This window comes from Rutidosis leptorrhynchoides, chromosome 1, assembly GCF_046630445.1.
Source record: "Rutidosis leptorrhynchoides isolate AG116_Rl617_1_P2 chromosome 1, CSIRO_AGI_Rlap_v1, whole genome shotgun sequence".
Classification (NCBI taxonomy): domain Eukaryota; kingdom Viridiplantae; phylum Streptophyta; class Magnoliopsida; order Asterales; family Asteraceae; genus Rutidosis; species Rutidosis leptorrhynchoides.
In genome coordinates, this window is record NC_092333.1 from 476,498,153 (window position 1) to 476,570,241 (window position 72,089).

At 35.3% G+C, this 72,089-nt stretch overlaps 4 protein-coding genes across 5 annotated transcripts; 1 reads left to right on the top strand and 3 right to left on the bottom strand.

The window, feature by feature from the left end:
- Window positions 1-16,301: 16,301 nt before the first annotated feature.
- LOC139874784 (uncharacterized) lies at window positions 16,302-19,481 on the bottom strand. Of its 2 annotated transcripts, none has more exons than XR_011767899.1 (7): window positions 19,389-19,481; window positions 18,928-18,976; window positions 18,595-18,841; window positions 17,553-17,705; window positions 17,323-17,428; window positions 17,117-17,221; window positions 16,302-16,601 (listed from the first exon to the last, which is right to left on the bottom strand). XR_011767899.1 is itself a non-coding variant. In XM_071862187.1 (7 exons), the coding sequence occupies exons 2-7, from the start codon at window positions 18,973-18,975 to the stop codon at window positions 16,563-16,565; spliced, it is 708 nt and encodes a 235-aa protein (XP_071718288.1). In that variant the 5' UTR covers window position 18,976; window positions 19,389-19,481; the 3' UTR covers window positions 16,302-16,562. The 2 variants fall into 2 exon arrangements, 1 of the variants encoding a protein (XP_071718288.1); XM_071862187.1 differs by having other exon boundaries at window positions 17,117-17,231.
- Window positions 19,482-27,404: 7,923 nt separating this feature from the next.
- On the bottom strand, window positions 27,405-30,220 carry LOC139874794 (elongation factor G-2, mitochondrial-like). Its single transcript, XM_071862194.1, has 6 exons — window positions 29,949-30,220; window positions 28,489-28,710; window positions 28,237-28,358; window positions 27,980-28,130; window positions 27,791-27,862; window positions 27,405-27,671 (listed from the first exon to the last, which is right to left on the bottom strand). Exons 1-6 carry the CDS (start codon window positions 30,165-30,167, stop codon window positions 27,510-27,512), a joined length of 948 nt encoding a protein of 315 aa, XP_071718295.1. The 5' UTR covers window positions 30,168-30,220; the 3' UTR covers window positions 27,405-27,509.
- A 1,706-nt stretch (window positions 30,221-31,926) lies between these two features.
- LOC139839783 (uncharacterized) lies at window positions 31,927-33,343 on the top strand. The gene is made up of 4 exons (XM_071829942.1): window positions 31,927-32,009; window positions 32,084-32,344; window positions 32,415-32,473; window positions 33,071-33,343. The coding sequence occupies exons 1-4, from the start codon at window positions 31,931-31,933 to the stop codon at window positions 33,341-33,343; spliced, it is 672 nt and encodes a 223-aa protein (XP_071686043.1). The 5' UTR covers window positions 31,927-31,930.
- Window positions 33,344-52,188: 18,845 nt separating this feature from the next.
- On the bottom strand, window positions 52,189-58,487 carry LOC139874803 (uncharacterized). The gene is made up of 9 exons (XM_071862200.1): window positions 57,169-58,487; window positions 55,715-55,802; window positions 55,302-55,380; window positions 54,770-54,892; window positions 54,535-54,612; window positions 53,901-54,004; window positions 53,693-53,780; window positions 53,316-53,414; window positions 52,189-52,432 (listed from the first exon to the last, which is right to left on the bottom strand). Exons 1-9 carry the CDS (start codon window positions 58,418-58,420, stop codon window positions 52,337-52,339), a joined length of 2,007 nt encoding a protein of 668 aa, XP_071718301.1. The 5' UTR covers window positions 58,421-58,487; the 3' UTR covers window positions 52,189-52,336.
- Window positions 58,488-72,089: the final 13,602 nt, after the last annotated feature.

The window sequence follows — 72,089 nt, forward strand, 5'->3', positions numbered from 1 at the left end:
TGAACCAAATCGGGTGTCAACCGTAAGAACGGTGGTTGCATAGTATGGCCGAAGACAGGACCCTATGCCAGACCGAAAAATTATAAGGGTAAGCTTTACTATTGCTCCTACAAAGGATAGTAATTGCATCCGACACGTTATAGACTATAATTAAAAGCATGTCAGGGGACATTGCCTTAACAGTTGCTTGTTCAACGCTTTCCTTTACAACCGGACGGTAGTTTACCGAAAGGTAATATACGGAACAAGGTAAACTGGACGTGTTGCTTTCCCAATACAAGGTTAGCAAGTGGGTGACACAAAACCACAAGTTTTAAGCTAAAATTTTCAAATCTGAAACCCACCAAACCCACAAAAACAATTTGCAAACACCGGTGAAGGGTTATTCCAGAAAACTTATCTAGGGTAAAAGCTAGATTGTATTTTTAAAAGATCAAAAGTTTTCATAAAGATCCAATTTCATAAAGGATCTAAATTTTCATAGTCATGTGGGACTGTAAACCACATCGTTACTACCATTGTTCATACCGCCGTATAAAAATCACTGATGTACAAAGTGTGAAGAATAAAGAAGTAATTCTAGTATTTTTATTTCAAGACTATATTGCTTGAGGACAAGCAATGCTCAAGTGTGGGAATATTTGATAATGCTAAAAACAAACATATATTTCATAGCATTATCCCTCAAGAAAGATAAGCTTTTAGTTGCAATTGTTCTATTTACAAGTAATATTCGTTTAAATAATAAAAGGTGAAGGCAAAAGACAGATTCGACGAATTGAAGACGCAAACGACCAAAAAGCTCAAAAGTACAAAGTACAATCAAAGTGGTTCCAATTATTGATGAGAAACGTCTCAAAATTACAAGAGTACAAGACGCGAAACGCAAAATACAAGATATTAAATTGTACGCAAGGACGTTTGAAAATTCGGAACCGGGACCAAAGTCAACTCTCAACGCTCGACGCAACGGACTAAAAATTACAAGTCAACTATCCACATGAATATAATATAATATATAATTAATTCTTAAAATTAATATATATATTATATTATATATTATAAACGTCGACAAACAAGAAAACAAACTCATGTGAGCTGATACCTACCTCCATACGATCGCATGGCCTGGAGGCACAAAAGCCATGCGATCGCATGACCCTAAAAAGTTGGCCACATGCCTATAAATTTCGCAGTTTTAGTTGATCATAAAAGCATATATCTATCTCTCACTCGTACACACACATATATATATATATATATATTATATTTTAATTTTAATTTTAATTATAAATTCTAATAATAAGGGTATGTTAGTGAATGTTGTAAGGGTGTAAGTCGAAATTCTGTCCGTGTAATGCTACGCAATTTTTAATCACTGTAAGTTATGGTTAATGTTATTTTTAAATTAATGTCTCGTAGCTAAGTTATTATTATGCTTATTTAATGCCGAAGTAATCGTGATGTTGGGCTAAATATTAAAATTGGGTAATTGGGCTTTGTACCATAATTAGAATTTGGATAAAAGAACGACACTTGTAGAAATTAGACTATGGGATATTAATGGGTTTTATATTAACTAGATGATACCTCGTTGATTTAATATATAGACTTGTAATTTGACGTATTTATATATAACCACATATGCTTGACTGGGTACGGTGGGCGGGATATCTATAAATACCAATAATTGTTCATTTTACCGGACACGGAACTGGATTAATAGTTAATAGACTTGTTGAAACAGGAGTGGATTACATTCAAGGGTAATTGGTGTAATTGTTAACAAAGTAGTAAAACCTTGGACTACACGCAGTCGATAACCTTGTGTATTCATTAAACAAAGTATTAAGACCTTGTTACAATTCGAATCCCCAATTAGTTGGAATATTTAACTTCGGGAATAAGAATAATTTGACGAAGACTTTCGCACTTTATGATTATGACTGATGGACTATTATAGACAAATCCGTATGGACATATCGAATAATCCAGGACAAAGGACAATTAACCCATGGTAATAAAACTAAAATCAACACGTCAAACATCATGATTACGGAAGTTTAAATAAGCATAATTTATATATTTCATATTTAATTGCACTTTTAATTATCGCACTTTTATTTATTTTCATTTTATTTAATTGCATTTTTAATTATCGTACTCTTTAATTATCACAATTTTATTTTATCGCACTTTTATTTATCGCAATTTCATTATCGTTATTTACTTTACGCTTTAAATTAAGTTATATTTATTTTTAATATTTTACATTAGGTTTTAACTGCGACTAAAGTTTTAAAATCGACAAACCGGTCATTAAACGGTAAAAACCCCCTTTTATAATAATAATACTACTTATATATATTTTTGTATTTTTACAATTATAAGTTAAAACTAATATAGCGTTAAGCTTGTTTAAAAGATCCCTGTGGAATGAACCGGACTTACTAAAAACTACACTACTGTACGATTAGGTACACTGCCTATAAGTGTTGTAGCAAGGTTTAGGTATATCCATTCTATAAATAAATAAATCACTTGTGTAAAATTGTATCGTATTTAATAGTATTTCCTTGTAAAAATTATACTATTTCATATACCCCTCGCATAACATCAGCATTCGTTTTTATAATACAAACCATAACCTTTATTATAATCAAAGGTTCAAACAGCATAATAATGATTACCGTTGAGCGATAATCTTATTTTTACAAACTTTACATTTGATAATAACAATACGATTTCTAACATATTTTACATTACAAATCTTCCGATATGCAGTTTTATTTTTGACACAAATATACATACTCCAAATCCTGCTTAAATTCAGTATAATACAGCGGAAGCTTTTAATTATCACCTGAGAATAAACATGCTTAATACGTCAACATAAAGTTGGTGAGATATAGGTTTAATGCTAGCAGCTTTATAAATATAGACCACAAGATTTAATATACATAAACGTTTTAATAAAAATATTCTAAGTGGTTGAGCACTTGATAACCATACTTAACATTTAATCAACGTCACATATTCCCTTTATTATAAAATCTTACTACACCGTACCAAGTGTAGTCACTGAAATGAAGTACTGTGCAACCGTTGAATACTGGTCGTCCAGTCCGGTTGGGGTTGTCAGGCCCGATAGATTTATCAACAGGATTCGTGTTTACAATACCGCATGTAAATAGTAGTTACCAAGTTACAGGGAAGTATTCCAGTGGTACAACTCAACGTAGAATATATATTTTAATCACTTGTGTCCATAACGTAAATTATAAAATGCATGTATTCTCTTCCCGAAATATTTAGAGTTTAAAAGTGGGACTATATACTCACTTTTACCTTGAAGATATTTAACACGACTTGGTCTCTGATAGATATCACGAACCTAACCATATACAATATATATCAACATATTTTCTTTTCAAATAATCGTTACATATGTACTTATAATACTTTTAATATCTATTAGTGCGTAGTTAGCAGTCCGATGTTAGTGGTCCATAATTAATTGCTCAATAAAATAAATAAAGACTCCATCGTATTCGTATTGATCGGAGTTAATCTTGACCCATGATACCGTGTTGTCAAATGACGTGTTGCGTACATAAAGTACTGTGTTGTCAAATGACATGTTGCGTACAATCATGAGGTCTTATAATTAATCTTCTCGTGTTGTTTACGGGTGGTCCTGAAATATGTAAAATCAAATCATGAGTAAATATATATAAAATATCATGTTAATTAGCCAATATATGATTATTTTGGTTTTAGTCAAAATATTTTCGTAGCTAAACTAGCTTCGGATACCCGATTTTGTTTTAGCCGTAGTTTCTTCAATACAACTCTGTTTTTGTTGGTTTAACTTGCCACTTCCTTGGATCGAGCCATTATTTATGAATATGAACTGTAAATACCTTAGTTTGCATTCGAAATCACAGGTTATAGGTTAAACTTGGGTGAATCTTATGAAAGTGATCATTTCCGTCATAAAAACAACATCTAGATGATCATTTTGTTAAAAATACTTACACTTTGAGTTATACAATGAGATTTTTATATATTAACATATTCATAAGAAATATCATTTTTCCAGAATATAAAATTCCAATTCAAAGTTTAAGATGGTTTTTAATTATCCAACCCAAAACAGCCCCCGGTTGCACTCCGACGACGTAGATTCAGTTTTAAGGTGTTCTTTGTAAAAACAAGTTGTATCTTGTTAAGTTAGCATATCATTATGATATGTTACAGGTCTTGAAGTGTTTTAAAAGTCAAGTTAGAAGGATCTATTTAGTTTGCGAACAAGTTTGAAATCATTCAAACTATGTTCTTGTTGTTATAATTTATAACTCAAAATAAGATAGTTATATGAATATGAATCGAATAAGATCATGAATGAGTTTACTACCTCAAGTTACTTGGATAAAGCTACTGGAAAAATAAGAAGAGAAACTTAAGGTTGAAGGTCTTCTTGATAGCTTGGAATTCTTGAAGTATAAACTTAAAATGGAAGTAGTAACTTGTAGTGTTCTTGATTGGTTTTTCTTATGATGATTAAAGCTTGTTTTTGAGGCTAGATCTTCATGGTTATTTGCTGAGATGTTTAAGGTATTTAAGGCTTATGAAAGTGTGTGTTTTTAGCTAGGAAATTGAAGTAGAAAATTGAATCAAAATGAGGTACCTACTAGCCATTAAATGGCGTGAAAATGGGGAGACACAAACAAATTTTCATGTTGTAATTTTGTGTAATTAGTCAAGCTAACTTCCAATTTGAGTTTACCTCATATCTAAGGCAGATTTTAGGTTGATTAGGATGTTGATTTGATGTGTATTTACCAATAGTAAATACGTATAGAAGCTGGGTATGATACGGTTACATATACCCTAGATATACTTGTAGAAATCTTGAGGAAACGGAACGAGGATTCAAATATAGCTATCTTTTGTAAATATACTTATATTGTTTTATGTATATAAGCCCTTTAAAAGTGATTAAATACATATTTATACGATACTTGTATAAACATTATAAGTTATAGGTATATATGTCAAAGAACGTTACGTATAGTTATCGTTTTGAAAACTTAAGTTAGTAGTCTCAAAGTATACTTATAACTCATTGTTATTAGTACACAATGATATGTTAAACCATCCTTAGATCATGTTAAATATGTATAAATATGTATATGTACACAATCGTATAATTATCGTATGTTATATAGTTCGTGATATGATCGGTCAAATTGGACGGTCAAACGTTGTGTAAAACTCTTTTCAAAAACACAAGACTCAACAATTTGGATTGCTTATCATGTTGGTAATGTTTAATTTATGTAAATATTAATCTCATATGTATAAAACGATCGGAAAAATCCGGGTCGTTACAGTTTACCGAAAGGTAATATACGGAGCAAGTATACTGGACGTGCTGCTTTCCCAATACAAGGTTAGCAAGTGGGTGACACAAAACCGCAAGTTTTGAGCTAAAATTTTCAAATCTGAAACCTACAAAACCCACAAAAATAATTTGCAAACACCGGTGAAGGGTTATTCCGGAAAACTTATCTAGGGTAAAAGCTAGATTGAATTTTCAAAAGATCAAATGTTTTCATAAAGATTCAATTTCCTAAAGGATATAAATTTTCATAGTCATGTGGGACTGTAAACCACAACGTTACTATCATTGTTCATACCGCCGTATTAAAATCACTGATGTACAAAGTGTGAAGAATAAAGAAGTGATTCAAGTATGTTTTTATTTCAAGTTCTATATTGCTTGAGGACAAGCAACGCTCAAGTGTGGGAATATTTGATAATGCTAAAAACGAATATATATTTCATAGCATTATCCCTCAAGAAACACAAGCTTTTAGTTGCAATTGTTCTATTTACAAGTGATATTCGTTTAAATAATAAAAGGTGAAGACAAAATACAGATTCGACGAATTGAAGACGCAAATGACCAAAACGCTAAAAAGTACAAAGTACAATCCAAGTAGTTCAATTTATTGATAAGAAACGTCTCAAAATTACAAGAGTACAAGCCGCAAAACGCAAAGTACAAGATACTAAATAATACGCAAGGACGTTCGAAAATCCGGAACCGGGACATGAACCAACTATCAACGCGTAACGCAACAGAGCTAAAATGATAAGTCAACGGAGTACAAGAATATAATATAATATATAATTAATTATATAAAATTATATATATTATATTATATATTAAATAAATACGCGCAGCCCACGTTTTGGAATCTTATGTGACCAGGAAAAGGAGGCCATGCGATCGCATGGCCTGGATGCATTAAATCCATGCGATCGCATGGAAGACTGTACATGGCCACATCTATAAATTGAAGCATTTTTCGGACGAATGATACACACCTTTTATCAATCTCTCTCACTCTCAATTTATATTTATATTTATATTTTAATTATAATTTTAATATTAAAGTTTAATAATAATAAGGTTATAGTGGCGAATGTTTTAAGTTTGTAAGTCGAAATTTTTTCCGTGTAACACTACGCGATTAATACTCATTGTAAGTTATGTTCAACCTTTTTAATTTAATGTCTCGTAGCTAAGTTATTATTATGCTTATTTAAGTCGAAGTAATCATGATGTTGGGCTAAATATTAAATACGGGGTAATTGGGCTTTGTACCATAATTAGGGTTTGGACAAAAGACCGACACTTGTGGAAATTGGTATGGACTATTAATGGGATTTATATTTATTTAACTGAATGATAGTTCGTTAATTTAATATATAGATTTACAATTTGACATATCTATAAATAACCATATACACTCGATCGGACACGATGGGCGGGATATTTATAAGTACTAATAATCGTTCATTTAACCGGACACGGGAATGGATTAATAGTCAATGGACTCATTAAAACAAGGGTGGATTACATACAAGGACACTTGGTGTAATTGATAATAAAGTATTAAAACCTTGGATTGCACACAGTCGATAACCTGGTGTAATTATTAACAATGTATTAAACCTTATTACAGTTTAAGTCCCCATTAGTTGGAATATTTGACTTCGGGTATAAGGATAATTTAACGAGGACACTCGCACTTTATATTTATGACTGATGGACTGTTATGGACAAAAACCGTATGGACATATCGAATAATCCAGGACAAAGGACAATTAACCCATGGAAATAAACTAAAATCAACACGTCAAACATCATGATTAAGGAAGTTTAAATAAGCATAATTTCTTTATTTTATATCTTATTGCACTTTTAATTATCGTACTTTTTAATTATCGCAATTTTATTTACTGTCGTTTTATTTATCGCATTTTTATTTATCGCAATTTTATTTATCATCATTTACTTTACGCTTTAAATTAAGTTACGTAGTATATTTATTTTTAATATTTTACATTAGGTTTTAATTGCGACTTAAGTTTTAAAAATCGACAAACCGGTCATTAAACGGTAAAAACCCCTCTTTATAATAATAATACTACTTATATATATATATATATATATATATATATATATATATATATATATATATATATATATATATATATATATATATATATTTTTACAATTATAGGTTAAAATAATTATAGCGTTAAACTTGTTTACTGTATCCCTGTGGAACGAACCGGACTTACTAAAAACTACACTACTGTACGATTAGGTACACTGCCTATAAGTGTTGTAGCAAGGTTTAGGTATATCCATTCTATAAATAAATAAATAACTTGTGTAAAATTGTATCGTATTTAATAGTATTTCGTAGTAAATATATAACTATTTCATATACACCTCGCATAACATCAGTTTCATTTGCTCCCTTTTTAAATGCTTTTGCAATATATATTTTTGGGACTGAGAATACATGCGCTGCTTTTATAAATGTTTTACGAAATAGACACAAGTAATTGAAACTACATTCTATGGTTGAATTGTTATACCGGATATCGCCCTTGTTGAACTTGGTAGCCTAAGAATTGGTGTTTATTATAATTGCCACCAATTGACGCGAATCCTAAAGATAGATCTATGGGCTTTGACACGCCCCAGTCAGAGAATTTTAACTGCTTTAGTACTTCGATATTTATATATGGGGATATTCTAGATGCATTTGTTAATGTAGTTTACCAGGTGTTCAATCCATATGAATGAATTTTAAACACTTGCGAGTGTATGATTATTGAATAAATGAAATCTTGTGGTCTATTAAATTTATGGAAATGATTGATTATGATAAACTAATGAACTCACCAACCTTTTGGTTGACACTTGAAAGCATGTTTATTCTTAGGTATGAAAGAAATCTTCCGCTGTGCATTTGTTCATTTTAAAGATATTACTTGGATTCGATCATCGCAATGGGACCAGATGTTGGTGACTTCGTCCAGATGGATTAAGACAGGGCGTGACAAATGTGATAACGGGAAACCCTTTTAAAGTTTAGATTTTTTGTGTGAAGCCTTTTCTTTTTCTCTTTTGCAGGTAGTTTCGACTTCATCTTAGTTTTTTCGTTCGATTTGATTTTAGCAATCGTGGGGCTGTTAAGGATGTCGGATGTAATAGGTATGGTTTCGGGAATATGGGTTGGGTAGCTGGTGTCGTTGGAGTTACGGGTTGAATTATCGGTTGTAACAGGTATGGTGTCGTTGATTATGATGGGGTTGCATTTGTTGACAGGTATATGTATTGGTGAAGGTTCAATTTCGATCTCAGGGGTATGCGTTGGGCATGTTGACAGATTGATGGGGGTTGAAGCGTTTAGAGCTGGATCCATATCAAGGTTAATGGGCTCAACATAAGGGGACCAAGGAATATTATTAAAGGGCTTATTATTGTTATCATTATTGGGCCCATTGGATTATAGGCTGTCCATAATTTGATTTGGGCTCAAAGGTGAGACGGGAACAGGAGTATTTTTGGGTTTAGGAGATTCATAAGCATTGGGGTGATAGTTAGAGGTTGGAGAGTTTAATGATTCATTAATATCTTTTGTTTCCGAGACGTGGGAATTAGTCGATGGAGGTTGAACTATTTTTTCGAGATTTTCGGTATTTTTGGGTGTTGAGCAGTAATCATTTTTGGAAGGGAATTTGGTAGTATCAACATGTTTTGATGACGTTGACATGTGGGAGGACCGATGAGAAGATGAAGCGTTGGTGTTACCGGGGTTATTGTCTTGGTATCCTTCGTCAATTTCGGATTTGGGATGGGACATACGGTTAGCAGAATTTTGCGAAGAATGATCCTCAACTTGATCATCGTCCATATGCGAATCTTCATCAGAAATATAGTCGTTGGATTAAGTACCGTCGTCCCAAACAGAGGATTCGTTGTCTGTGGAGTTGAAGTCGACCGGTTGGTTACCATTTTCAGTAACATATGCATGGGTAACTTTGGCATCATGATGAATATGAACATGCCCATTGATGAAGTCGAATGTATTAGTTTTGATTAGGACTTTACCGAGAGAAATATCTTGAGAGCCTTTTTCATTGATGGAGCAGTTTTCTAACTCTAAAACCTCACCCCAACAGTTACCGATTTTGCGAAATGTAGATTCAGACCAACAGGTGATAGGGCACGCCTTTGATATCCAACCAAACAAGCCTACTCGAAGAGGAATACTCTTCAGGATCCCACGGGCAAAAATCGTCGAGCCAGTTCCATAGCGGGTTATTTTTATCGCTTAACATACGCATTGCATCTCGTTTCTCATTGTATAATAGCATGACCTCTTTACCCCCAAGATACTTACATTCGAGCCCCATGAGATTTTCGGACTTACATATCTCGTTAAAGTAGTCAAGATGTTCAATGCCTTTTATCGCACCAATGATAGCGTGCCCTAATAGATCGATGAGATTATCATCGATTGGTATCTTGATGGAAAATTCTTTTGCGTGTAGGTTTGCAATATTAGTGAAGCATCTGGGTTTGATACGAACATTAGGGTTAACAATATCAGAGAACAAACGATTGTCAACTATTTTAGCAGGAGGTGAAGTAGCCTTTTCGTTAAAGTTTTGTTTTAAGGTCTGGGTGACTGATGATAGGTGGTATTAGGTTTAGGTTTGTTTAGGTTATTACGGTCATGAGCTTTATAAACTACAAGATACTGTGATGACCCGGGAATTTTTGATTAAATTTAAACTTAATCTTTATATGTTTTTAACACGATAAGCAAAATCTGTATTGTTGAGTCTCGAAAGTTTTGAAATCTATATTCATGTAATCAATTACCCGTTGACCATGCCTGACGATTCACGAACAATTGTATGTAATTAAATATGTAATATCTATATATTAAACTTACTTACAAGATTAAAATATAGTTGTTAAATTATTATTACTTCAATAAAATAAGGAGTGATATTAATATCAGTATTAATAATATAAATATAGATAGATATAAAAATTTATACCTTTAATTTATTATTATTAAATATTAGTATTAACATTATTAATATCATTATTAGTAAAACTAGTAGTAAAATTTATAATTTTAATTATTATGTTTAAGGTTAGTATTTTTTTTACCAGTATTATTAAGAATTATTATTATTATAACTAGTATTATTATGATTATTATTGATTGTTATATTATCATATTATCTTTATCAATATTATTATTAAGATCATAGAAAATAATACAATATATATTTTTATTATCAATAATATAATTATTATCATTTTTATGATTATTAGTATCGTTATTATTTTTTTTATTATTATTAATAATTATTAATATAGTTATTAATATTAATTATTAATTATTATTATTATTTATTATTTATAAATTATATAGAAACCAAATATAAGGATTTGGAAGATCAAAATCTGTTTCACGTATATATCATCTACAGTTGAATTTTGTTTTTGGTCTGTAAATGTAACTCAATCAGATTCAATCATTGGAATCAAACAAGAGTCTGTGAACAATCTACTACACCTTTCTATTTTTTTTCTTTGTTTTATTTTTTTATTATTTTACGTTCTTGATAAAATTCCTGTCAACCTCAATTCTTCACATAACCTAATCCATCTCAGTGTTAGATAATACATACGATTGCCTATCACCACTAACAACAATACATTACTTCTATCTGTCCCAATTCTATGAAATTCAATCGAAGAACCCAATGAAAAACTACCCGTACCCTATTCTTGTCAAATTTTGTCCAAGACTAAAAACCAAATGAATTTTTAAATTGTACAAATGCAGTTTCGTTGGAAAACTTCTAAACAATCTGTCGGGAAAGTTTCCAATTCCAATTTAGTGTATCGGGTGAGAATTTCTGAAGTCAAACTTTTAAATTAAAAAGTCAAACTGATTGATCTTCATAAAATTCGATTCCTAGTAGAGGATTCAAGTTCAATTGATAGTTTAGAAAGTTTATATGTATGATTTAGCAACTACTTCATGTTAGGATCTTTAGCTAAAATGCTCTTAAAATACAAAATCAATTTTTTTTATATTAAAGTCGCGACAGCAGCAACCTTTTAAAATTTTATTTATTTATTTTTTTTAGCTGTTAATTGAAACAAGTACTCATTACCGGTCGATTACAAATAAATTTCCAGTCTTGTTTCAACCCTTAAATCGTTATTAAATATTGCTTTGGGTTCCCTGATTGACTGTGTATTTTGATAAAGATGATGATAATATAATACGGTATAAATAAAATTGGATGGGAGTTTAAATCAGAAAACTGAAACGGATTAATGGTCATAGTTGTTGTGTGTAATCGAGAGGTCTTGGGTTCGAGACTCTGTTGAGGCATTTCTTTTTATTTCGAATTTTGGAGGTAGTTTCTTTCTTCTTTTTTTTAATTTGTTTATTCTTACCAATATTGTTATTATTAATATTATTATTATTATTTGTATTGTTTATATGATTATTATTCTTATTAATATTACAATTATCATTGTGTATGAGAGTCATTATTATTATTAAGTATTATGAAAAATTAATTTTTAATATTATGATTACTAATGTAGGTATGATGATATAATCTTTCATTTATTAGGATTATAAATACATGTACGAATATTATTATTGTTATTATCACTAACAGTCGTATCATTATTATTATTATTAGGATTAGGATTATTATTATTATTATTATTATTATTATTATTATTATTATTATTATTATTATTATTATTAATATGAAAATAATACGAGTTATCATCTTTTTCATTAATATTAGTATTAATATCACTTTTGTAATTATTAGTATAATTATTATTAATATAAGTATTACTATTATTATTATGATTAGGATTACAAATTGATGTTATAAAAGCTTTTGTTATTAGTTTAGAAATTTAACGTGGAGAATTTGTTTATGATTAAAATAAGTATTGTTATTAATATTATCACGAATAATGAAATTTCTATAATAATTATTATTATTAAGTATTATGTATTACTATAAAAACTTTTATTTTCATTATCATTATTAATAAACTTTTCATTTAATTAAAATTATGGTTATTATCATAAGGGATATTATTAAAACTAACATTAATAGTATGATCTATATCATTATCATTAAAATAATTACGATTATGAAAATACAAGTATTAATGACGTTCTTAAGGTTATAAGTATAAAAATATAGATTTTATATACAAAAATATATTATATAATTTAACTATATTAAAATCTATATATATATATATTAAATGGAAATATATAAGTACATAATACAACTTATAAAGTATTAACATAACAGATATATTCTAAATAATAAATGGATTTATTTGATTATGAGTATATATTTTAATAAATATACAAATGATATAGGTTCGTGAATCCGAGGCCAACCCTGCATTGTTCAGTTGTTCAATATGGTCATATGTATTTTTACTACAAAATACATTAGGTGAGTTTCATTAATCCCTTTTAAATGCTTTTGCAATATATATTTTTGGGACTGAGAATACATGCGCTGTTTTTATAACTGTTTTACGAAATAGACACGAATGATTGGATTATTAAACTGAATATGCCCCTTTTTAGTCTGGTAATCTAAAAATTAGGGAACAGACACCCTAATTGACGCGAATCCTAAAGATAGATCTATCGGGCCCAACAAGCCCCATCCAAAGTACCGGATGCTTTAGTACTTCGAAATTTATATCATGTCCGAAGGAGGATCCCGGAATGATGGGGATATTCTTATATATATATATATATATATATATATATATATATATATATATATATATATATATTGTGAATGTCGATTACCAGGTGTTCAATCCATAGGAATGATATTTTTGTCTCTATGCATGGGACGTATGTTTATGAGAAATGGAAATATGAAATCTTGTGGTCTATTAAAACTATGAAATGATTATTTATGTTAAACTAATGAACTCACCAACCTTTTGGTTGACACTTTAAAGCATGTTTATTCTCAGGTACGAAAGAAATCTTTCGATGTGCATTTGCTCATTTTAGGGATATTACTTGGAGTCATTCATGACATATTTCAAAAGACGTTGCATTCGAGTCGTTGAGTTCATCGAGATTAATATTAAGTCAATTATAATTAGATATATTATGAAATGGTATGCATGCCGTCAACTTTCGATGTAATGAAATATTGTCTTTTCAAAAACGAATGCAATGTTTGTAAAATGTATCATATAGAGGTCAAGTACCTCGCGATGAAATCAACTATTGTGAATCATTTATAATCGATACGGACTTTGTCCGGATGGATTAGGACGGGTCCTTTCAGATACATACCTTCGATTTCCACCATACTAAGTTTGCGAGCCATAGAATCGATTTGATGATCATGAATGTTCTTGTAGCGTACGAACCCAAATCGTTTCCCATTTTTTAGCCTTCTTTTTGGGATGTAAACTTCAGTTATTTCGCCTTATTTTTTGAAAAGACCCCAAAGATTCACAGAAGACCAAGAGTCGGGAAAGTTAAAGAAAAGATAGGAAGTGATGTTCTTGTTATCGGGTTTCAATGGGGTTGGGGGTGTAGTAGGGTTACCGTATTTTTTTAAGAGATTTTTAGCGTTTTCCTGCACTTTGAAACGATGATAGATGGGATTGTTTGCAGCGTTTAACCTGGTTTTCAATGGTATGGTAGGGTTTAAAGTGTTAGGGTTTGGATGGTGACGATTAAGTGGCGGAAACTCGTCGTCAACGGGGGTTTTCAAAGGTTGTGGATCTGAGTGTCTTTTCTTATTCCGATCAACCTTAATCCAAACACCAACGTTTTCCGGTTGGTATTTGATATTATTGATGGTGCTGTAGGTGTTAGAATGTAGATGGGGTTTATTTGATGCAGGTGGGCGTGGGGTGAAAGGATAAGTGGGGATGGTATACATGTTGAAGATCTAACAAAAGAACAAGAAATAAAAACGGAGAAGAAGAAGATTAGAAGAAGATTAGAAGAAGATTAGGTTACCGGAAATTGACCGGAGATTACCCTGCAATTTCTTTTATGCTTTCACACCATTCCCTATCTTTTTCAAGAATTTGTTCATGCCTTATTCTACTCTTAAGTTTAGTCACGGAAGAGAAAGATAATTACATCATAATATTAGTATTTATTATAATATTATAAATGGATAAATAAAAAAGATAATTGTTTGATAAGTGTTTAGTATATAATATTACGAAAATATTAAAGGAAGTGAATGTGTTGAATTGTTAAAAGATTATTCAACTTTGAACGATTCAACATAAATTGTTGAACGGATCGACATCATATATTATTCAGATTTCACAAACAAATGCATTTAGTGTTTCACTTAATGTAGAACCATTTCGTTAAAAGACAATCAATGCACTCTTTTTAAGCCAGTTTAAACTAGAATATTTCATTCTCTATTACGTTAATGAAAGTAATAAACTTGTTTATGAGAGACTTTATAATCTCCCAAGAACTATCATTATAAAACAATGGTGATAAAATATATTTTACTTCCGTTATGTATTGGTTAGTAATAGTAACTTATAGTAGCTTAGATAACTTAACCTTATTTTTTTATAAACTCAATCTAATACGGAATAGTATGTTTGAGCGATATAACTTTTATTGCTTATGAAAAAAAATAATAATAAATAAAATAAAGTTAAAAACTCTAGATAGCTAGTTAAACCTTAAATCTGTCTACTCTATTGATGAAACAAATGAGTTGACTTTATGCTCAATTGCCTACACAGATGACTCGGATTATTTGAATCAGAATCATAATCCGAGTCATCTTACAAAATAAGCTTAAAGCTTATGAAATGAGAAACTACATAATTACCCTTGATATAATTATTTATCGTGAATATCTTTTATTGTCTTTTTAGCCAGTATAGAAATATAAGCTCTGACTTTAAAAGTAATAAACTCTAGCTCTTAAGTTTAAAAATAAGCTTTACTTACCAGCTCGAGCTACCTTCGTCAAATACACCCTCTATATGTTTTCATTGGTGCAATTGATGTTTTTCACCCTTGGCCCGATTAAACATCACTTTACGCAGTTAATCCCTTCGACCATGGAACAACTAGTTACTTCCAAACAAAAGTTGGAGCAAATGTTTGAGAAGTAACCGACCCAGTAACAATCCCACTTATCAATCACACGAGTATTCAATCAAACGCCCCAGAAAAGTAAAATCATGTAACCCACAGTAATTCGTTCCACCCACCACTAAGTATCCATTGCGATCAGCAGAGGAACAAAAGAACGTATAGACAAAAAGTGGACGGTTCCTTCTTACTAGTTGCAGATAAATTTGTAGTTGACTTTTTTCATGCATGAACTCTATCACACACAATGTAACAATGGATCTTCATTAAGTTATAAGAATCTTAACTATTTGAAGTTTCATTTTTCAAAACACATCTTTCAGTGTTATGAAATTCAATCGAATCCATAAATGGGTCCTATATGATGTTTTCTTATAATAATTCAATTCAATACATCCACACCTGAACTTCAAACTACATAAATAATGGAGCTATAAACTTTAAAAGCGTGACATCATTTTTCAGGCATACACCACAAAACGTGCTTTAAAGAAAATGTACTGTACAACAATCTAATGCACATCTAGTTAGAGGTGTATGACTAAAATGTTGATGTAAGAATCACATCTCAATTTGAAAACATACCTGTTTAAGACTTTAAGCTAGTTGGATCATGAAGTGGATTCGGACCCAATTTGAAAACGTACCTGTTTCAAGGTAAGAAGTATTTTCTATTGGTTTGGGACCAACAACCAGAGTTTTGATAATATTTTGAAACCGCGAACCAATTCTCAAAATACTATACAATCCAAAAACCAAACGGAATACACCTGTTGGCTAATAACACTACAAAATGAGTTTATATTTTTTATACACAAAAACAGGTACAAACTCATTTTGTCTGCTTAAGTAATTCAAGATCAGAAAGACAGTTAAATTTGGTTTCCTAATGTTTTACAGCAAGACAAACATCTTTGTAGCAGCAGCCTACAATAGTCAATGATGATCGTTTGATCCTTATCTCCGCAAAATAAACTGCTAATGCTAGTCAAGGTCAATTGCAGGTGCCTCATTCATCACAATCTGCAATCAGAAAATGTTCCTTTGTAAGAACCATCACAAATGTAGTTGAAAATTAGCACGATAAATTGATAATCACAAATAAACTGTGATAATATGTGGGAAGTTAAAATAACAAATCAACATAGATTTATATATTCAAGTGAGCCACTTATGAATATACAGACACGCCCACTTAACCCCTTAAACTGTGTAGCCAGAGGCGAAACATATATATGACAAAGGGGGGTATCCGCCCCGGCTCGATTTCGGAGAAAATAAAAATTTTACACTAAAAAAAAAAAATTTACTAAAAAATAAGGTTTTTTTAATGTTTAACCCCATCCATTAGTTTCGCCCCATCTCGGGTCGGGTTCAAGTTCCGCCACTGTGTGTAGCGCATAATAGATCAGATAATCCACTAAAAAGAATTTTTACAAAAGAAGACAAACAAAAAAACAAAAGAAATAAACTGATGATATGACCACATAATGAACTGTATTAACAACGTGAAAATCTAAGTTCTGCAACCAAGTGACCTGTGATAAAGCTTCTTTGAAGCTACTGTTGGATGTTGTATTCAAACCTCTCTCTGCAAGCTCATAGTAGAGGGTCAAGCCTTCAGGACCATTTGTTTTATCTTTCTGCAAATATCTACAATAAAGCAAGTTACAAACAACAGAGTACGTTCCCATGAGCAAAAGTACAAAAATAACCTCAACCACATATGATTAAGAATTAACACCTTTGCTGAACAAGTGTTTCGATTGCCTGTTTGGTGTTCCCAAATTCAATATGTCTTTCATCATCCTGAGACAAACCCAGTCGTCCCAAATGGTGCCAAAGACTTTCTGCAATCCATAACCAAAAAATTATACATATAACAAAAAAAAAAAAAAAAAAAAATAGAACTTCTGGTTTACAAATAGTATTCTTGAAACATAAATCATGGTCTAATTTAAGCAGGTATGATACCTTCAGTAATTTTGCCTCCTGCAAGATGAACAATGCCAATAACAACAAATGTTAAGCCGGTTAAATGTGATTTTGTAGTATCTTCAATGTGTTTTCTGTAAACTCCAGGATCTAGCTGACTAATAACAATGTACGATTTTGCATCTGCAGAACCTGAAAAACAGAAACTATTGTAATTTTTTCTGACAGAACATACAATTTCCACCCACAACAAATCTTAATCCCAAAATTCCATCATATAAAAAAAGGAACTTCAATTAAGGTTCAATGGTTTACTTTACTTTGGGCATGTTTGAAACCTTTTTGGAGCTTTTGGGAGCTTTTAGCTTTTGTGAAAAAGCTCATATCTAATAAAGCTTTTGTCAAGTAAGCTTTGATTAAAAGATCTTACAGCTTTTAGATGGAGGGAAAAAGCTAAAAACTAACGGAAGTAGCATTTGAAAAAAATTCATAGCTTTTTGCCATTTTACTCTTTATTTTAACAGTTTCAGCTACTATATCAAACACCTAAATACATATAAAAAGCTAACAACTAACAACTATAAGCTATCAGTTACAAGCTATCAGCTACAAGCTACTAGCTAGGTTGCCAAACATACCCTTTCAATGCAAAAGATAATTTATAGGGTCCCTTCACATTTTACAACAATAACTACATGATAACATGCACATAAAGACTCAATAATACGAAGGTAACTTGAGCTAATGACATGGCTACATTTCACAAAGAAGAAACTATATTTATCCTACAAAATATTCAAATTTCAGATGACAAAAGCTAAATAACAACAAACATCAACCATTCACTTCATTTCTACTTCAGACTTTTAGACATAAAAAATCATTACACTAAACTCTAGACCTTTCAAACCATATTATAAAAACAACTTAACCGATACTAACAGCAATCATAATTTCAAAACATTACTAATTTTCCTATGCTCGTGCTCAAGTTAAAACCTAAAAACGAACCACTGAAATTCAAATAAATCATCAAATCACATAATCAATAAAGCACAAGTTCAACCAATAAAGTAGTTACTCTGAGAAGAGCGGGCCTGATTTGTTGAAGAAGGACGAGAACGTTGCAGCTCCTTCATATCATACCCAAAAATACTCGATATCTTTGCAATGGCTTTATTAAGAACCATACCCGGAAGGGAGCGGTTATTACTGTAGTTTTTCGTGATTAACTGAGTCAGCTCGTCCCTCTTTATCGGGCATCCAGAATTCTGGTGCGTTTTAAAGAGGACGTAGCGTATGACTTCAGCGACAAGCTTATCACCTTCCTACACTTAACAAAAAACTCAAAATAAATAAAAAATATTAAAAATGGAAGTTAATGGAAAACGTATCAGTAGAGATAATTTCAGACCTCTTCGGTGATACCGTATTGGGTGAAAGTTACATCTGCATTTTCCATTCTGAAGGAAAAAAAAAAAACAAAACAAAATATTATTACATGAACTTGTTACGATACCATATTCAACATGATTAAATGTTAATGGACAAACAACAAATTACATTTAAATGAATAAACCCTAATCATAGGTTCAAGGGCATTTGTAGTCAACTGATTTGTTCACTAAATAATCACTGTACAGAGATTGTTACAGCAACCAATAAACCCTAAAAAGATCATTCTAACAGCATTAGTATCCTCTGTGATCATTCGGATGATTATTTCGAAGGAGAACACTGAAAATAATAATTCAATGCCCTAATCACCATTTAATTTTAATATAAATAAAAATAATATAAAGTAAAAATAAAGAGAACACAGATTAAATCAGCGTATTATTATATAGAAATATAGACAGATAAATAAAGATATACCTTGAATCAATGGCAAGTTAGCTTTCCTCTTTCTGCTGTTGTTGGTGGTGTGGTGAGAAGAAGATTTCAGTAACGGGAATAAAGACTACACTCGCTTCCCTCGAGTTTATATTTATTTATCCTTCCTCTCTATATATTAAAGCATGGTGTTAATTATTTAAGATTAGAAAAAGATTCCTTTCAAGATCCAATCTCAACCATACAATAGGAATTTATCAAAGAAATCTGATGGTCCACATTTATCTCTATTAAGAATTATCTCTCTCATATTAAACTTTAATAACATTCCCATTATGCCCCTAAATTAACTTGCCATCTATGATAAAAACCGTCAACCTTGATGTTCATCTCAAAACTTCAATTATTCACGCTCAATTTTTCTCTCTGGCACCCTAAAGACCTTTATGCTCATCACCATCCATCGATTTCAACCAATTAATCTTAGTAATCGTCTTCATTGCCTCAGATATCCGTTTTTATTCAACAATAGAGTCTTCTACCTGTATCCTTTCATTGATTCGATTTTTTTTACTAACCGTTAAACCTTTATTTTTTACTCCCCAATATTCAGCCTGAAATATTATCCTTTTTACCTATTATAAGACCCTATTAAGATGGATCCAAGTTTCTTAATTTAACTCATCGATTTCGAACAGTTGAAACGTCGACTTTGATACCAACGTACATTCAATTTTACCTGCAACAGGTTCGTTAATTTTATTCACCGACTTCGTGCAATCGAAGCTAATTTGTGTTTATGTGTTATTTTTATTCATCGATTTCGTAAAGTCGAAACTAATTTGTGTTGAATGAAACATGAGTTTCTTACAGTTGATTTTTTGGTTACCGGTCAATGGGGCTTGTTTCGGTAGCCATGCTGCCTGGAAATCTGAGTTCAATGATGCTATTAAAATTACAAATGGTAAGTCGGGGACAATGTTAATGATACTATTTAACAGTATTTGTTTACATTCCTATTTCTATATTATATTATATGTTTACTCATGTTTAGGACGTGAGCATAGAGCACATGGCAAAGTCTTTAGTAGATTATAGTGAACTAAAATTGTGTGAATTAAGAACATCAAGGCGTGTTCGTTATTTTCTTGGAGATCCAATGGTTCAAGGAAATAGTCAAAATTGTCATTATGTTTTTGCAAGTGAACCACAAGTGACATATTTTTATATAAAGTTGCAATCTGATCTAATGGTATTTGTTACAAGAAATAAAATCGTAGCAACCTGAGGTTAAACACCTGTGATTTTCCTAATTATTAGAAGACGAGGTTCGACTTATTGGAACAGACCTTTCACTTTACGCATCTTGTTCAGAGGTTAGCCTAAATGTCATTGGATGTTTGGTAATATAAGTTTAAGACATCCCAAACAGCCACATGAGTATAAAAGAAGTCAAATACTGTAATCCAAGTTTCTTGTACTTGTCAGTTTACCAAATCTGTTTTATGATAACAGTAATATCTTTTAGCCTAATATGAATAAAAATATGAGATGCATAGTTTTATGAAAGTAATATATGTTGATAACAATGATAATATAAGTCGTGCAACAAGACCTTTACGTTTGATCACAAGAAAATATGTTAACTTCTGTAATATTTTGATCAACTCAACAACGGTTAGTGAAAGTTGGGTGACCTTATTTGACGAATATATATAGTTGATGGCCTTCTTTGACGACGGTTTATAGTTGAGTACCGTCTTTTAAGTCTCTTGTTAAACTTCGGTGGCCTCCTTGTATAAACTCAGTAACTGACTAACTTCTACCATAAATAAGGTACTTGCTACAGAACTCTATCAATAACGTATAAAGTGTCTCAATTCCATTCTTAACCTTTGTATGAGTGATAAACAGGTAGTAAGCCCATTGACTGTGATATCTAAAGAATTGTGAAAAGGACGTGACATTGTTGATATGACCATTTCGCTCCAGAGTACGTCATGACACTAGGGTTTGATTGGACGAAAAAATTGGATAGTAGAATTGAATTACTGATTGGTTCTAAGTCATTTTCGTAGGCGTCGTTAGAGTAGAAACGGGAACATGGAAGCAAGAAGTTCACACCTTATTTAGGGAGGGTTGGAAAACTACACTAGAAAGTAGAATGTCGAAGCAACGAATCAGGTTTGTTAATAATCTCTATCTAAGCTATGTTAAATGTGTGAAGTTTTTTCTATATCTTTTAGATTAATAAATTTATCGTGTTTTAAAAGGTTTTACAAAAGATCTAGGATTCATCATATTTTTTAAGTGCACATGTGAAAAGGAGATGTTGGGCAACTGTGCATAGGTATGGATTAATTAAATTCATGGGGATTTTGATACATTCTTAACTTTTAACTTGCTATTTTCATTCTATATAAAGATGTAAAGAAATGACGTCAATGGATTACAATATAATCTTTAACATGGTGTTCAACCGTTTGAGAAGTCATGGATCGGATCTTAGATGGTGAAATTTTCTGGTAATACAATACGGATGCTTCTCAATGGCCATTGTTCAAGCCAATTCTAACCTTGAAGATCAAAGTCAGGTTTATACGTCACCTTCCGCCACATATATTATGTGGAAATTTTGCTATGTTGATGTCAAACACTAGGTGTTGGTCAATTGTATGACGTGGTAGAATATGAATTAGTTTTACCATCGATTTCAGTGATTTTTGGATGTTTCTCTATGTTTATAATCTCAAAGGTTAGAATTAGATTATGTGATTCATGATTTATCAATTGAAGTCATTATGTGAATATATGATGATTCTATGGGAGATTATGTATTTTTGATTGTGGTTACTTTTTGTGTAGAGTATGCAACAGAGCAAGGAGGTATATCTGCTGATGTAATAAGGAAGACATTTAGTGCGACTGAGGAAAAGTTTTTTCAGTTTGTGAAGCATCAAATGCCGATTTGACCGCATCAAAAACACTAAATTGTTTTCTTAGGTAACATATTTTCTTCCTATTAGTGTTTAATATTCTTTAGCTCTAGTCATATTTGTGGTCTCTGATTCCTATCTTATGTGTATTGTGCCATGTTTCCTTTGATGTTGCGCTTTCGTTTTTTATGTCTGTGGTTTATATTATTTGCTTTCAACCAGTAGTATTAGGTGTTAACATGTCGAGTATGAATAGGAAAAGAAAAGAAAAAGTGTGATCATTAGCTTCTTAACTCAACCCTAGCCATTTTCTACCTGCTTTGTCTCAAATAGTTATTATGAAGTTGTCTCTAAATACAGTTTTATATAACAAACCCGCAAGGTTGCGGGTCTTAAACTAGTTTAAACTTATTATTAGTTAGTAATAGTGTTTAAAATCTACTTTTGTGTTGTTACTCCGTGTTAGTATTTGAAAATGATTCTAGAATTCATTAAAAATTGTATTTTGTATCATATATTAAATTAAATTAAATTCGGCTAAAACTAATCATGAAGAAATGTAAAAAAAATTGTAAATATATTTTTATTTGGAAACAAACTAATAAAATAATACAAATAATGTTAATTAACAATTACAAATTCCTGTGGCATATATAGGGATGGCATCGGACAGGTTTGGGCAGTCCCAAACTCTATTAAGAAATCCGGTCTCAAACCCGGTCTCATATCCAGCAAGTCTTCATTTATTTACTAGCTATTGGGTTTCGAGTTTTCTCACAGTCCACAAGTGACATAGCTCGGTTGTATTCGATGCACGAAGAAAAACATGAGTTTAAAGGAATGTTGGATAGTATTGACCAAGGTTGCAGAATTCGCTATTCGGGGATTAATCGGTCGGGACTTTGGAAGGATTAATCGGCGATTCGGAGATTAATCGAGGATTAATCGGATTGTACTGTATACATTTAAATATTAAATTTTAAAAATTATATGTGTAAATATAGAAAAAGCCATAAATATAAAAATAAACTTTAGATAATTGTCTTAAATTGTTCATTTTGCTCCAAAACTATAAAGTTCTGGTTTAGATTCATGTTAAAATGTTAACCATTTTTTATTTTGACCAATTTTGATTACCAAATTCGATTTTGACCCATCAATTGACATTGACCGTTTAATAAAACGGATTTTTAGAAATCGGAACAGATTGCTCATAAAAATGATTAATCGGGGATTAATCGGCGAGTAATCGGGTTTTTTACAACACTGGTATTGACTGTATGCACTGGGAATGAAAAAATTGTCCCGTAGGATGGAAAAGTCAATATACTAAATATACTAGAGGTGATCACGGTCACCCGACGAAATTGGGACAGTTAAAAAAAATGCCACGTCACAAACAGAAGTTTCAAACTCCGCTTTGCCTTGTAACTCTGCCATGTGGACAAAAAGGAGACAAACCGGATTTTTAAACTCCGGTTTGACCCAAACCGAATTTTCAAACTTCGGTTATACTAGTTTTCTAAAAAATTTCCAGATTTCTATTTTTGCAAAGTCACCATCAAAAATCACTATTTCAAAAAAAAAAAAATCATGCATTTAGTGTCATGGGAGGTCCGAATCTGTAGGCTGTAGCTCATCTTCAACTACATTGTTCACTGCATTGTTCTCAATGCTTAGTGATTTGGTCATCTTTGTTCTCTTGGTGGAACTTAGCTTGGACAACCTCTTTGTCACTTGGTCACTCTACTCTTGAGTGGGTGGCGGGAATGGGTCTCAAAGCTTTGAAGTTTTGAAGTCTAATTGGCACGGTCACCATTTGGATCTCAAGAAACAAAGCTTGTTTTGAGGATGAATCCTATGTGATCAATCGGATGATTATTGTTGGGAATCGCTAGTTCGAAATATCAAACACGGTTTTCCTATGGGCTATATCCGCAAAACTATGTCATAGTCATCAAGTTCACATTTGGCTTACGCAACGGTGGATTTTAGTTACAGATGTTTAACATGACTTTTGCTGCAATTGCCTTCAGTTATTCAGTGTTTCTGTATTCAGGTTGTAACCCATTTGGTTTTCACATGGCAAGGTTTTTTTCTAGTGCATTTTGATGTATTTTTTTTTTTACGTCTATCATCATTTTCATGATAGGTTTTAATGTATCTAATCTAAGAACTTTCGAGAAAAAAGAACTTAACGTTAGTATTCAACCTTCAATAGTGGTAGTGTTGATATTGCTCCATTTATATACATTACTAGTCGCAATATCGGTCCGAATTGTTGTGTTGTTGAATTGGTTGTGTGAACTTTCGGTACGTATTTGAATGAAGTATGAACTCAGGTGTACATGAATGGGAAAAAGCTTGGATTAGTGCTAATGTGTGGAGCTCTATTGATGATTTGGAGCCGAAGTTGATTCCCGAGCAAAAACAATAAAAAAGAGAAGAAATCTGTCAGAAATGAGCAGATCCCATTCCCGGACCCTATATTTCCCACTATGGGATCTATGCAGTTTTTGTGAATTTTGGACAGAAGTTGATCCCATTCCGGGACCAAAGAGATCCCATTCCGGGGACCATGTCTGAGTGTAAAAAAAGATTGTTGTAGTTGTGGTTCGAACCTGTACCAAAGTTAGATTTTCATGGATCCCATTCCGGGATCATACCATCCCGTTCCGGGAAGTGATGAATTCGAGGATTTTACATTTAATCCGAATTTTAGAGTAGTCAAAGGGACAACATCATCACTTTTCATCTGCACTTCGTTTTCCAGCCATTTTTGGGCGATTTTTAGGGTTCATAACTTATTTCTTTCATCTTTAATTTGCAAGTACTCAAACAATTGTTGGATTGATTCATCTTTACAATTGGTATTGATCTTTATTACTCTTTATTTATTTAATCATGGTTTATGCTTCTTTTGATTACATGCTTGATTTATCTTTTGCTATGCTAGGCTAAAATCTTTTTGTGTTCATTTGATTGTGAACCTTTGATTGTGGATTGTTAATAATATGTAATATTGTAGCGTTATTTGACTTTTGATTGTGTGTTCAACCAAAGATACATCGTTGCTAGAGTTTGATATTTTACTCCAATTACATGAGTTGTTGAGTGGTTAACGAGAGTTATTTCACAGTATATGACTTGTGCTTCAACACCACTGGTGGTCTAGACAATTATATGAATATTACCGAGAGATTGGTATATATGTGTAATTGGTGATTGGTTGATATTGAAACCTAGCAATTGTGTAATCATACACGGGAGACCGTTGTGATTTGTGGTTCTACGAGAGTGGAACTGGGTTGAGTCTCACTGTCATTAGTCAGGTATAGTTTAACTGACATGGAGAGGTTAACGAGAGTTGATTGATTTTTGTTAGTTGAAGTCACGTGATTATTTGGTCAGTAGTCATAAGACTATATACCTTTAACAAAATAATTGGTTTTATTTTCATACAATCCACGTCATAGGGAATCAATCAAGTAAACACCACTTTTATTATTATTGTTACTCGCTATTCTGTACGTACTTTTACTTTTATGAAACGAAATCTTAAAACTTCCCCCTTTTATTACAAGTTTAGCTATTAGTAATTCGATTCTTAAACACACTACTCCCCGTGGATCGATCGGACTTGCTTTTGACTAGCTACATACAACTTGGATTTGTTGCCCATTGTGTGTTGGTAAATTAATTGTTTTTGTCCCATTTTTATAAGTATAATAAACACGCATCAAGTGTATAAGTACACTTTTTATTAAGGGTCAAGTGCACTAAAAGGAAAAATTGTTTGAAAATGTATTGAACTTTCATCAAATTTCTATTGTATGCATCCAACTTTCAGAATTCTTATTGTATGCATTCAACTTTCTAAATTGTTCTATTGTATGCGCCTTACCTGTGATAGCAGGTAAAGTTTCAGTCACCTCAATTTCATATTTAAAGAAAATTACAATTTTAATCCCTCATGTTTATAAAATATTACATGTTAGTCATTTTTATTTATTTTTGATGTCATTGATCCCTCATCTTAGGAAAGTAATGCTTCCACCTTCGTTTTTTATTGTTTCACCATTATTTTAAATGATTTCCCGAAAGTACCCTTATAGATCAACCTTTAAGTTTCTTTCCAGGTACATAATGTACCTTGTTCTACTTACCAGTATATGTATCTTTTTAGCTTCTTACAAGCGAAGTACAAGATAATATACTTTTTTCTTTCAAAAACACGTAGCAATTTTAATAACTAAAGATCAGATTATTATAATTTAGAAAACATTAAATCATTCACATCAGAAACAAAGAATTTTAAAGTAAAATAAATTGAAGTATAGAACAACTTTATATAGTAAAAAATTTCAATACCTAACCCCCACCATTTCTTCACTCGTTCCAAACACAACAACCATTTTAACTGGTAAATTAATGTTAGAGATATTTGTGGAAGAACACGATCGGAGAAATTTCTTTAGACATGACATGTAAATCATATTCTCTCAAATTCACATACTTTTCCCATACAGGTTGGTTGTTTGATTTGATCGAACACAAACGCAACGACTTATTTGTTCAAGCGGTAAGTGAGCAGCCATTACCGGATATGTCTACGACGTTGTTTAACTCGACAATGAGTACTTCAATTCCAGTAGCGGCAAAACGAGCTCCAAAATTCAATTCCAATAGCGGCGAGATGAGCTTCAATCCGAGTGATAATCGAAAGAGACCAACAAGGAATTACTCCATAAAGTTTAGGACAAGCAGAAAGAAAATCAATAAAAAGAATAAATAGAAAGCAAAAAAGGTAATTTAATGTGGTAAATGGTTTATCCCAATTTGTTATGATGTTAAAATCTAGGGATCCAATAGAAAAATGATATAAATCACAAGGACTACTTTCGTAATTAAATATACATATTTACCTGAAACCTGATATACAAGTTATTTAATACATACAATAAAACAATTTATAAAGTTTAATGCATACAATAAAACATCTAAAAGTTGAATGCATATAATAGAAATTTAGTGAAAGTTCAATGCATTTTCAAACAATTTTCCCGCACTAAAATGTACTCGTAATTATTTATATTCCAAACAACTTAGTATACAACTACGATGTGTGAGAAACGTCCTAGACTAATACTTTGTCATCCCAAGTACAATTAACACAAAAACTGTGTTATTTCACCCAAACGTATAAATAAATTCTATATAAGAGAATTTATTCTCTGATAAATAAAAAAATTACTGACCACATTTCGGTCAATATATAATAAATAGCAAACACTTCACGTTGAATGGAAGCAATCAAATCGGTACAGACATATCTTAAGAGGAAAAATGTTACAAAATTGAGGCTAGCCTTGTTCTTAAATGCACTACCCTAAAGATAAACAAAACAAAAGATAAACATATGTCATGTTCACTAAAAGCTGAAAACGGGATTGTTAAAAGAATAAAAGGCGTTAATATTAATACTACACATAAAACCGTGAGACTTACCTTGTTCTTAAATGCACTACCCATAAATACCGGGATAAACTTCCGTGCTATAGTTGCTCGTCTGATAGCGGCCTGTTCAAACATAATTAACCAAACACAAGATGACAAAAACAGCATTATAAGTACATTTGTTAGTATAAAGAAAAATTTAACAAATGACCAGAAAAATAACTACTGATATCAGAAAACCTCAAGTTCAGCAGACGAAATAGGTTCATCACTGAGAAATAATTCCGCAAGTTGATCATCAACATCTGAGACTGCTTCGATTAATTCGTGTCGTTTTTCGGTAGCCATTGCTTGCATATCAGATGGAATTTCTTCAGTTACAACTTTTTCACTGATAAAGATTTTAAACTTTAGCATATCTGTTATAATTGTTCAAACATCTTGTCATATGATATAACAAATATCTATGTCAGTATATTAAAGGACGAAAAACAAACCCGCTAGAGCCATGAAAATAATACGCTTTTAGTTGCACAAGATCCACAAGACCCTGAAAGTCTTCTTCCAACCCAATTGGGATTTGCACTGCAGCACTGTGATGTCGAAGCTTCTTCCGGGCCTAAGTAAAAAAAAAAAAAAATGTAACTAATACGAAAGCATCAGATGATATACTTTATGCCAAGATATGTGTTTGTTAGATGATGGTGAGATGTGGTAAATGATGATGTCATGGTGATGAGAGACTGTACCTGATTGAGAACCTTAAATGGATCAGCTCCCATTCGATCAAGTTTATTAATAAAAGCAACCCTTGGAACCTCATATCGTTTCATTTGTCTATCAACGGTGATTGACTGACTTTGCACACCACCAACACTACAAAGAACAAGGATTGCACCATCAAGAACACGCAAAGCTCTTTCAACTTCAATGGTGAAGTCCACGTGACCAGGAGTATCAATAATGTTTACCTGCAGAAACAACATAATTCTTTTTTCTAACTATAACAAAAGGTTAATTATCCTAGGTTAATTATCCTAGCAAATTTAGCATGCCACTTCTACTTAATTGTACACTGAATCTCCTGTTGTGGCTAGTTAAGCATTAAGCATTAAAAAGTAAGTCAACGGCCTATTCCCGCATATCTTTGACCCTCTAATAATATAAAACTACAAGATACAAAACAACTTAATTCTCCAATAGTGGTAATTGCTAAAAGACAACAAAAAAAAAAAAAAAAAAAAAAAAACGAAGCAAGAACATATACTTCTTTGTTGTTTACTATGATCATATACGAACTAGAAGAACTCTATACACTAACGAATAAGATAAGGGCATTGGAATCCGTGACAATACTAACGTCAACTCACTTCAACTGTGAAGACGTTAAATAAATACATAAAAAGGTACTTATAAGAACACACATACTGTGTAACATTTCACTGACGTCAGTTTATAATATAACTAATTACTAACACTAAAATATCTGCACATCAAATCATCAACAACACAACTTTTTATTATATCACATTAAAATCAGTTTTGGCATAGTTCTGTCTTTTCTATTAAATGGATGTATGCTAATCATGAAGATGATCAATTCACCGTAGACATAATAACAAATATTAAATCAAATTTAGGTTTTTCCAAAATAAATAATCATTTAAATCAGTGTAACTGTTTACTGGTTCAGAAACATAATCAACCATTGTTCCCTAACGTACAAAAGCAGAACATACGCAATTTGATGTAATACATACTGAAAAGAAACAACATCGTTTCTCTTTTTTTGCCAATTCGAACCATACCAAAGTTTTCAAAACACTCGTGATTTAAAAATAGTATGCCTATGTGTTAACTAGGCGTCGTGTACCTCTAGGCATAGCGCGTTAGGTTAACTCTGGTGGATATGGTGCGTTTTCTGCAAATAATAACTGTACGCTTTAAACTAAGCTCTAATGGGATAATTTATTTAAACCCATTAATCAACATTCAGCGCATAATTCACTATATTGCACATGTACATCTCATAATGATTGCTCCAAAGTTCTTACTTAATAATCCTACTCCAATTTTCAAAACAGTCTCATACAATCATTCAATACTTTCAAACTAATCAAATTTAACACCATCATTGCACTTAAAATCATCAAATTACACCACAAAACTAAAATTCAAATTCATTAACAAGGATAAAAAAAAAAAATACCTGATAATCTTTCCAGTTACAATAAGTAGCAGCAGACTGAATAGTAATCCCTTTCTCTCGTTCCAATTCAATTGAATCCATCTTTGCACCAACTCCATCTTTACCTCTAACTTCATGAATTTCATGTATCCTTCCAGTATAAAACAACACTCGTTCCGTTAACGTTGTTTTTCCTGAATCAATATGCGCTGATATTCCTATATTTCTCACTTTCTCCATCGATTCCTTCCACCACGGATCCTTATCATCTTTTGTTCTGACGGCCGGTGCGGCGGCGTGAAGGAGGAGGTTGAGAAGTGCTGTGATCGGCGACGGTGATTGTGATGGATAGATTTGATCATGCATATTTTAACCGTGGGGTTTAATATGCCTGCTCAATACATAAGGAGGGGTTTAAGGATCTTAGAACGTGGCTCTCCGGTCCGGCTACCGTGAATAACCCTGGCCGACATGATGATGTCGGCGGGGTGGCCAAGTGATTAAGTCCACCTCTGATAACGGTCGTCGATCAAGAGGTCCCAAATAAGGTCGTAGGTACTAGCTTACGAAAGAATTACCTGTTAACCTTGAAGAGATGCTGAATGATGCTGTTTTGCGTAATGTATCTCGTGTGCGATAGTTACGTAATATGCCGTGTCTGGTAAATGATGATTAGGGTTGTATTTATAGGCAAACCCTAATTCTAGAACCGTCCCAGATCACGTTAATCTCATCCATAACTGACTCCCCCGAATCACGGATATAATTATGGAAAAGATATTTACTTGACAGCTAAGCAACCGCCGTACCGGGAACAAAGGAATCAGATACAATCCGCATACCGTATACCGCACACAAGCACACGCATACGCATACTATTAAGCGCCCGCATGCATATGAGGTGCGCATGCGGGTTGCGGTATCATTATGTCCCCCAGTTTGATGTTATATGGCGCGAGGCGTATGATATCAAACTATTAAGCGAAAGAAAAAACAAGAAAACGGCTAGCATTTAATATTCCGCGTGCGCCTCGATGCCATTAAATACCTGTCACAATCGCAGAAGCCCATTCGGCGGACATGACATAAAGTGACAGTGTGTCAGGCGCGTGCCAACCACGCGCGTACATGTAATCATACCCAACTGGCATCCACGCGCATAAATAAAGTGCTGGCCGTCGATTGCGTAACACGTGTACAGCCACGATCACACCACTCCATCCCATGACTCCCAATCTTCCCTATAAATACCCCATTTTGCAGCTCATTTTCACTTTCCTGCTTCAAGCTTCCTCGTTACGCTGCCAATTTGAATTCCGATCAAAAATCAAACATTCCGGCTACCATTTAAAGGTTAGTATTCATCCGATTACTCCTAGAAAATGACTAAAGCTAACGAGACGTATGTAGATAGCGTAGAGTCTGTTATAGAGCAGAAGCACATAGATTACTTAGTGAAACAGTATCCTCCCTTAGCCAAGTACAATCCGGTGCCACCCCTACCCCATCAGCGTGCTCACGAGCCACCGGAGAAGAAAGTGGCCATCTATGAACATGCGTTCAAGCATGGTAACTTTAGGGTTCCTCCCTCTGACTTCTTCTTAGGCGTATTAGATCACTTCAGAGTGGGATTAGGGCAACTACACCCGTATGCCATAGGCAAAATAGTTCTGTTTGAAATGTGGTGCGCCGCAATCGACAGGGTACCGTTGGTTAAAGTTTTCTGTCATCTATACCGCTTAGCCAATCACCACAAATCCTGGTTCACCTTCTTCGCCCGACAAAATTTCACCAAAACCCCAAAGTCGAATGCGGGTAACTGGAAAGAAACTTTCTTTTTCATTGACCAAACTGTAGTTGGTACCGCTTTTCCGCAAACGCTTATATGGTGCGAGAAGGTGGAAAAGGATGTGAACAAAACCCCGGTCCTTGATGACGAGGAAACAAAGCTGTTAGCGGAGTGCGCTAATGCACAGCTGGTGCACCGGTCATACGGGAACGTGATGTTGCGGCTAGGGAAGATATCCGCACACTGGCCATGGGAGGATGTGCGTCCAGCCATAGTCGGACCGGATGGAAAGGGTAGGAATAGTATAATCACGTACTAACAACAGTTTGCTATTTATGTGTTCTAACGCATGCGTGCATGTTTGCAGAGATGAAGATGAAGAGAGTACTGACTGCGGAGGAGATTGCGGGCATCGCCTTCCGCAAACAGAATGTGAACCAGCCGTTAGAGCAGGAGAAGACTGGCGAGAATGCACCTGCCACCTCCGGCAATAAGCGCAAGGCCGCCGAAGCCTCCCAATCCCAACAGAAGAAGAAGAAACTCACTCCCAAACAGAGGGAGGACAAGCGGAACGATAACTTCGTTCCCATCGAACCCCGTTCTGCGGATCTACCTCCCCCATCCTCTGGTAAGAGTTCAGCTTTCGCGCATACCGCACATTTAAGTTTGCATTTATATAACCACTTATTAACACGCAGGGCATGCGGAAGAAACTCATCACACCCCACCGCGGGTCAATCCGGACCTCGAAGCTACTGTCGAGTCAAAGGATAAGACGATACACCTGGACTCCGAGTCCACACCAACCCCGCCACACGGTAGCTTCCGATTGGCAAACCTGGCCCAGCTCACCCAGTCATCGGCAGAAAACACCGCAGAGCAGTCCGCCTTCCTCCAACAAATCTTCCCGGCTGAGTTCCGCAACCAACTAGCCGCACTGCCTTTTAATCAGGCTCTCAACGCCTTCGTACAAAACGGCCTTGTCTTTTTTGACATGGTTGCAGATCAAGCCCACCGTTCGACTAACTTGTATCAAGTGGCCTTGCGGAAAGAAACAGAGCTAGGGCTGCTGCAAGCGGGGGTTGATCAGGTGAAGAAAGACAGGGACGCCGCAGATGAAGCGCGCAAGGCGGTGGAGTTAACCGCGGCGGAAACCAAAACTGCACTGATTGAAGAGAGAAAGAAAAACCGCGAGCTGGTTGGTGCGGTTGACCAGTCCAAGGGGGAGGCGGAGCGTCTGCGGGTGGAGCTGGAAAGGGTGACGAGGGAAAGGGATGACGCGGTAACCAACCGCGAGCTGGCAGAGGCGGATCTGGCGAAGCTGCGCACTGCACTCCCCACCATTGCGCAAAAGGTGATGGATTCTGGGCCAGTTACCGATAAGTTCAATGCCTATGTTGACGCGGTGAAAGATCACGAAGTCAACAAGGCAGTCTTAGAGGTGATTCAAGCCTGCAGCCTTACACCACCGTACCCTGACGCTGTGCAGAAGAAATTGAAGGAGGGTACGGCTGCGGCATTGCTGGAAGCGGAGAATGCTACCACCACCATTCCTATCCCTCTAATCGATGCGTTTGCGGCGGACCCAAACATGCCGATTGATGGGTTTCTCAAGGAGGATTTTTAGTTTGTGTTTGTGATGGTTTGCGCCGTAAGTCCTATGCTTAGGCAGGCAATTGTAAATGTATTTTTGAGCCCTAAGTCCCGTGTCGGGCAGGCATTTGAAACAATTACCACTTATGTAATAACTTAATTCAATGTATATGTATCTTACTGTTATGCATGCGTAGTTTGTTTGTTTATATATCGCGAATCAAAACAAAAGGTGAACCGCATGCCCATGCGCATAGTTAACCAAAACTCATGCGTATGCGGGTATTACTGCGCAAAATAAACCAATAACAATTACCCTTTAATAATTTAGACTCGAAAGCTACTGCGTTATCACTTTGTCATGTACTAGAGGTGCACTATAGCTGTATGGTAAGCAACGCAACTAAAAACAAGCCAATGTTTTTATGCTTTGAGTTCCTCAAGCAAACCAATGCGAGAGTAATTACGCACAAGCAAACCAATGCTTGTAATTTTTTAAGTCGACTTTGCAGCCATCTAGTCTGCGTGGCGCTTGGCTAGGGGAAAACCAATTCCCTTTGCCTGCCGTTAGCGTCTAGCCTTGTAACCAAACAGGCTTCTGCCGCACGGGGGCTAGAGGACACCCCTTAAGTAGGCAGGAACCGCATACAAAAAAGATTTAAACAACAAAAGTATGCGCGAGTAAATATTTAATTGGCATTAATCACAATTACAACCGCGACACATCCAAACGGACGGAAAATACATAGAAAAAATAATGCGCTACAATAAACTGGAGTGATCAGGTCCACCTAGCTACATATAACATTTTTTCAATAACGTCGCATGCCAAGTGCGTTTCACAGGTTTTCCATCTAATGTCTCGAGATGGTACGCCCCGGTATTGTTTGCCTTCGCTACCCTGTATGGACCTTCCCAACGGGGGCCCAGTTTCCCAGTATCCTCCGCATGACTTGCGTCGTTCTGACGCCAAACCAAGTCACCGCACTTGTAAGAGCGCGAACGCACACGCTGATTATAGTACTTTGCAATTTTTTGCTTGTTATTTGCTTCGTTGACAGCCGCAGAGAGTCTGCGCTCTTCCAACAAATTAAGATTTTCCCGCAAAGCTTCAGAGTTATTTTGCTCATCAAAATTTTGTATGCGGAACGTTGGTACCCCAATTTCTGCGGGTACAACAGCTTCTGATCCATAGACCAAACTGAACGGGGTCTCACCAGTGCTTGCTTTGGGTGTTGTTCTATACGCCCATAAAACCTTCGGTAGTTCATTCACCCAACCAACGCGACCATGACCCAACCTAGCTTTGATTCCTGCTACTATATCCCGGTTGGTGACTTCGCACTGGCCATTCGCCTGCAGATGCGCAACAGATGTAAAAGTTTGCTTAATATTAAGCTCCGCGCACCAGCTGCGAAAAGGGTCACCCGTGAACTGCGTACCGTTATCGCTAACAATTTCGTTTGGTATACCAAATCGACAGACGATGTCTTCCCATACAAAATTTCGCACCCTTTTTCCTGAGATTGCTGCCAGCGGTCTCGCTTCGACCCACTTTGTGAAATAGTCGATTGCAACAATCAAGAATTTGATGTTTTCTGCGTGTGCAGAATGTGCGTAAGGTACTGATGTGAGTAACACGTTTAGAAAATAAATGATAAAATTACCTCGGCCTTTTGGGAATGGTCCGACTATGTCGATTGCCCATTTGCAGAATGGCCACGGTGAGGAGACTGGTATCATCGGATGCGCAGGTGCTCTGCTAATAGGTGCATGTATTTGGCATGATTCACATTGCTTAACTATGCGTGCAGTATCCGCGTACATGGTGGGCCAATAATATCCTAGCCGCATTATTTTTGACACAATGGACATGTGCCCCGAATGGAGTGCGCATGCACCTTCATGCACCTCGCGTACAACTTCCTCTGCCTCTTTCGGGCCAATGCACCTTAAGTGCGGTCCCAAATAATTCTTTCGATATAGGACGTCACCCTCAAGGGCATACAGCGGTGCCTTAACGCGGACTTTCTTTGCATCAGCGGAATCTGCAGGAAATGTGCCATCCCGCAGAAAAGCCACAATGGGCGTCATCCATGTTGAGCTTGATTCCTCAACTGGTGCCACTAAAGGCATCATAACAATGGATTTCGCATTGAGTTCTTCTATTAGAACTTTCTTCCCCATGTGATCAAAAGCCAAGGCAGCCAGTTTGCTTAGCGCATCCGCCTTCTTATTTTGCCCACGCATTACGTGGGAGATTTGAAAAGCTTCAAATTGGTCAGCGAGGTTGTGAACAAGTGATAGATATTGCTGCATGGCTATGTCATGCGCTTCGAAATCTCCGCTGACCTGACTGCATACTAGCTTTGAATCCACATATGCGTGAAAAATTTTAACATTTAACCTATGCGCAATGCGCATACCTGCTAACAGAGCCTCATACTCTGCTTCGTTGTTCGTAACAGCAAAATTAAACTGCAGTGCGTATGTATGCTCTTCACCATCTGGGCCTGTTAAAATTATACCCGCACCTGCACTAGATGCGCTGCACGCACCATCGGTGTACAATTCCCATGGTGACAATGTTGGTGCAGGTGGATCCTGATGTTCTGCTGACGCCTCGACATCCGCAGGTAATTCTGCTAGGTAATCAGCAAGTATTTGACCCTTAACCGCACTGCGCGAAGAGAAATTTATTTCATGTTCACCTAATTCAACTGCCCACTTAGCCATTCGGCCAGAAATCTCAGGCTTGTATAACACCTGAAAGAAAAATGATTGCGTTAGTCAATGCGGTAACCCCGGTCATTGCCGCAAAGTAGGTGTTTACCAACCTGTTTGATTGGTTGATCAGTTAGAACCACGATTGGATGTGCTTGAAAATATCGGCGCAAACGCCGCGCCGTATGGACCAGCGCATATACAAGCTTTTCTATTGGTGAGTAGTTTACTTCGCTTGATGTCAGCGTCTTGCTTACGAAGTAGACCGGCATTTGCGTCTGAGAAAAACCTCAGTCGTTAAATTTCTGCGATATAAATAAAGCATGTAAATTAATGGATTACCTTTCCGCGATCCGCGATGAGGACTGAGCTGACAGCTTCCTTCGATGCCGCGAGGTACAGCGTTAGCGTTTCTCCTGATACTGGCGCAGTAAGTGTTGGTAATTCTGCAAGCACCTTTTTCATCTCCTGAAAGGCTGATTCTGCTTCCTGAGTCCATACGAAGTCTTTTTTCTTCAAATAATTTTTCAAAGTATTGAAGAATGGTAACTGTCGTTCTGCGGCTTTCGACAGAAACCGCGTGATAGCCGCAAGCTTCCCCGTTAGACTCTGCACATCTTTCTTTGTCTTCGGAGATGGCAAATTATCAATGGCTTCAATCTTTTTGGGATTGGCCTTGATACCCCGCGCTGTCACCACATGACCTAAAAACTTGCCTTCCTCTTCCCCAAAACTACATTTAAGCGGGTTAAGCTTCATGTTGATCCTGCGCAGAGATGCAAATATTTCTAGGATGTCCGTGTGCATGTCTTCTTCGGTGTTACTTTTAATTACCAAGTCGTCGACGTACGCTTCAAGATTTCTACCGATTTGGTGCTTGAATGTTGCGTCAATTACACGCTGATAGGTCGCGCCAGCATTCTTTAAACCGAACGTGTAACAATAAATACCCTACGGCGTATGAAAAGTGTAAGACCCGAATATTTATTTTGTATACTTGTTTATAAAAGACATATGAGATCGGGCTTCGTTTAATATTTATATGGAATTAATATGCAAAGGAATCTGGTTCAGCTGTGTTGCGCGCCGCGCAGGGTTGGGGCGCGCCGCGCCGATTGCTGCTGACAGAACCCTCTTTATTTTTAATTGCTTTAATGAGGGGTAAAAGGGTAAAATCACATGGGGCCGGATTTGTGAGGCTTATGAGCTAGTTTGGATCAGTTTTGGATCCCATTCACATCCACTCATCATCTTCATCCATTCTTAGAGAGAGAGAGAGAGAGGCTTAGAGAGAGATTGAAGGTTTTGGCGAGGAAGAAGCTCGAATCGTTCAAAGTCTCGGGTTTTAAAGTTGTTCTCCTCGTTCCTAGCTACGTTGTGGTGGTATTGGTAAGCTCAAACTCCGAATTTCATTTGTTTAACTTGATATTCAATTTAGGGTTTTGAGTTAATTTGTTGAGTAACCCACTTAGGTGATGAAATGGGTTTATGGTGACTAGTTATTCTTGTCACTTGGCGGGTTTTGGGTTGGATGACGTTTTGGCCTTGATTAGGCTTTGGTTTGGAGTTTAATCACTTGGATTAGTGATTATGGAAGTATTGGAACCCATTTAGGGTAATTTGGGTGACTAATTGTGACTTTGGGTCAAATTAGGTTCGGTGGTAATTATGACCCAATTGGCGATTTAATGATGTTTATAAACTTAAAATGGATTAAGTTGAAGTATAGAACCGAGTTAAATGTGTTTAGGTGTCAAAACTTGTAAAGGATGAGATTTTGACCTTTATGGGTCAAAATTAGGGTTTAAGTGTCAAAATGGGTATGACACGTGTTTAACACTTGAGTTCGAGTTTAATTGGCGTATTAGGACCATTCTCACTTGTGTTAGTGATTATTGGTTAGTTTTGGGCACGGTTTGTGCTTGGAAGTGCATTTGGGTCGAAATTGCACTAAGTGACGAATTGGGTTGATTTGTAAACCCACTCTAAGTGTATTGTTGTAATTGTGATAATGGAATAGGTACTTTCCATTGGCGAGTTGCGGATTACTTGGAAGCACTCTTCAAGACTTCAAGGTGAGTGATATTATCCTATGTACATATGTATGTGTAGGATGGGTGCGGGTCGGGTGGAGTGATTCTCGGCTATAGAGCTCACTTCACATGTAGGTGGACTTGATGGACTTTTGTATAAGTCCAATTGGCACGGTTGTGCGTTTGGTTGACCATCTTTGGCGAAGTACACGTTCGTGTGTACATTATCACACGTGATTGTGATTTGGATGTTGTAGCCCCGATGTGGTGGATTTTATAATCCCGTGACCGTGGGTTTGAGTTGGAGATGTGAATCGCGTGTGGTTTCGGATTCACGATGACGCGTGTGGTTTCGGTCATCTTATCAAATGAATCTCGTGTAGTTCGGATTCATGGTGACTCGTGTAGTTCGGTCATCTTATTGAAGTAGTAATCTCGTGTGGTTTCGGATTACTAAGGCTCGTGTAGTTCGGCCAACCTCGATGTTGTGAAGATAGTAATCTCGTGTGGTTTCGGATTACTAAGGCTCGTGTAGTTCGGCCAATCTTCATTGTGGTATTTGGTTCTCGGTATTGGGTTAAGGCGTTAACCTTGTTCGTTTATATTGTTATATATTAATGTATTGTTGTGTTGTAGCTAACCCTCCGGGTGTAGCTATTTGGCGTTGTTCACATCGTCGTTGGTGAACTTATATTGTTGTTGTATCTTTAACTCGTTGCTTAGAGATCGTACGGTATGCTTAGTGTAGCGCCTTATATGGATGCCTCGGTATGCGGTATTTGTTATTTTGTGGCGTGTCCATTTTATACATATATATGTATGTAGTATATTATCATTCACTAAGCGTTAGCTTACCCTCTCGTTGTTGACTCTTTTTATAGATTGCATGCGGATGGTGGCTCGGGTAAGCGCGAGGATTAGAGGACTTGCATAGTTTGCGTAGAAGGCTTGTTTTTGGATTTATTAGGATTGGGTAGCGTATCCCCAATCGCCATGCTCGGCTTTGTTTTGTATTAAAAGTCTTATGGTCGAAAATTGTATTTTGGTACTTAAGGGGTAATTTGGGTCAACGTGGGCCCCTCTTCGTAAACTAAATTTTATTAATGGAACGCGCTAGTTTTCATATATTGAACATGCGGTTAAAAGCGTTTTGTCTAAATATGTCGGGAACTAGTCAAACATTTTCGCATTTAAAGACTTTCCGGACAGTCAGGTTTGGCGCGCCGCGCGGCCTATATGGCGCGCCGCGCCAGGTGGCAGTCCAGCAAATTTTTTTTTATTGTTGTAATTTTACATGGTTTAATCGCGGGTTGGTTTGGGTTGTTACAAGTGGTATCAGAGCATGGTCTAAGGGATTTAGGTGACTTGAGATAGGTGCCTAGACTTAGACTTTTGTGTGTGCTTAATTTGTTGCGGGACTTGTAGGATTACGGGTCGGAATGGGTTTGGTTAGTGCCTTGGCTATAGGTTGACTAACGTTTATATTAGTAATGCGGATATTATTAATATGTTGTTGTGTTGTGATAATAATTCTCGCGTGTGTTTGTACCGCGTAGAATTTTGGTTATGTTTGTGTATATCATCGAGCGAGACGGTCGTTGTACTAACGAGTCGATGCGGCATGTGTGCGTAATAAGAACTTGCAAACCTTATTATGGGTGCAAATCGTGTCTAACAAGTGATGTACGATGAGTGTTTAGCAAGATGGGGCTGTGTCGTGCGTACGGTTTTACACGTTCGTGGACTAATCGTTTTGCATTCTTTAGAATGGCGACGCGAAACGAGATCGAGACGAATGACGAGGAGTTTAATACTAGAGTTGCGGCCGCCGTTGCGGAGCAAATGAGTGCGTTAGAAGAAAGAATGGAAAGGAGGTATTCCGAACTTCAAAGTAGTGGTGAAATGGAGCGTTATCTTAAGAGCTTCATGAGGACTAAACCCCCGATGTATGACGGAAAGCCGGATCCTTTGGTAAGCACAACTTGGATTTCGGACGTCGAAGGGTGTTTCCGTACTATTGATTGCCCTCCCGAGAGAAAGACGAGACTCGCTACGAGTTTGTTGCGGGGTAGGGCAAGGGATTGGTTGGATGGTAAGATTGATCTTGTCGGTGGCGAGACGTTTATGGCTTTATCGTGGGACGACTTTAAGGAGGAATTCTTCGAGGAGTTCCGGACTTCGGCCGATTTGTGGGAATTGCGTAATGAGTTGCGAAATTTGCGACAAGGATCTATGGATTTGAATACTCTCAAGACGACCTTTATGGCGAAGGCTCGTTTTTGTCCGGAGTATTTGGGGAATGATCGTTTGTTGATGGGAGATTTCTATCGGACCTTGAATGATGACTTGAAAAGTAAAATTAGCCGGGGTCAAGCGAAATCGTTTTCGGAATTATTCGACTTGGCTAGAGGTTTCGAGTCGTATTCACGATCGAAAAAGGGTGAACCTTCAAGTGAGCGAAGGGTCATTTCTTATGGTGCTCCGAGTAAGAGGGCTAAGGGTCCGAGTGTGAGCACGGGTGGTACGCGAACGGGTATGTCGGATTCTAGTGCGGTTAGATGTTACAATTGTGGCGTGAGGGGTCACAAGTCTTGGGAATGTTCGGTACCAAAGGGTGATGGTATGGTGTGCTTCAATTGCCAAAAGGAAGGACATCGTAAGTCGGAATGTCCCAAGTTAGCGGGGACGGGTGCGGCCATGAGACGTTAAGGTACGTTTAATTTTGATAAATATGTCTTTTGATTATTTATTAAATGCCGTTTGAGTTTGAGTTGCGTGCCTTTGTTGTGCATGTTATGCTATGGGTGACGTTCCTAATGGAAGTACCCTATGTTGATGTTTGATTGACGGGCGAAGGGCGTAAGACTTGGCGTAACCAAGCATTCCATAGTATTTGGAAAATGTCTCTACCAAGCCATGGAAATGGGTTTTGGTGTTCGGATGTTAGAGCATGTTCGCTCTCGTGTTGAAGTTGATGAACCATGAGGTTCGACGGGTGGGATGAAACCCGAGGAATCGAGTGTTTTGGGTCTCGATGTATGTTGGTAAGGGATTCTACGTGACGCGACATTAGGTGCCTCTTTTATACCTACTAGCGTAGTGTTCGACTCCGATTGTGTTGCGGTACACTTCTCGTACAAAGTGTTTAAGGGTTGGTTAAAATCCTTCGTGTGCTCAAGGTTGGAGCAAGATGTGGTAATGGGTCGTGTGAGCCCAATTGTTGGTAAAGTCTACCTGTGGTAGCATTGTGCGGTTGTACGAGTTGTGGATATGGAACGTGGTTCTAAGTGGGGGAGTTACACTCCCGCACGAGGAAGTTTTAGTGTGAGATTTCGGATGATGCTATTGGTAGATCCGGAAAATGTTGTCGAGACCTGGTTGGGTCGATTTGTGGTAGAGTACAATCTCGGATAAATTGTACTTATGGTTTGGATTTGAATCATCACCGAGGTGGTAACGTGGTAAATCTCGTTGAGAGATAATGGACGTGTTTGGCGAGCAAGGTGAAATCCTCCGGTTAAGGGAGGTGTGTGTCGGGTTCTCTTGTGGAGAATTATTGTTTGGTACCTATGTTTGGTATAGGTGGTTCTTGCTTGATTATGGTATGGTTGTTTGATGAAGCATGATCTTTAGGGTCCGCTGACTTCATCATAGGAATACGTGATTGATGGAGCATGACCTTCGGGGTCCGCTGACTTCGTCATGAGCGTGGTGTTATATCGGTGAAGCATGATCTTCGGGTCCGCTGACTTCATCCGGTGTTGTGATCGGTGAAGCATGATCTTCGGGTCCGCTGACTTCATCCGGTGTTGTGATTGGTGGAGCATGACCTTCGGGGTCCGCTGACTTCATCAAGGGAGTAGTGTTATGTCGGTATGGTGTAACACTATCGGGAAATGCGAGTACCGGTGGGAAATGCGAGTACCATTCCTGTGTTGAGATTGTGGATCGCGTGTGTTTTCGGATTCACGATGACGCGTGTAGTTCGGTCATCTTATTGGAATGAATCTCGTGTAGTTCGGATTCATGGTGACTCGTGTAGTTCGGTCATCTTATTGAGGTAGTAATCTCGTGTGGTTTCGGATTACTAAGGCTCGTGTAGTTCGGCCAACCTCGATGTTGTGGAAGTGAATCTCGTGTAGTTCGGATTCACAAATGACTCGTGTGGTTTCGGTCATTGTATTGAGGAGTGAGTCTCGTGTAGTTCGGATTCACAAATGACTCGTGTAGTTCGGTCATTCCTCCGGGATAGTGACTCTCGTGTAGTTCGGATTCACTATGGCACGTGTAGTTCGGCCATTCCCGATTGTTGTTGTGGTGAAGGTAGTGAGTCGCGTGTAGTTCGGATTCACTAGGGCGCGTGTGTTTTCGGCCAGCCTTCGTGTCGTGTGATCTATTGGTTGTTTGATACACCAATGGTAGGGTCGTAAGGACCATGTTGCAGGAACTATCGGTCGTTTTATACGTCGATGGTGGGGTCGTGAGGACCATGTTGTGGGATTAGTGAGGCGATAGCCGTGTTTCGCTCACATGTTTGTTACGGGTGTGACGATGGTTGATTTCGTACACCTTGGGTTTTGCGTTTTCATAGTCGTTTTGGGCGCTATCGGTTCTAGCCGTTGGATTATGATGTTACGGTAGTTGCGTATTGGTCGTATTGCGCACTACAAGGGATGTCTATTGAGTGGTGTTATCCGTAAGGATTCGTTTGGATCGGTCTTCATCGGTTCGGGTTGTTGACCTTAGGTTGGGACTTGGGTGCTTTTAGCGTTGTACTCGGTAATAGTACACTAAGGAATTAATATCTCGGTATGAGATTGGTTGGGTTTTCCCAGTGTTAGGGAATGAGCATGGTGTTAGTGCTCGGATTATGGATTTGATAAATCGCGGGTGACGATTTACTTGTGGAAGGCGATTCATTGGGAAAAATTGCTTAGGAAAGTCGGATTGGACTTATGTTGAGGACCGTAGAGTGGAGTCCGTTTGGTCAAGTGATGAGGATCACGAGGACGTGATCGAGTTTAAGTGGGGGAGAGTTGTAAGACCCGAATATTTATTTTGTATACTTGTTTATAAAAGACATATGAGATCGGGCTTCGTTTAATATTTATATGGAATTAATATGCAAAGGAATCTGGTTCAGCTGTGTTGCGCGCCGCGCAGGGTTGGGGCGCGCCGCGCCGATTGCTGCTGACAGAACCCTCTTTATTTTTAATTGCTTTAATGAGGGGTAAAAGGGTAAAATCACATGGGGCCGGATTTGTGAGGCTTATGAGCTAGTTTGGATCAGTTTTGGATCCCATTCACATCCACTCATCATCTTCATCCATTCTTAGAGAGAGAGAGAGAGGCTTAGAGAGAGATTGAAGGTTTTGGCGAGGAAGAAGCTCGAATCGTTCAAAGTCTCGGGTTTTAAAGTTGTTCTCCTCGTTCCTAGCTACGTTGTGGTGGTATTGGTAAGCTCAAACTCCGAATTTCATTTGTTTAACTTGATATTCAATTTAGGGTTTTGAGTTAATTTGTTGAGTAACCCACTTAGGTGATGAAATGGGTTTATGGTGACTAGTTATTCTTGTCACTTGGCGGGTTTTGGGTTGGATGACGTTTTGGCCTTGATTAGGCTTTGGTTTGGAGTTTAATCACTTGGATTAGTGATTGTGGAAGTATTGGAACCCATTTAGGGTAATTTGGGTGACTAATTGTGACTTTGGGTCAAATTAGGTTCGGTGGTAATTATGACCCAATTGGCGATTTAATGATGTTTATAAACTTAAAATGGATTAAGTTGAAGTATAGAACCGAGTTAAATGTGTTTAGGTGTCAAAACTTGTAAAGGATGAGATTTTGACCTTTATGGGTCAAAATTAGGGTTTAAGTGTCAAAATGGGTATGACACGTGTTTAACACTTGAGTTCGAGTTTAATTGGCGTATTAGGACCATTCTCACTTGTGTTAGTGATTATTGGTTAGTTTTGGGCACGGTTTGTGCTTGGAAGTGCATTTGGGTCGAAATTGCACTAAGTGACGAATTGGGTTGATTTGTAAACCCACTCTAAGTGTATTGTTGTAATTGTGATAATGGAATAGGTACTTTCCATTGGCGAGTTGCGGATTACTTGGAAGCACTCTTCAAGACTTCAAGGTGAGTGATATTATCCTATGTACATATGTATGTGTAGGATGGGTGCGGGTCGGGTGGAGTGATTCTCGGCTATAGAGCTCACTTCACATGTAGGTGGACTTGATGGACTTTTGTATAAGTCCAATTGGCACGGTTGTGCGTTTGGTTGACCATCTTTGGCGAAGTACACGTTCGTGTGTACATTATCACACGTGATTGTGATTTGGATGTTGTAGCCCCGATGTGGTGGATTTTATAATCCCGTGACCGTGGGTTTGAGTTGGAGATGTGAATCGCGTGTGGTTTCGGATTCACGATGACGCGTGTGGTTTCGGTCATCTTATCAAATGAATCTCGTGTAGTTCGGATTCATGGTGACTCGTGTAGTTCGGTCATCTTATTGAAGTAGTAATCTCGTGTGGTTTCGGATTACTAAGGCTCGTGTAGTTCGGCCAACCTCGATGTTGTGAAGATAGTAATCTCGTGTGGTTTCGGATTACTAAGGCTCGTGTAGTTCGGCCAATCTTCATTGTGGTATTTGGTTCTCGGTATTGGGTTAAGGCGTTAACCTTGTTCGTTTATATTGTTATATATTAATGTATTGTTGTGTTGTAGCTAACCCTCCGGGTGTAGCTATTTGGCGTTGTTCACATCGTCGTTGGTGAACTTATATTGTTGTTGTATCTTTAACTCGTTGCTTAGAGATCGTACGGTATGCTTAGTGTAGCGCCTTATATGGATGCCTCGGTATGCGGTATTTGTTATTTTGTGGCGTGTCCATTTTATACATATATATGTATGTAGTATATTATCATTCACTAAGCGTTAGCTTACCCTCTCGTTGTTGACTCTTTTTATAGATTGCATGCGGATGGTGGCTCGGGTAAGCGCGAGGATTAGAGGACTTGCATAGTTTGCGTAGAAGGCTTGTTTTTGGATTTATTAGGATTGGGTAGCGTATCCCCAATCGCCATGCTCGGCTTTGTTTTGTATTAAAAGTCTTATGGTCGAAAATTGTATTTTGGTACTTAAGGGGTAATTTGGGTCAACGTGGGCCCCTCTTCGTAAACTAAATTTTATTAATGGAACGCGCTAGTTTTCATATATTGAACATGCGGTTAAAAGCGTTTTGTCTAAATATGTCGGGAACTAGTCAAACATTTTCGCATTTAAAGACTTTCCGGACAGTCAGGTTTGGCGCGCCGCGCGGCCTATATGGCGCGCCGCGCCAGGTGGCAGTCCAGCAAATTTTTTTTTATTGTTGTAATTTTACATGGTTTAATCGCGGGTTGGTTTGGGTTGTTACAAAAAGCAGTCTTGTCCTCATCTTCCGCAGCCATTAAGATTTGGTGATAACCCTTGTATGCGTCCAGAAAACACTTGTACCTAAATCCCGATAGTGATTCTACCTTCCAGTCTATCTCCGGGAGAGGGTAATTGTCCTTGGGACATGCCTTATTAATATCTTTGAAATCAACGCACATCCTCCAGTTACCGTCAGCCTTTTTTACCAATACAGGATTTGCAACCCATGTCTGATAACGCACTTCCCGCAGAATGCTTGCTTTGACAAGGTTGTCCACCTCTGCGCACAACCAATCACTGCGGTCTAGAGCCATATGCCGCTTCTTTTGCCTAACGGGTGTCAATGATGGATTAACATTTAACTTATGTTCCGCAATATCACGCGGAACCCCAGTCATGTCTGACTCACGCCACGCGAAAACATCTGCGTTTGCGGACAAAATTCCATGCAATTTGGCCTTTGTTTCGGCTGACAAGCCTGCGCCGATTTTAATTCGCTTATCCGGATGCAAGCGATTTGCTATGACTGCACAATTTGCCAGTTGTTCTCCCACGCTAGGAGTGCTTATAGGCGCAACTGAGCCACACAACTCAGTTGTTTGATGTGACGCAACCGTGGCAACGCCTCCTACTGTGGGAAACTTGATCAAACCATGCACTACCGATGGTATGATGTTGAAACGCCGTATGAAGTTTTCCCTAGCAGTGCGTTATATCGTGAAGTTGAACGAACCACATAAAAATCGACCAATTCATGCCTGATCATCTGCGGGTTCCTGTCATCCGCAAGCTCTAGCATTAATTCTATTCGGCCTAGCGGCCACGAGTTTTCTCCGGAAAACCCTGATAGCGTAATATCAGGCTGGCGTAACTGCGCTTTGACTTCTACCGGAAGGAAACGATAACAATGCTCATACATAATATCGACACCGCTGCCAGTGTCAACATGCATGCACTTAACCTGGATTCCGCAATCAGGGATGCGACACTTGATGATAATGGGCTCATTAATAGAATCAATTGACATTACAGGAGGGAAAGTGATTGGGAGAAGCTCCCAATCTTGGTGATCATTGTACCTTCTCCGCTGGCTGATTTTCTCTGCGTCAACCATGTTAATGGTTAAGTCGGCATTTTTCGCTTTGTCAACTTTCTGCCACGCGAAAGTCTTAGACTTCGAAGCCTCTTCTGCGGCCTTTCCCTTGTCCTTTTTAGGTGGTTTTAGATGATCCAATTTGCCCGCGCGAAGCGCCTCCAGAACCCGTTCCATCAAGTTTTTACACCGATTGGTGTCGTGACCATAATCGTCATGAAATTCACAATACTTTGTTTTGTCCCGCTTACCAAATTCCGTAAGCGGAGTTGGGACCGCAAAGGTCGCGCACACCGGTTCGGTTGCCAAAATTTCTTTTGGCGTTTTGGACAAACTTTTAAGCAGCGCATAGTTCTGATTATTGATGCCGCGCTGATTATTGTTTCGATAATTGCCACTTGATTTCCCTTTATCATTCCTGATGGGACCACCGCTAGGATACCTTCCACGAGAGTTGTTACCACGATTTTGATCGCGCGAACGATCATCATCGTCCTTCCTCTCGTTGCGTGAGCTAGCTGTTGGAATGTCATTATCTTCGCCACTCCGCATATAGTCGTGGCATTCATTAAGCGCCTCAGCATAAGTTGTTGGGACTGTATGGCGCAGACGCCTTACCAGTGTTGGATGACGTTCTGAGTTTATACCATGTATGAGTCCGGAAATCTGTTGCTCTGGTTTGAGATCTGGTATACGCAGGCACTCATTAGTATACCTTGTGAGAAATTCGCCCAAAGATTCCTTGGACTTCTGCACGATGTCATGGCATTCAATGTGAGTGCGCTTGCGTGGTCTCTGATTCTGATATTGCAGCAAAAACTTTGTCCGCAGATCCATAAACCCGGCAATACTACCCGCCGGCAACTTATTAAACCACTTACGAGCAATACCCTGTAGTGTCATAGGAAATATCTGACACGCAACCGGATCCACCCAGCCTTGAGTGCGCATTGCGCCTTCGAAACGCTGTAAAAAATCATCTGGATCGGTCAGGCCATTGTAAGTACCCAACGTGCTAGGTATCTTTGGTGCTGATGGAAACGGGTATGCGGATATATGCGGAGGAAACTTGTCAAAGGTAGTCGGTAGCTCGAAGGGTGGTTTAACAGGATCCCCTTTCAAGTTTGCAAAGAAACGCTTCATCATGTCCTGAACAAAGTCAGGTTGTGAAAATAAGTGAACCATATCAGGAGGTGCGGCCTGCATGAATTGACTTGCAAGATTTGCCTGCCCTTGAACATTTTGCCAAGGTTGACCCTGCGTCTGCGGATATAACCAAGGCTGCTGCGTTGGAAAAGAGGGATAACTTGAAGACGCAGAGTACACAGGTGGCTGTAAAGGAAGCGAAACCTGTGGCGCAGATATCTGCGAAACTTGAGGATACACACTTAAAAGCCCAACTGTATGCGCTGTGCTTTGCTGCTGCGCTGTTATCGGCGCCCAATGAGAGTTTGCATCTGGGATGACACCAAATCCCCAACTATTAAGTAACGCCTGCGCATCCGCAGGAGTTAAAAATTGTGAAACTGGGCGCGGTGGTTGCCAAGGTTGCAACGGTGTAAATGACGAATTCTGCTGAATGCTCTGCGTATGCAGAGGTATTGAAACAGTGGTACTGTAAATAGGTACCTGGCCGCAGCAAACCACATGCAGCCCCGTTGTTCCACCGCTAGTGCCTGCAAAGATGACCCTTGGATCCACTGACGAAAAGTCCAGCCGCGTGGTTGTGACTGGTGAGTTTGCTCTTGGCGGTGTGACCCCGTCTGAATATATCGGCTTGTACCTCTGAAAAGGTTCGCCGGATATAGGTGGAGGGTATATCGTGTACCCCGCCTGAATAGCGGCCCCCGTAGTCATAACCGGTGTATGTTGACTACCAGACGGTGCGTTCTGAACATCTGTTTGGGTATGTTCCGATGATTCCTCGGAAGTCATGATACTGTTAAAGAAAAAATTTAAAAATTTTGTAAATAACGAGTCATACAATTCAAAACCTTAAAAGAAAAAGCAATTAAACAGTCTTGAATTAATTCGACTCTCAATGAAAGCACCACTTGATCATGCATATTTTAACCGTGGGGTTTAATATGCCTGCTCAATACATAAGGAGGGGTTTAAGGATCTTAAAACGTGGCTCTCCGGTCCGGCTACCGTGAATAACCCTGGCCGACATGATGATGTCGGCGGGGTGGCCAAGTGATTAAGTCCACCTCTGATAACGGTCGTCGATCAAGAGGCCCCAAATAAGGTCGTAGGTACTAGCTTACGAAAGACTAACCTGTTAACCTTGAAGAGATGCTGAATGATGCTGTTTTGCGTAATGTATTTCGTGTGCGATAGTTACGTAATATGCCGTGTCTGGTAAATGATGATTAGGGTTGTATTTATAGGCAAACCCTAATTCTAGAACCGTCCCAGATCACGTTAATCTCATCCATAACTGACTCCCCCGAATCACGGATATAATTATGGAAAAGATATTTACTTGACAGCTAAGCAACCGCCGTACCGGGAACAAAGGAATCAGATACAATCCGCATACCGCATACCGCACACAAGCACACGCATACGCATACTATTAAGCGCCCGCATGCATATGAGGTGCGCATGCGGGTTGCGGTATCATTAAGATTGATGAACGGAGGAGGGTGTACAGTAAGCGCGTTGCTGAGGATTTGGATTGTGACATGGTGGTTAGGGTTTTGATGGAGTAGTGAAAAACCCTACAAACACTGGTTTGTTGTTACTACGAAGAAGATGAAGATCGTTGGATGGAATTGGGAAATGAAAGAGGGGTTTAACTTGTAAATATTGTGAAGTTTAAGTTAGACCCTTAAAGAATAGATGAAATTTATTTATGCCCTTATACGAGGGTAATGAAACTCGAATAATTTGTTGACGTCATGATGCATGGGGATCAGTGGATCACAATGATCGCCCCCGAATCAATGTATATTCGCTTGATCCATCCTCTTAATGCTATGAATAATCAAAATATATCAATATTGTATATCCCACTCAAGTTTTTGTAGCTTGACCGGGACAAACGACAATTTGCATATGTTGAGACTTAGTACATTAATTGATAAATGAATTACAAATTAATTGTCCGTAGTCGAAAATGCCATTAACAAAAAATTATTACTCCTCCTATCTACTAAATTCCACTCAAGTTTTTGTAGCTTGAGTGGGACAAACAACAATTTGCCTATGTTGAGACTTGGTGCATTAATTATCATATGGGATAAGTGAATTACAAATTAATTGTCCGTAGTTGAAAATGCCATTAACAAAAAATTATTGTTTAACCAAAAAAATGTGGTATGGAACAATAAAAAAATAACGTGAACAGTAAATCCCAAGTTTCAAATGATATATCATTAATATATGGATATGAATGTTGGTGATTAGTAGATTCGTTGGAAGACCGTGGTACACAATGTCGTTGGATAGCATATTTGATGACGGAGCCCAAATCCTTTTTTGATGTACATTACTGATAAAAAGTGGTACATTGTATTAATTAATTAATTAATTTTGGTTTGTCCATTTTATTGTGAAAAGGTATGTCATGAATATTAGGGAGTGTGATGTGTTAAGTGATAGGAAGAAGTTGCTGATGTGGCACAATGTGGTTGTATGACGGTTGTCATGGATAAGAGTAGTCTTAGAGTTATGGGTGTAGATTAAATGAGATCGAATGGGACAGGGAAACACTGAAACAATGGAAAAATAGAACAATGGAACAATGAAAAAAACAATTGCACGTTACGACTCGAACCAGTGTGTTTCCGTTAACAATTGAGCAACTCCGACCATCCAAGCCGGGGAACGTTTTGCACATTAACTCGATAATAAGAGTAATATGAACTAAAATTATCTGGTTTAAAAAATAAAAAATTAGGATGAACACTAATGACATAGTTTGTAATGTAATGATATATAGTATAATATAATATTATTGATCCACATGATAGCAACGGAAAGTTAAGAGGGAGTTACAATTTCTTCAAAATTACAGTAGTTTTTAAAAGCATAAGCATGTATTAGTTTTCAAAATTAGTTTTTGTACTTAAAGTGAGATCCACATAAAGTCATCTAATCACATCACAAAATGTTACATAAAGACAAACATTGAGTACCTGTGAGAGCAAAGTGACTTGACATGATGAGTTCCAAAGTTCTAAGTATCGTTTTGGTGCCAACTACGTGGGCGGGATAACAATATGCATTTGTTGTACTATGTTCTTATAAGAACATTTGTCATCGCTGACGTGTGAAGTGCTTTCTTCAACTTTATCTTCGACTCAATTGAAGAAATCCTGCCAAGACAATACATCAGCAACCTTGTGTTGTAGCTCATGTGATAGTGGTATGTCTCTCTTAGCAAGAGGTCAGTAGTTCGACTCCCGTGAAGTGCAACATTGCACACAAGGTTGCCCATTAACCCTTGAATTCCACTCAAGGGTGCCTTCCGCACATCGCGTTGCGGGGGCAGTCGGAGAGGGGGTTTTACCGCCCATGCCCTCGGATTGAGCCGGATTTCTTCCTGGGCAGCAGTTGGGGGCGTGTTATGCAACTGCGGAAGATGAACGCTAGGGTGATTTAGTAGGCACATATATCTTTCTTAGTTTCATGCTAGCCTAATGAATTGAATATGAATAAAAGTCAGTCTTTTAGTCTCCCTGGGTGATCTCGAACTAGTGTTAAAAAAAAATCAGTTTTAATTAATATCCATCGTACTAAGAGACCTCTTGGGCATATTCTGTTATCTATCAATTTTGATAATTCTTCAGTTTAAATTAATAACATTGTTATAGAAGTTCCTGACTAAGTCAACTTCCTCGACTATGCCAACTAGTCGAGATTTGCCAACTAGTAGAGAGTTTAAAGTATCTGATTACTATGCCAATTAGTCAAGAATCCGATTTGTCTCTGGCCGATTTATTCGATTAAAGTTGTCAAAAATTCAATTTAATCGGTTAAAGTCAAATTTGTTAAGACAACGTAACTCACACAGTCAAAGTCAAGTTGATCAATATCCAACTAATCCCAACTAGTCTCGGACTTGGGGGATTAACTGAGCTGAATATCGGAAGGTACAAAGTGTGCAATTGTACATGATCCAATATTCAAAAAGGTCCAAAATATAACGCCGATAATTAAATACTGAGTATATTTATTTTTTAAGGATTTTACACTTAAAAATCTAAAGATATAACTATTTTAAATTGACATTGCGTTTTTTGCAACTGATGTTTTAACTGATGCCATTACTTATGATGTTTTTCTAATATTATTGAACTTATCATATATAAAAGGAAACTTTCTTATACACAAGGCCTACTTTCTTATATTGAACCGGGGATGGCCCTGCAGATTAATCACAATAAGGTCAAAATCGACTGATTTCCGATTCACGACTTTCACAACCTGGATAAATAACCAATTTGCTGATATAAATATACACATATGATGACTAATAATCAAGAAGGATAAGCTACCATCAAAACGTAAATAAGCAATTCACCATGAAAGAGAAAATTTCAAAGCAAAAGTTTTAATATAAGAAAATCCGCAACTTAATTCATCAATAACAGATATTCAGGTGACTGGTTCACATATTGAAACAATCTATCTAAATAGGATTATAATTGGAGGTGACGCGTATAAAGAACCACAAGCTTGATGCCTGATTTTGCCAACAATTGGTATTCAAATCAACAAAAATTATACGACACACGTATACACCTATCGAGAAAGCCAGAACTTTGGGGCCATCAGTTCTCGATCAGCAGCAGAACCTTGTTTTGCGATCTTTTGAATACGTGAAGAGAACTCCTCAGCCTGGTAAACATTACGACAAGAAATTAGCATTTCAATATTGTGTTATAGAAAATAGCAAGTAGATAATGTTTGCAATTAAAGTAGAATAGAACGAATGTTAGGTTTCAGACAGACACAGGGACTCTTTTATATGAAAGACGCTAAATAGTTGGTGGCAGAATGAATTAAAGACATTCAGTTGTCACGGTTAACCTTTTGATAAGGAGGTAAGCTTGACTTGTCAATCTTATTCAATAAGTGATTTTGAAAGTTATTAGTGATATACAGAAGAGTGGACCTTAGACATAAAATCGACCTGTAAGCACAATAATTAAGGTTTTAAGTTTCGAAGGTTGCAGCTAAATGAAGCAACTCGGCCCATATTAAGATATGTGCGTCAAAGTTGCCATCTCTCGACTATTAATTAAAGGCAATGCAATATGGAAATGAGAGGTTTTTTGGAACATAATGTGGTAAAATGGGTCGCTCAGGTGGTATAGTGACGAGGCAACACTTGTTTGTGTCAAAAAGGTGATTTCTTGTACTACAGAAAAACAGGGGTTGACCTGAAACATTCATACCCAAAGTACTTTTTATATAGAATAGAATAGCTAATTTCATATATCATATATATATATATATATATATATAAATTACTGTTCAAGATATATATTTTAAATAAAAATCCGTCAAAAACAAATTATACTTAAAAACAACTTCAGCCTGTTGACCCATTACCTTAACCTAATTTATATTTTACCCAATACAAATCAAACATAACCCAAATTGACACATTTTCACAGAAAATATAAATAAATTAGAAAGAATGCACTACCAGCATCAACCAATAATAGATGGATAGCAATGAATTACAAGATTGAATGTGTGTTAGAAAAAGCCTAACCTTTTCATCGATCCACATCAACGAACTTAATTGGTTGTTAAGGATACGAACAACGACATCTAGCGGGGTCATACCATCGGTTACTTCAAGTTCTCCAGCCTAAATGGGACACACAATGTATAAACATCAACCCAAAGGTGTAATACAATATCCTTTCATAGTTAGATTTTCAATCATATAAAATTACTAAAAGAATGTATCATATATTGACTAACAGTCTGAACACATTCATTTGACTGTATACTTCAGTAAATACAAGTAACAGGAATAAATAAATTTGAAAAGAAAAAAGCCATCGAGATTTGAATCCATAGTAATTAATAATTTGATTTTAAAGAGGGAAGGAGAGGGCTTAATTGAAATTATTAAAACTTCACCTGATTGGCATTGAGAGTCTGGATAACAGATTTTATTTGTTCTGTCATCTGTTCCATTTCTCTCTCAATAAATTCAGCCTGCTCGTACCTGAAGTTAAGATGATGATGGTGATTATGATTATGATATTAATAATCAATTTTAATAATAATAAAACATGTGACCAGCATAACATTATTACGTATAGATTGAAATAAGTGAAGTACTCACATTGCATCCCTGGTCGAAGCAGCTTCGTCATCAAGAAGTAGACCATGCTCGTCTTTGTATATTCTCTCCGCTTCTTCTTCCACACTTTGTAAAGACTTGTCAACCTAAGTGATGTAGCAAGTAACAGGAACTATATATAGTCGAGTAAAGATGAAAAGACCTAAAAATCAACTTGAAGCTGGGCCTAATACATTCATCGTCTCACACATGGCATAGATGATTTCTCACTTATATTTATCATATGTTCATTTCCATGCGTATAAATCTATCTTTATCTCAATGTTCAGCCGCAATCATTTCTCATGTAGGTATCATGATACTCTGATAGCCAAATAATTATATAGAAGACAAGCTATAGAATAGGTTGATGTAAATTCGTGAATTATAAATAACAAAAACATATGCACAAAGGACCAGAAACTCTTAGAAGTGAACACTGTGATTCATGATTACCCTATACAACATCTGAGCAGATTAATTAAACAAAATGCAATTGTTAAAATATTAAATATAATAAAATCATCTTCAACAAGATAATGATCAAGTCACAAGCAATCTTTTATTACTGTTATCCAAATATCATGCTTATGTATTATACAATAAAAGTCAAAAAACAAGAACTTCGTCAAAATACCTCTTGTTGATGAGTCTCAATAAGCTCTAACTGTCGCTCAAGGTTTGATTGAGTCTCAACAACTTTTGCAACTTCTGCCTGAATAAAGGACAACTCAGCATAAATGTGAGGCAGCAACAAAGAAACAATTCAACATCTCAGGATATCTTAGGTCCACTGAAGGTCTAATGACTGCATGGAAACATTTAGTAAATCAAACTTATGCCACTAAAGTATCAGAGAGAATATGACTCACCTCAAGCTTAAGTAGAACATCTCGGTTCTGCAAAATTCTCTTGTCCCACTCGGCTATTGCATTAGCTTGCTTCCTGAACTTGCCAGTTCGTTCCTGGAGCTCCGCATTCCACTCCTTGATGATCTGTAGAGAAAACACAAAAAATGAGAGTTTTCATATTAGCAACAGAGAAAACCGCAATTTACAAAGTTACTAAATCAGAAACTGAAATGAATTCTTGAGTTGGAGAGAAAGAGAAAGAAAAAGAAAAATTAATAAACTTTTTCAGTGTTCTCATGTTGGAATAAAATAAAAAAGCAATAAGTTTCCTTCCAACTCTTCTCTATTTAGTGTCTACGCCCAAAAAGTACCCGAAAGACAACCAAAAAGAACACGACCAAGGTAAATGAAAAACAAAAGGCTGTCGACATGCAAAATGACAAAACGGGATGACTAATCGATTACAGGAAATATAATCAAGCCAATTTTGAACCAAATTTCAAAAATAGTGATAGCAAGAGATAACAAGAACTTTGTATAATTGTATGAATACCTCTTCAACAGTCTTTCCCGTAATTTCAGAGGGTAACTTCGGTGCAGAGGCAACAGGTGTGCTGACACTTGTAGTTGTCCTGGTGGCAAGAAGGCTCAGGTTAGACATGAAGTGCACAGAGATTAATCTTGCAAACAAGTTATGTAATACGTGGAAGTTTTTACTGATAAGACAATATATAAACTATTTGACATAAAAATCAGGGCTTTAGAACCATATGAAATCATTTTACACTATATCTGAAAATCACTTCATCATCGACTTTATTCATTATAATTTAAATTTGTATACCAATAGTAAAACAAAATATAATCTTTGAGATTAAGTATTGTATACTTTAAATATAGTACATAAGAAGGTCATCAGCTTTATGCACATTTAAAAACCATTATGAGATTGTATTGATGACTGACCCACTGCTGGAAGATACAACCAGTGCAGATGACGTTTGAGCAGTAGTCGTTGTAACAGTCGAAGTGGTTGTTGTGGAAGCAGAAGCACCTGGAGAAAGATTTTAGACACAAAAATACATGTTAGAAGTGAAGATGGTCCAAAACCAATAACTAATATAAAAAAATTTAATACATTGGGCCAAACAGGTAGTTGGGCATTATCAAAATAAGTAAGCCATAGTAATCTGCACAAAGACAGCCAAAATTCATCGAACACCATGAAATAAGTTAAAATTGTTGAAACGCTCTCCATAATATGTGATAAAGAACATAAGGACATTACTTGAAATCCCAATTAAGAGTGAATATAAGAAGTTTGCAGAGAAAATACTACAAAACATAACCAGCTAATAAGTTAGTTGATGGCTATATATTTTGTCTTTCAAAAACCATATGAGGATATGTGCTCATTCTCACATGAGTAGCTTCACATGATAAGAAATCACCCGAAGGCATTGTGAACTTCTACCATATAGACTCTAGAAAGAGTAAATTTAGGTAACTTCATGCATCGCAAAAGACAACAGCAATTCTCTACGTAGTATTTAACAAATCATGACTCGAAAGATAACCACATCAACAATATCTAATACACATTTTAATATCTGAGTTATAAGCAAACTGGTAATGTTTACCCAATTCATTTGATTTATAGTTTCTCAACAGTTTGAAACGGATATTTTTATATCTGTACTCTGATGATAACAATTTAGAAGGAACATGCTGAAGGAGACATATGAGATATATCACAGTACTTTATGCAAACTAGAGAAAAACTTCTTAAAAAAAGAAAAAAGAGACCTTGGGGTAGAGGTAGAGAAAGCATACAATATGTTAGTAGAACTGAAAAAATCAATTAATGCTAGAGGGATTCTGTGTTAGTCCAAAATCCATAGTTTGTGTAGAATTAGAATCTGAGGCCAAAAACTAGTAAGATTCTCTGTATTAGTTAATAACTCAATAGATATTTTACAAAACTATCACGAGCATGTCATGACACAAACGTTGCTTGTATTCACCCTAATTAAGTAAATTTATTAACTTACTCTATTTTAGAGTATATCAAAAATAAACATGTAATTTCATTCGATCACGCATTATCTTAGGTAGGAAACGTATCTATGATATTCATGATTAAAAAACTTTTAGTATGCCTAGACAGGTTATTTGGAAACATATACTTCAGTTGGTAAAACATGTAATGTTAAGTTTATCTAGCATGCGTTTTCTCTGCATCATACATGGGATTTCATTGCTACTATGACGTCAATACAACTTAAGACTATTCATAAGACAAACTCCAAAAGGTGTTGTTATATGGATTCACGTGCAATCATTCACATATATACAACATATTGGATACTTTCATTAACTTAGAATCGCACACAACTGAAAATTTATTCTAACAAGCTTACTAAACAAAGATGGAGCAGCAGTCGACTGTGGCTGTGATGATGTTTGAAATCCCAAAAAAGAACTTGACGTTTCACTAGATGATGAAGCAACAGTAGTAGGGCTTGCAAAACTAGGCACGGATCCAGCAGTTGTAGAAGTTGTAGTACTAGCTGAAGACGCCACACCAAATGCTGGAAATGCAGGAGCAGAAACTCTAGTACTAGCTGTAGACGTTGTAGTGCTAGCCGAAGATGGTGCGCCAAATGCAGAGAATGCAGGAGCAGAAACTCCAGCACTAGTTGTAGATGCTGTAGTACTAGCCGATGATGGTGCCCCAAACGCAGAGAAGGCAGGAGTCGAAGCAGCACTAGCCGTAACGGCTGCAGTCACTGGTGAGGAACCTGTTATAAAACCAGAACCCAAACTTAGAGACGACTGAAGCCCAGTTGATGATGCCACATTTGTAAACGAAAAGCTACCAGCAGTACTCAACGATGAACCAGCACCAGTCGATTTCCCCAACGCTGAACTAGTCGAAAACGAGAATGATGGAGCAGGTGCAGAACCAGAAGATGCACCAGAGCTTGGAAATGAATAACTAGGAGCTGAAGAAACAGTTGATGTAACTGAACTCACACTTGAAACATTAGAAAATGAAAACCCTGGCGCTGAAGACGGATTAGACGCTGCTGTAACTGTACTCGAAATCGAGATCGAAGATGATGATCCAAATAAATTAGGAAAAGATGAACCTGTTGATGCTACTGCTGATGATGCACCGAATGCGGTTGAAGTAAACGGTGAAGCAACAGTACTAGTTGTAATTGAAGTAGAACCAAATAAGTTAGTTGAAGCTGTTGTAGTAGTAGTACCGGTGGAGCTAGAGTTGGATCCAAATATACCAGATCCGCCAAATGAAGAAGAAGACGGTGTTCCGAACAACGGCGAACCAGTTGCTGACGTGGTTGACGGAGCGGCGAAGCCAAACGCCGGAGGTGGAGCGGAGGGAGCGGCGGAAGACGGTGTGGAAGATGAAGAAGATGCGAATGAGAATCCGAATGAAGGAGTTGTTGATGATGCTGGTGCTCCGAATGTAGGGTTAGGGTTAGGGTTTGTAGTTGTGGATGAAGTGAATAGAGAAGGGGATGAACTAGGGTTTGAGGAAAACGAAAAAGGTGAGGATGATGAAGATGATGATGCGAATGGGAATGGAGGTGGTGGTGACGATGATGAGGTGGTTGGAGGATTTGTGGAAAATGAGAAGCCGGCCATTGTTGATGATTCTGGAGTTTAATTGAATTTTGAATCTAGGTGAAAGGGGAGGGACGATGAGGGTTTATGGAAATTTATCGAAGGTTTTGGCTGATTATGTCATATGAGAAAAATGTTTTTTTTTTAATTGAATAAACATAAAAAATAAAAAATAATATAGTTAATATATCTATCTATCTTCTATCTTCTATCTTCTATATAGTTAATATTAAAATCCTATAATGATGTCATTATTAGGCTAATTCATTTGTTAAGAAAAAATTAAAAAGAAAAAGAAAAAAATCTAAGCATGGTGGATGATGTCATTAATTTAAATAATTTTAAATTAAAATTAAATCTTATTAATTAATTATTATTATTAAATCTTATTAATAATTATTTTAATTATTAAAGTTAAATAATTTTGAATTATTTTAATTAATTATTTTAAATTGAGTACGAGAAGGTATAAAAGCTAGGTAGAAGAAAATAAATTCTAAATTTATATTTTAAATTACACTTTTAAATTAAAATGACAACCAATGGATGTAGATTGTTCAATATGCATTTTAGGTGTTTGACGAAATGTTCAGTTGGCGAGTTTCTTAGTCGGATTATGTGGTTCCACGGGTCATTAAACTAAATAACTTTAGCATTTACGTTCACTTAATACCTAAAACATATCATTAAACTGATTCGCTTAAACAAACGCGTGGTTTCACGGGTTATTTCACTAGTATATATATACGTCTCTGAAGACAATGAATAGATCTCAACCTACCTCTGAAATACTAAAATAAATCCTTGTTGCAAAGACACCAAACTCCACCCCCTAATCTCAAGAGGTAAAGCCTCGAGGACAAAACAGAACAGAAGATGTATGTGAATTCTAAATACATATTAAATCCATAGAAGGAGAGTGAGAAAATCTCTAAGTGTCAAATAAAATGAACACAATGATCACAATCATCTAAGCCGCTTGGTGCTAAAACCCGATATGGAGAAAAAACAAAATGGTGAGTCCACAACAAAGTCGCCACGACAAAACCAAAACAAAGAAACACGAACAATGAAGTCCAACTGAGACTAACAACTGACCATTGGCGGAACCACAAATTTTTTTCACCTTTTGCGGAAAAAAACTAAAAGCGTAGCTAGGCAAACTATGGAGGTTTTGGACAAAATATAGGGTTTTTTGGCACAGTATGGTGACTTTTGAACAAAATATGAATGATTTAAGGGTAAAATATGGAGATTTTTTAGCAAAAAAATCATTAGAGACAAAATAAAAATATCCAAATTATTTCCCCTAAAAAACTAAAAATTTATTGGACAGGTGCCGCATACCCCTACTTATTTATTTCTGCCCCTTGCAACTAACTATACTTCCAAAAACAAATGAAGCACTCACACCACCTAATATCACCAAGGGTGAAAGTTGTAGATATCTATAACTAACTAAATAGTGACTCCAGGGTCAATAAATATGCACCATTAATTTCAGTAAAAAAACTCACTTTATTTATAAAAAATAGTTATTATTATTATTATACATATTAATAAAGTGATAATTCAAAAGTTAAAACCATTCATCATTGCATTAATAATCGATTACATAAGTTTTGTTCATAAGCAAATTAAACGATCAATAAATGATTAACAAATGAATTGTGAAGGCATTCTTTTACTATATAAACATTGCAAACCATATTTATATAATCAATCCGAGAAGCGTTGTTTAATTCAAGCGATAGATTTTTAATGTGTGTGAGGATATAAGAAGTGGTAGAAATTTGAAGGTCTTGGTAGATATACGAAGGTGAACATGGACAGAGTTCGAGAACGGTATATGATAATTATAGTTTTATGTTTGGTTTCACATGTTTTATATTTTTCATTGCAAAATTGTAGTACCCAGTTTAACTCCAATATGAATTATTAGTATATTGCATTTAGTATGTTTTATATTTGGGTCTCTTTAAGTTTTAGTTTTCATTACAATGGCCATATTTTTTTGTTATTCTCATAAATCGTATAAGTTTATACCATTCTTTCCAATAATTCGTGTTGTAGGTGTCTACCATATAAGGTGAAATAATTAACGGAGATTATGATGATACTGAATGGTTGATTATTAAAAGTAAATATCCTTTGAATATTCTAAAAACAAATTCAATATTGATATGTATTTCTAATCGTAATTGTGTTATTTACTTACTTTATGTCATTTGTTACAAGAAAACGCTATTTTTTCATTGGAGTTTATTTAGAGACGTACTTAAAGACAACCTCATTCAGTACGAGCTAACAAATTATGAGTTATATATGTATGTTAGATCATGTCGCATATATTAATTCTAAATTTATATTATTGTGTATGTAATACATGATCATACTAACTTTTTCCTGATATACTCATTCAAGCAAAAAAAAAAAATTTAGTTTTCTCATACATATTTTTTGGATGTAAATTCTGATTTTGTTTGGTTAGTTTGTTATAACATTATATACCCAATAGTATTAACTAGTAAAATGGGCCCGTGCGATGCCGCGGGGCCTTTCGGGTTGCGTATTTATAGTTAACGGAGCGTTATGTATCTACAGAAGTAAAAACGTTTTGCTACGGGTGTTTTTTGATACACGTAGTTAGTACCTAGGTGTGTGTATATGTATTGAATATATCCGAGGTATTTAGCGTTTTTTTAGAAGTGTTCGTTTCACGTATAGTTAGTCCCGTTGTGTTCGCAAGATTTTTTTGAGTTGAACGGTGGGTTCGAAAAATTTAACGCGAGGCGAGCGGAAAGATATGTCTCGTTAAAAATACGGGTGAAGTTTGAATAAGATTTTTAATTAAAATAATAAGTTTCATTTTACTCCCTTGATATGGGGACCTAATTTTAAAATTTGAAATAGCTTGAGGGGGTGTTTGGGTTTTTCTCCTCTTTTTTCCCCTTTTGTCGTTTTTACCCAAAATTGGGTAGGAATGGGGCAAAAACGACCAAAAGTGTGGTCCCCATTAGTATATAGTGGTAATAATAATAATAGATGTTAACATTAATAGATGTTAACAAACTTTGCTACTTTCAATTTTTAAATCATCTTATATTTTATAAAATTTGTTGATAGATAATTGTTTTGGATTTAATAATCGTAGGTTCTTTTTAAATTCACTTGAAAATTATATGAATCATAACTTATCAATAATATATATTTTTATTGTTTGGATGTGTTGGTATACTTATATGTATTAGGATCGTTTTGCGTCTCTTTTCATTTCTGTATCATCTTCATTTATTCTCTTAGAGGCAATTGCTAATTGGAACAAATTTATCATTTTAACATGTTAAATAACCATAGGGATGCTTAAAAATGATGAAGGTTAAGCAAAAGATCATATAGTTCTCTACATTGCACATTCACATAGTAACTTTTGCTATGTTTCTTTCCTATTGGTTTTATTATTCTTACTCATTATCACGCAATGATCAGAAACTCAATGCCCACGTCTATGTTGACTTCCAGTAATCATTTACTCATCTCATTAGTTTTGTAACTGATCACTTTTTATTGATGATGTAATTACTTATGCACCTTTTGGATTCCCCTAACGGTCACTAATCTCATTAAATTTGTAAGTAACATTTGCATTACCACCTTAAAGATGAACAACCTAGCTTTCGCGTACATTTGGACTCATCTTAATCTCATTAATAACATCTTAAATAGTACGTAACTATTTTAACCCCTCGCTTAGCCTTTCGTACTTTAATTATGTAATCGTTATTACATATTACATAAAACTTCATACAACAAATTACACTTTACATAAAACATTATACTTTTAGTTGAGTATTATATGTATGTTGTATTATCGACGCCGTGTTCATTTGATACAATTATTCCATTTAAATTTAATGTCTACTTATGCCTTCATTCTCTTACCCTGAAACATGGTTCGCATTCATGGAGATCTAGAGTAGCAATTGTATATTTTGCCTCAAATTCGGACACAAATCCGTGGTTGACACAATAAGACCCTATAAGTTCAACTTTTCATTTCGTTTCATGAATATTTATGATATAACATATGGAGTATATTTAAACCCATGCATTTTGGCTGATATGTGTATTTCTAATATGAGTACTCATTTTAACGTGGGTCAAGACGTGCAATGTTATAAAAGTTTTATAGTAAATAAAATGATAATAATTAATGGTTCATTTCATGTGTGTTACTTTTTAATAAAGTATGGAGTATTAATTAATAAATTATGATAAAAAAAGATATGAAGCAATATAAAGATTGAGTACATATATATAAGTTAATCATCATAAATAAATATATAAAATAATTGGTAAAAAAGATAATAATAATAGTAATAATAATAATAAATATTATATTATAATAATAAGTAGTTCATTTCATATATGTTACTCTTAATCATTATAAAAAAGATAAGAAGTACTACGTAATATAAAGATTGAGTACATATATAATTATATCTATATTAAACGTCAGATGGGTAAAACAAATAACATTCTTTTTGTTTTCTTGATTTCTATAAGTATTATATTATAATAATTAAAAACATTCGAGCTTTATCATAGTTAATAGTTAATAAATAAATTGTTTGTATATACTACCATGATTGTTTCATTTGTCGGTTTCGAAAGTAAGAAAATATAAATTACGACGATGTTAAAAGATACTACAGTAAGAAAATTCATATGTCATACAAATGATACATTTTTACATACGTGTAATAATCAGTAATGACTAGAATATTTATTATTGCACACGAATGTTCTTTAAATAGAATATATGTTAATAACTGTATCATTATAGGTATTTGATTTATTTTTCTATGTACATCGTATAGAAATCTAGATTTTTTAAATTTAGCTTAGCTACATATAACTCAAAGTACTGACTATACAAACAAAAATCAATAATATAACGAAAACTTTAATATTACGTATTTATCAAAAAACTCTAGGCCACTAAGCAACTATAGTGCAATTAAAGTATTATAAACACATCAGAACACATATTCTTGACATTTTATCCTTAGTATGACTTAAGATAAAATGAATTGATATTATGATCAAGTATTAAATATAAATTTTGCAATTTTATTCATAGATAGCAAGTATCGAATGTTTAATTGTTAACGAGTTGATTTATGCCTAAATCAAACCTTTTATAATAATTGTCATCACTTTGGAATCTGTAGGATTTTATGTTATTATATACGTTTGCTAACAATGTCTGCGTTGATGTCGTGCTTACAAACTATTTATCAACTTTAAATTTAGTGAAAAAAGTTCATTAACGTATTAACATCTTATGCTTCATTAGGATCTATCTAACCCGATTATCTAACCATTCATGAATATCCAAATATCCAATTATTGAAACGTGGGCCTAACCGTGCAACGCACGGGCCTTACCCCTAGTTAAAAAAAATAGATGTATCTATCATTTAATCTAACTATACTTAAAAGTTGACTCCTAAGTTAGTAAATGAGGTATAATAAATATGGGTTACTATGGTTAATATAAGTAAAAAAGTGGGTTACTATGTGTAACGACCCAGATTTTTCCGCTAATATATATAAGATTAATATTTACATAATTAAATGTTTCCAACATGTTAAGCAATCCAACTTGTTAAGACTTGTCTATTTGAAATGAATTTCATACAAACGTTTGGCCACCCAGTTTGTCTGACGATTCACGAACGTCATAACGTGTAATAATTATTTAATGGAATATATATATATATATGGATATATATATTTATAAATTGTTAAAATGATATTTAAGTATTTCATTAAGTATATTAACAATTGGTTATATATATAAAATGAGACTACTAACTTAAAGACTTCGAAACAATATACATATATGTAATTTTTTTCAACATCTTAAACCCTAATTTAAACTAAATGTATATGTATTGTATTAAGATGTATTAATACACTTTTGAAAGACTTAAATACATATATCAACATAATTATACTCAACAAAGATAGCTATACTCATAATCTCATTCAACTCTATCAAGAATTCTACTCGTATTTATTCGGTATTTATACCCGTATCATACCCAACTTCTAAACGTATTTACTATTGGTATATACATACCAAATAATTGATCTTAGCAGCCCTCAATCAGTTGTTAGACATGTATAGATACGATGGAGACTTGTGGGAACCATCCTTTGTCATTAACCATGACTTATTTGTAACAAAACAAAACTATACATATCATATATCTATATCTATATTCACATGTGTATATATACACATCTCATTTCATTTACATCTTTATTTTAACTCACTCTTAAACACATACTAAAAGTATTCATCAACCTTTCATCATATATCTCATAAACCACTTCAAGAACAAGCCTAAAATATCATAACAAGAATCATTCAAGAACATATCAAGATAACCTTCCAACATGAAGAAGTTTACTTCCAATCTTTCAAGCTAACTCAACAACTCTTTAGGATCACTAATTCTAATTTCTTTCCAGTAGCTTTTCATCTTATAATCAAAGTAAGAATTATATATAAGCTTTAGTTCAATTCATATACTTATAACTATCTTATTTCAAGATAGAATTCATATTCAAACTTTTGTTCATTTCATGATTTTACTTCAAGAATTCCAAGCCATCAAGGGTATCTTTGAACTCAAGATATTCTCCTTATTTTTCCAGCAACTTTGTTCATTTGATTTGAGGTAGTAGCCTTATTCATAATCTTATTCGATTCATATTCACATAGCTATCTTATTTTGAGTTATAACAAATAACAACAAGAACATAGTTTAGATTATTTCTAAACTTGTTTGCAAATAAACTTAATCCTTCTAACTTGACTTTTAAAATACTTCAACACATGTATTATGACAGTATGTCAAGCTAACATAAGGATATAAAACTTGTAAACATGAAGAACACCTTAAAATCGAATATACGCTGTCTTAGTCGAACGGGGGCTGTTTTGGGTTTAATTTTAAAAACATATCTTAAACTTTGAATTAAAAGATTTTCTTTATTGAAAAATCTTATTTTATATGGATATAAAATATATCCAAAATCCATGGTTAAACTCTAAGTGGAAGTATGTTTTTTAAAATAGTCATCAAGATGTCGTTCTTACGACGGATATGACTATCTTCTCTTATTTGACACCTAAGCTGTATTTTCGACCATAAACCTATACTTTTTCTGTTAAGATTAATAATGTTGAGTTTGATATGAAACCATGGCAACTCGAATCACTCAAAACGGATTTGTAACGAAGAAATTATGGGTAAAACAAAATTGGATATTTTTCTTAATTTTTAGCTACGGACATGATTTATAAAAATGGATGATAACCTTATCCTAGCTAACTTACCTTGTATCCTACATGTATTTATACATGTCTTGTTCCCAAACTTATGGAAATACAATTTATAATAGTCGTGATTAAGTTCTACGACAATATATTATAGTCTTAATAAAGATCGTAAGGCACCATATATATATATGACTTGATCACCGTGAATTCGTATACAAAGTTTTGACATATCATTTTAACTTCTTCTATATATATTATTGGAACGAACTATTAGACACCATTGGCAGTAATCTCGAGTTAGCTGTGGGTCGAAGTGGATTTCAAAATATTATATACTTTGAGTTATGATCGAGCCTGAGACATGTATACAATGGGTCGCGGATTGCTTCAGAAAATATACATATTATGTGTCTTATTATATTAAGACAATATATTATAGTGTTAGTGAATTCCAACACAATATACGCATTTATATTTATATATATTTATACTGTTGGACTATTGGACTATTGGACTATTGGACTACGAACGTTAGACTACTAACAATGGACAATTAAAATTATCACAAGTATCATAAGTATGGAATATTAATTATATATATATATATATATATATATATATATATATATATATATATATATATATATATATATATATATATATATATATATATATATATATATATATATATATATATATATATATATATCTTGACACAAGAATATTATTATTAGGTTCGTGAATTTGTCAAAAGGCCAAGTCTTATCACCATCTATTCGGAAATCATCACAAGTGAGTTATAGTCTCATTTTTACTATCTAAATTATTTTGGGATGAGAATACATGCAAAATTTATAAATGTTTTACAAAATAAGCACAAGTTCATGGAACTACATTCTACGATTGTTTTGTTATACCGGATATATGTACTTATTATTATTATTATGCTTGGTAACCTAAGAATTAGTGAAAAACACTAATTGACGCGAATCCTAAAGGTAGATCTACGGGCACCAACCACCCCCATTTTCGAATAGTGGAAATGCTTTAGTACTTCGAAGGATTCTTGTCATACATTTGAATAGTGGAATGTATGATGCCAGATATCTTAAGCGCTCTATGTTAAGGTCGGTTACCAGGCGACTCATCGTATGAATGATTTTTGCAGTTGTAATGATCCTGCGCATTAATTAAATGAAATCTTGTGGCTTATTAAATATTATGATTATTATATAGAAATTAAACCTATGACTCACCAACATTTTTTTGTTGACGTTTTAAGCATGTTTATTCTCAGGTGAATATTAAAAACGCTTCCTCTGTCGTATGCCAACCCAAGGTCAAGATTTGGAGTTGGCATAATTGTTTATATTGTTTAAACTTGCATTCGGAGTGTTGTTGTAATATATTTGATCATATTGTAATGGGTTGTGTAAAAACTTATTTATTTGTGGAGATTGTCTTTGATAGACAATCTGAATTATGTCATTAAGACCTTTATTCAATAATAAAGGTTATGGTTGTTTGATAATGCTAAAAACGAACATATATTTCATAGCATTATTCCTCAAGAAAGACAAGCTTTTAGTTGCAACTGTTCTATTTACAAGTGATATTCGTTTAAATAATAAAAGGTGAAGACAAAAGACAGATTCGACGAATTGAAGACGCAAAGGTCCAAAAAGCTCAAAAGTACAAAATACAATCAAAGAGGTTCCAATTATTGATAAGAAACGTCTCGAAATCACAAGAGTACAAGATTCAAAACACAAAGTACAAGATATTAAATTGTACGCAAGGACGTTCAAAAATCCGGAACCGGGACCAGAGTCAACTCTCAACACTCGACGCAACGGACTAAAAATTACAAGTCAACTATGCATATGAATATAATATAATATATAATTAATTCTTAAAATTAATATATATATTATATTATATTTATAAAACGTCGGCACAAGGAAACAAGCAACATGTGAGCTCTCCCAGCTGGCCATGCGATCGCATGGCTAGGAAGAAGAAAGTCCATGCGATCGCATGGCATGAAAAGTCAGGCCACATCTCCTATAAATTCACAGTTTGGTGAACGCAAAAACATATATCCATCAATCTCTCTATCTATATACGTAATATTTATATTTATAATTTATATTTTAATTTTAATTTTAATTATAATTCTAATAATAAGGGTATGTTAGCGAATGTTGTAAGGGTGTAAGTCGAAATTCTGTCCGTGTAACGCTACGCTATTTTTAATCATTGTAAGTTATGTTCAACCTTTTTAATTTAATGTCTCGTAGCTAAGTTATTATTATGCTTAATTAATCCGAAGTAATCATGATGTTGGGCTAATTACTAAAATTGGGTAATTGGGCTTTGTACCATAATTGGGGTTTGGACAAAAGAACGACACTTGTGGAAATTAGACTATGGGCTATTAATGGGCTTTATATTTGTTTAACTAAATGATAGTTTGTTAATGTTAATATAAAGATTTACAATTAGGCGTCCCTATAAATTACTATATACACTCGATCAGACACGATGGGCGGGGTATTTATATGTACGAATAATCGTTCATTTAACTGGACACGGGAATGGATTAATAGTCACTAGAATAATTAAAACAGGGGTGAAATTATGTACAAGGACACTTGGTATAATTGATAACAAAATATTAAAACCTTGGGTTACACTCAGTCGACATCCTGGTGTAATTATTAAACAAAGTATTAAAATCTTGTTACAGTTTAAGTCCCCAATTAGTTGGAATATTTAACTTCGGGTATAAGGATAATTTGACGAGGACACTCGCACTTTATATTTATGACTGATGGACTGTTATGGACAAATCCGTATGGACATATTAAATAATCCAGGACAAAGGATAATTAACCCATGGGCATAAAACTAAAATCAACACGTCAAACATCATGGTTACGGAAGTTTAAATAAGCATAATTCTTTTATTTCATATTTAATTTCCTTTATTTTATATTTAATTGCACTTCTAATTATCGCATTTTTATTGTTATTGTATTTAATTGCACTTTTAATTATCGTACTTTTTAATTATCGCAAGTTTATTTTATCGCACTTTTATTATTCGCAATTTCATTATCGTTATTTACTTTACGCTTTAAATTAAGTCTTGTATTTATTTATTATTTTACATTTGGTTTTAACTGCGACTAAAGTTTTAAAATCGACAAACCGGTCATTAAACGGTAAAAACCCCCCTTTATAATAATAATATTACTTATATATATATTTGTATTTTTATAAAAGTAAACTAATATAGCGTTAAGCTTTGTTTAAAGATTTTCCCTGTGGAACGAACCGGACTTACTAAAAACTACACTACTGTACGATTAGGTGCACTACCTATAAGTGTTGTAGCAAGGTTTAAGTATATCCATTCTCTAAATAAATAAATATCTTGTGTAAAATTGTATCGTATTTAATAGTATTTCCTGCTAAAAATTAATAGTATTTTATACCCCTTAGCTTTAACTATCAAGTATTTTTTGCGCCGCTGCCGGGGACAAATCTAGCTTAAAAGCCGGAAGCGCAACGCTATATAAAAAAAGGATTTTTATTTTTAAGTTTACTTTTATTAAAAAAATACGCTTTTGTAAAAATACGTTTTAAATATTCTAAAATATAAAAAGAAAAATATAAATATAAATATTTTTAAGAGTTTGTTAAATATTTAAGTTCTATAAAAGTTTCTTTATCTTTATTTTATAAAAATATAAGTTTTATTTAATTTATATAAATATATAAAACAGAAAAATAAAACACAAATCAGAAAAAAAAAAAACACTCGAGTCCAGTACTGTAGCAGCCCAGTAATTGGCCCGAAACCCTAGCCCATGCGATCGCATGGCTGGGTAATTTAGGACTCATGCGATCGCATGAGCCCGTCTGACACGCCACAGTTTGACATCGTACTGCATTAATTACGGGTAATTATTATTATTAATATATTTAAACCCTAATTAGGGTTATATATTTTATAATTAAGTTTAGTTTTTATATTTAATTTGTATTTTTATGTTTAATTAGTTTATTTAAAGTTTAAAATTAATAGTTTTATTAAATAAATAATATAAAAATAATATTTTAATAAAAATTGTACTTTTTACAACTTTTTGTATATTTTTATATTTTGTTTTTTTTAATAGTTTTAGCGTAATTTTTGTATTTTTCGCTCGTATTTATTTTTAACTCATAGTTTTTGCCATAGTTATTTTTACTTCTAGATTTTTAGGCCTTGCCGTAAAATCCCTTAAGTGCTTTTTCTTTAGACTAAGATTTAAGTGCTTTAGAATTTTGCAACGCCTTTTTAAGTTTTAGTTTCTTTTTAAGTTATTGCCATTTGGGATATAGTTTTTCTTGTAAGCTTTAATATTTTTAGACACCTTTTACCTATGTATCAATTATCATTCCAATTAGTAATCTCAATTTGCGATTATAATTTTAAGTTAGTTGTAGTAATAAGGTTAGGTTAGTCAAGTGTTTTTAAGTTTTATAAGTTTCTTTTATTTTTCCGTCACCTTTTATTTTTCAACCATTTTTCTTTTTCGACCTTTTTCGACGCACTCTTTTTCTTTCTTATTTCTCGCTATTCTAGTTTTTAGGACATAGATTTTTATTCTACTTCTTATCTAAATTTCTTAAAATTACGAAAATTTATTTTAAGTAGTTAAATTGATAGACATCAAAATTTTCTGGTTCGTAGTAATAGTTGGATTTGTACGTGGACCGGGTTATTGGAGCCAAACAGTCCTCAATTATATTGAGACCAAACGAATCCTGCCCCTCTGCTGCATCTTTTGGCTATTCGAAACGTGGGCAAAATCAGAAAAGTCTATTGATTGGATAACTTATTATAATTTTTCTTTCCTTTTAAAAACTAATAGGATATTCAGTGAATGCACCGAGCAAGACGTTCACCACCTTTTGTACGTTCACCACCTGTAACTAGATCAAGACATGTAACTAATATTGTCGCCGTCGATAATCCATTTTTTGAACCCGACCTCACAATTGAGAATCCGGAGAATATTCAGGAATGATTCATAGATCCTGAACCACTAAATTTTCATCCAGAACCACCAATCATTCAAACAGAGATTGTCGAGGAACGAACCATTAAATCAGAATCCTCTAGTGATTCGGATTCAACAAATTCAATTATGGAGAATCTGGAACCTTTAAGTATGGAAGACCGAATGAGAGCTAAACGCACTGGCCAAGGTCACGCAATTACTCATCCAGACATTAATGCGCCAGATTATGAAATCAAAGGACAAATTTTACACATGGTGACTAATCAATGCCAATTTAGTGGTGCGCCGAAGGAAGATCCAAATGAACATCTACGTACCTTTAATAGGATCTGCACACTATTTAAAATAAGAGAAGTTGAGGATGAACAGATATATCTCATGTTATTTCCCTGGACTTTAAAGGGAGAAGCCAAAGATTGGTTGGAATCGTTACCTGAAGGGGCGATTGATACATGGGATGTTTTAGTTGAAAAATTTCTTAAACAATTCTTTCCTGCATCTAAAGCCGTAAGACTTCAAGGAGAAATTGTTACATTTACACAGAAGCCAAATGAAACTCTATATGAGGCGTGGACTAGATTTGGAAAGTTGTTAAGAGGATGTCCGCAACATGGTTTAGACACCTGTCAAATAGTACAAATATTCTACCAAGGATGCGACATCACTACAAGGAAAGACATAGATATAGCAGCTGGTGGTTCTATTATGAAGAAAACTGAAACTGATGCTTACAAAATTATTGATAACACTGCTTCCCACTCACATAAGTGACACCAAGAAAAAGATATCGTTAGATCATCCAAAGCAGCTAGAGCCGATTCTAGCCATGACTTAGATTCCATTTCCGCAAAGATAGATGCTGTGGAGAGACGAATGGAAAAGATGACTAAAGATATTCACTCAATACGAATTAGTTGTGAGCAGTGTGGAGGACCACATTTGACAAAAGATTGTCTCAGTATTGAATTAACAATGGAACAAAGAGAGAATATTTCATACATAAACCAAAGGCCTGGAAATAATTATCAGAATAATTATCAACCGCTAAGACCTATTTACAATCAAAATCAGAACTATAACCGAAATATTCCATACAACAACCAACAAGGTCCTAGCAATCAACAAGTATCCAATAATACTTACAACCAGCAAAGACCTAATTTTCAAAACAAACCACCACAACAAACCGATGATAAAAAGCCGAATTTAGAAGATATGATGACGAAGCTAGTTGAAACTCAAACGCAGTTTTTCACAT

Bases quoted from the DNA above. Each gene is read 5' to 3' on its own strand.
- LOC139874784 (XM_071862187.1), bottom strand. From the start codon at position 18,975: ATGGAAAATGCAGATGTAACTTTCACCCAATACGGTATCACCGAAGAG. The intron at 18,842-18,927 runs GTCTGAAATTAT...TGTTAAGTGTAG, and splicing joins AATACGGTATCACCGAAGAG to GAAGGTGATAAGCTTGTCGC. The intron at 17,706-18,594 runs GTAACTACTTTA...TCTGTTTTTCAG, and splicing joins TCAGGCCCGCTCTTCTCAGA to GTTCTGCAGATGCAAAATCG.
- LOC139874794 (XM_071862194.1), bottom strand. From the start codon at position 30,167: ATGGAGAAAGTGAGAAATATAGGAATATCAGCGCATATTGATTCAGGA. The intron at 28,131-28,236 runs GTTTGTTTTTCG...AATCTTTATCAG, and splicing joins TATTTTCATGGCTCTAGCGG to TGAAAAAGTTGTAACTGAAG. The intron at 27,863-27,979 runs GTTTTCTGATAT...ATGTTTGAACAG, and splicing joins TTTCGTCTGCTGAACTTGAG to GCCGCTATCAGACGAGCAAC.
- LOC139839783 (XM_071829942.1), top strand. From the start codon at position 31,931: ATGTTGCGGCTAGGGAAGATATCCGCACACTGGCCATGGGAGGATGTG. The intron at 32,010-32,083 runs GTAGGAATAGTA...GCATGTTTGCAG, and splicing joins AGTCGGACCGGATGGAAAGG to AGATGAAGATGAAGAGAGTA. The intron at 32,345-32,414 runs GTAAGAGTTCAG...ATTAACACGCAG, and splicing joins TCTACCTCCCCCATCCTCTG to GGCATGCGGAAGAAACTCAT.
- LOC139874803 (XM_071862200.1), bottom strand. From the start codon at position 58,420: ATGGCCGGCTTCTCATTTTCCACAAATCCTCCAACCACCTCATCATCG. The intron at 54,893-55,301 runs GTATTCATACAA...TTTTCTCTACAG, and splicing joins CGGGAAAGACTGTTGAAGAG to ATCATCAAGGAGTGGAATGC. The intron at 52,433-53,315 runs GTTAGGCTTTTT...AATGTTTACCAG, and splicing joins TGATGTGGATCGATGAAAAG to GCTGAGGAGTTCTCTTCACG.